Source organism: Triturus cristatus, chromosome 12 (assembly GCF_964204655.1).
Source record: "Triturus cristatus chromosome 12, aTriCri1.1, whole genome shotgun sequence".
In the NCBI taxonomy this organism is placed as follows: Eukaryota; Metazoa; Chordata; class Amphibia; order Caudata; family Salamandridae; genus Triturus; species Triturus cristatus.
In genome coordinates, this window is record NC_140595.1 from 72,767,251 (window position 1) to 72,833,510 (window position 66,260).

At 48.4% G+C, this 66,260-nt stretch overlaps 1 protein-coding gene across 1 annotated transcript; it reads right to left on the reverse strand.

Moving 5' to 3' along the window:
- Positions 1-4,705: 4,705 nt before the first annotated feature.
- Positions 4,706-48,370, reverse strand: LOC146772553 (mucosal pentraxin-like). Its single transcript, XM_085639621.1, has 3 exons — positions 48,312-48,370; positions 18,889-18,960; positions 4,706-12,945 (listed from the first exon to the last, which is right to left on the reverse strand). Exons 2-3 carry the CDS (start codon positions 18,944-18,946, stop codon positions 12,278-12,280), a joined length of 726 nt encoding a protein of 241 aa, XP_085495747.1. The 5' UTR covers positions 18,947-18,960; positions 48,312-48,370; the 3' UTR covers positions 4,706-12,277.
- Between the last annotated feature and the right edge of the window lie 17,890 nt (positions 48,371-66,260).

Here is a 66,260-nt window from a genome sequence, read left to right on the forward strand (position 1 = left end):
CTGACTCTTCCTCACTCTCAAAACATTTTTAGAGACACAGACCTGCCGTGAAATATTTCAATTTCCTTCTTTTTATTATGATTAATGCATTAATAATTGGTTCATACTTCTCACTTTATTGTATTGTCTTTCCATGCAACAGTCAAAGCAACACATGATTCAAAGTTCACGCTGTCTATTGTAGGGAGATATTTATATGGGTCAAGATTTTTAATACTGGGTTTTGGGAAAATATTTTGTTGCGGTCAGACCTGCTGGTGTAAGCACAATCAAAAAACAGGAAATTGTGAAATCAAATTCTCCAGGAAGTTGCATGGGTGAAAGACACGTTCACGTTGTCCACTGACACCCTGTGTAAGTATAAACAAAACATTGTAGCACTGATTTACAGTTTCCCAAGCTTACCACAGTTTTACGACTGTCAGAAGGAATTAAAGATGACCCCATGTATGAATCAGTCTGGCTACTGCTCTTCCAGGCTTAAAATAATCTTGTCTTTCATTTGTGGCATATTTATTTTTTTCACATTAAAAGTAAAATTGATATCCTTGCATTCTTATGAATGATTACAGTACATATTCCAAATATATTACTGTACAAGCTAGAATCTATTTAGCAATATTTTATGAGGCTTGGAAGTATAGGGCCACTCTTTCTTCCTCTACCTCACATAATGAACTAATTTGAATAATTAGGATACAAACCTGCTGCTTCAGATGTCTTCCTATAAAAATTGTACCTCTTTTACTCTGCTTATGTAAGGGAAGTATCAAAATCAGACTCTTCACGCCCTATGGAGATTTCTTTTTCCTTTCAAACAATGGAAATTTTGAAAATCCAAGCCGTGCACACTTTGCAACAAGGAACATGACCACGCAACAGTGAAAAAGCAGATTTACCCATGGTCAAGTGTTGTGTGGTTCTGTAATTTCACAATAAACTCCAAATCTCATATTTCCAATCCACCTCACTCTAGTGATCAGCTGCCAACTTTAGCCAATGTGATAAAAGAGAGTGGGAGGGTGTTTGATACCACACATCTTTAAAAAGTCCTCCATTTGACACCATAGACGGTAACAACTTCCAAAGGACATCTTCCTATTGTGGTAGATGATTTTATCTCGTAAACCAACCATGGGCCATTTGGAAAAATAGTCTCTCCACTCCCTGAGTTAGTATTGTAATTTGTAAACTAACTTAAATAAAGTAGCCACTGTTGTCAGCAGCATGTAGGGTCTTTCAAAAGTTTCTAAGTGGCACATGCCGAAATCGAAAGAACTAATTTATTAATTCAGTACAGACATTTTCCAGTAGCCCTGATCAATGTTTCTTAATGGGTGAGGCAATGTTAGTAGTAGTTTCCACAAGGCTGTGTAACATGGATGTATAAGGGGCATCCATTGTACTCCCCAAAGCTATGGGTGCTGTGACCACTGGATCAGACGACAATATTTAGATGGTACATCCAATGTACTCCCAAAGATAGAAACTGTGACCACTGGATCAGATAACAGTCTTTAGATGTACATCCACTGTACTCCCAAAGATAGAAATTGTAACCACTGGATCTGGATGACAATCTTTAGATGGTACATCGACTGTACTCCCCAAAGCTAGAAACTGTGACCACTGGATCTAGATGACGATCTTTAGATGGTACATCGACTGTACTCCCCAAAGCTAGAAACTATGACCACTGGATCTAGATGACGATCTTTAGATGGTACATCGACTGTACTCCCCAAAGCTAGAAACTGTGACCACTGAATCTAGATGACGATCTTTAGATGGTACATCGACTGTACTCCCCAAAGCTAGAAACTGTGACCACTGGATCTAGATGACGATCTTTAGATGGTACATCCACTGTACTCCCCAAAGCTAGAAACTGTGACCACTGGATCTAGATGACGATCTTTAGATGGTACATCGACTGTACTCCCCAAAGCTAGAAACTGTGACCACTGGATCTAGATGACGATCTTTAGATGGTACATCCACTGTACTCCCCAAAGCTAGAAACTGTGACCACTGGATCTAGATGACGATCTTTAGATGGTACATCAACTGTACTCCCCAAAGCTAGAAACTGTGACCACTGGATCTAGATGACGATCTTTAGGTAGTCCAGCCAACATGCTCGAAAGCTAGCTCATGGGACCAGTGCATCTCTGTCAGGCAAGTGGAAAGCCTTGCTCTGCTTTGATGATGGCTGTGCCACAGTGCCAACTATCAAAAACGAGGCAGTGGAAAACCATAACCTACGTGAAGCACAGCAAGAGACAAATGCACACACACTTTCTTGGTATGAATCAAAAGAACATTTATATGTGAGTTACTTCAGTGAAATCAAAATTAGATCAGATCATTGCATTTTTGAAGTAAATATTACTTGTTTGGATTCAAACAGTGTAAATATCAAACACAAACATTATCCATTAATGACATGTTGTCCAACACAAAATCATTATATGAATGAATTTACAAGCTCAAAATACCAAAGTCATTTCGGGTTAATATGAAACCCTTCGTCAGGGGATAAGTGATTGACAAAAAACAGTAAACAGAAGTATTTGGTGGTTGTATCTTGAGATCCTCCGTATAGAGCTACAACAGAAAACAAATGAATGTCTAATGAGATACTGTTTAAACAAAATGGCATTTTCTATTAGGATTTGCACTCAATAAAGTTAATAGGTGAAATCAACAAGAGAAAGAAATAGAAACGAGATTGAAAGCTCCTTCACCGTTCGGCAGAAAAAGTTTAAACCTGCTTCAATATTTCTACCAAGTGCTACAGTGCCATACGAGCAACGTGCAGAGTTCAAAGTGTCTCCTTAATTCTAACCCGTGAATAAAGATGAGTCTAGAGCGACTGCATCGGTATCTTACCCCAACTTAATCGTACTACAATGCCAGTTTCTGAAAGATACGTCACTCTGAAAACACGAAAAATAATTTTTAACTATTAAATCACAACCATCATGTTAGGGTACACAAAAGTCTGCAGTTTGAGTGTCCGCTTACCCGTCAAAGCCCCCACGCGGTTCTAAAACAGCCACTCCAATATTTAGAACGGTCCGTTGTTATCCTGAAACAGGTACCAAAAGAAACTGTCCGTAAGATACCGCCGCATACCGTGCACCCATAAATACGCAAAAACTAGTTTCAAACCAGACCACCGAGGCTCACCTAGTTTAAGATACTCCAGCAAACGTCCGTGTTCAACAACGCGCCCATTCAGTACGTCAAATGCGTTCGTGACGTAATGCGACGTGTCTCTGTTTTTTAAAGCACCACACTCATAAAAATAAAAAACAGACGCAGAGAAGAAAGAACTACAAACTCCGATTCGTCCTGTACCTAAGCGATATAAAAACCGGTCAAAAAAATCATCAACAGGTGCCGGCCACCTCAGTATATGTTAAAATGGGACCTAAAATTGCGAACCTCTAGTGTTACTATATCCAAAAGTGACAAGTGGTCAAAATGGAACTATAAAGTTGAAGTGAACTGTGTAATTGGGTGTGAAAAAATTACATACCTCTCAAGTGTGAGAGTCCTGGTCTGAAATGACCAGATCACGTTTACCTGAAGTGTTACCAAAGAAACAGTTAAGAAAAGGAACAGATCTTGGAAGTTTAAGAAAACTACGAGTGCAAATCCTGTACAATAAGATGCTGGTTTGAAGAGATGAGAACTGTTACACATTTCTATTAAATTACACAAAGCATAATAACTCGTAATGGTCATTTAACCCCCCAGGAATGACTATACCTAGGAACTTAATCCAGTGTGTTTCCCTGCGTGCTAAAGCAGTATTCATGTCAATCCCTGGTGTCTTTTGAATGCGTTCTAGAATCGTGAATCTTAACTGGGGAATGGTGTGTGCTGCAGTTACCCAATGTGCTCCTAAGGAAGAGTTAGTATTCTTTCGATCCTGCTTTTGTGTTCTACCATCCGTGTTTTGATTTTCCGACTTGTTCTCCCTACGTGCACTAGCCCACACGGGCACTTGTACCACAGTGCCGGCACACTGAGTGACATTCAGCTCTCTCTTTTGCTGGAAGTTCCTCAGAACACAGTTTCATAACATAGATGTTTTGAAGTTGCCATGTGTATCAGGATGCATGCTTCCTGACTTGACCTTCTTCACCATGGGATATTTGTTACATCAGGGCATGACATATGCTTCTTTTTGTCTGACATTCACTCAGGTATTGAAATAGCTAATCGCAGAATTAGGCCAAACGGTGATCAGATTCAGCAATGTCTTCCACTCCCAAGAGGCAGAACAACAGGATGCCTGTAGCATATTGTTCACAACCAATTAGTCTTCTAGAGTAAGACATGCTACCAGTTGCCTCAGGTTTACAACCAGTATTCACATGCAGGGAGAGAATGCTGGTAGCACATAAACCTTGTTAAACCTGAAAATAACTTCAGTTTGCAAGACTTGGGGCCATCTTACACATGCGGCGCATTTTCCTAGTTTGCGCCAGGTGCACCTTTTAAAAGGTGCGCCTGGCGCAAACAAGGAAGATGCACCGTATAAGGATGAATACGCTGTCCCCAGGGCAGTCGCCAACTCACGTTGCACTGGGGACAGCGTATTCATTTGAAAAACGGAGCGGCCGCTTTGAAGCCGCTCTGTGTTTCACAGTGCAGGCGGGGACCCGCCTGCACTTTTAAGAGTGGAGAGAGATCCCCTTGCAAGCGGGTGCAGTGAGTGACTGCACCCGCCGGCAAAGGGATGTCTGGGGTCCATGGGCCCCCCTTCACCCCCTCAGAGGGTTGCCGTATGGGAGCACACTGTTAATGTGCCTCCTGACAGCTTCTTTGCCTCTGCACCCACATCTATAATACGGCACAGGGGCAGAGGCACAGGAATTCCCTCAATTGCATTGGGCCACGCCCCCGTGCAAATGAGGGAACACCCTCTGGTGATAGAGCTGGCACTATATGTGCACCTGCGCTATCGGTATTACAGAAGGGGCTGCACAAGCATTTGCCGCGCCCTTTTGTAATACCAAAATACCTCAGGGGCGCAGAAAGCGGGCGCAAATACCCAAAGCACCCCCAGGGCACTTGTGTAATATGATCCATGGATGTTATTAAGATGTATTGATGGTGTAACAACATTTAAGCAGAGGCCCGCCCACATTCACAGGCAGGCAGAAACTTTCAGAGCCAAAATGTCCTGCTGCATTGACTCTAAACAATCTATCCCTACATTCCATGTTCCATCATTGATCAATACAACATTATTATAAAGGATGCAGCAAAGGCTACCAATTGGAGTTTTTATTTTGAATTAATGACAAGTTCGTCATCTCTGGTGACTATCAGCACAATCCCATGCTGAACATATCTTTGCCTTTTACTCTGGATGGCGCTCAGCTAGGTTTGTGCTATACAAGATGGCATACAAACAATAAATTCACTGTCACACATCACAGAAAGTATATTAAATTTCAATAACAACAATGACCAAAAGTAATGAATCAGTTAAATGCAAAACAAAACAATTGTGTATCAGAGTTTCAAACTTTTTCAGACATACCCGGTGTGGAAGCATCCTTCATAATGCACCTCCTCTTGAAAGTAGAACCACATCACCTTTTTATTCTGCATCACATTCCTTAAATTAATATGGTGAATCATGTCCCAGGACACGAAACTTAACAAACCCATCACATTGAAAACTAAATGTACATTCAACAGACATAGTTATCCCTCCTCCCCTGCCATGAGGACGTACACGCTTGGCCTGGTACCTGAAACTCACGTTTATCAGTTGGACCTGGTGTGCTGCAGCGACTGAAGCTAAGCTGCCTTTCTTACTTTGTTTTACATTGTTCCTGAGTTTGCTGTGAGCAGTACACTTTTTGGGGGTGAGTGCAATTTTGCATATTTGATGATATCATGGCGCGTGATGTCACGTGACGTTTAACTCTAGAAAGTTTCATAGGAAGAAGTGAAGAAAAATGTCATAGAAATAAGTGAATAAAATTTTGGAAAATGAATGTAACATAAACTAACTACACATTGTACTAAATTAGGCGTGCCTTAAAAACTCACTGACTTTGTGCATGGGTGTACATTATGGGGCTGTTTCAGAATTTAGCGGAGAGAGTTTGACATTGCAACGACCAGGGAGTACCCTCTTCGCCATACTTACAGTCCGCACCCCTGATTTATAGGTGGACGTACCAATAGTATGTTGACAATAGAGCTTACTCTGGCTCCATCGCCAACATACTCCTCCGATGGAGCGACAGAGTATGGGCCGTCAGAGGTAAGCTAACTGTCCAACCGCCCAGTATACGGTGGGCAGTTGCATGGCTTTTTTTTGCTGTCTGTCACTGTCAGATAAAACCGATACATGAGGGACAGCAAAAAAAATAAATACCAACACACCATGGGGGAGAAACGCCATGGTGTATTGATCCTCAGTTATACTTTATTGAAACACAGATTCCCGCTTTGTCATGTCCTTCAAACATTTACACAACATTGAATGTTAAGAGATGTCCTCAGGACCGACGGACATCTCTAAATTTTAGGGATTTGATTTCAGTCATGGGGACGGAGTAATTTACTCTGTCACACTAATAAACATTACTCTGTCCTCCAAAGTCTACATCATGCCCTGTATCTGGAAATTATAACAATTTAAAAGGGTAAAAAAGGCAGACATCTCTCATCCGACATAAGACACACTGTGCTAGGTTATTGAAGATAAGTATTAGCTATATTTGTTTATCTACCACACACATTATACCACAGTTTGCCGCAGACAGTAATGATTGGCAGTGACCATGAATGACATGGATCATTGGTTCAAGACAGTTTTAATAGCAATAATCCTGGACAGAAACAAGCAATACTCGACCTCATTGTATGAGCATCATAGGCTACAGGGAGTAATTAACAGCACTGGTACTGACCCTGGACAATACAGAGAAAAGTTGGTCACAGACAGTAATAATCAACATCGGCCACAGACAGTAATAATCAACATTGGCCACAGACTGCAATGAGCAGCACTGTCCTCGGACAGCGATAGGATGCACTGATACCCAGCAGTACTGGCTCAGAAGTAGAGCAGTAAATGCCTCAACAGTGTTGAGCAGCATTGATGGGCCATATTAGGCTCCTATCTTGGCCGTCTTTGCCTTCTTGGGGGCTTGGGCCCCTCATCAAGCCTCCACCGCAGGTGTGCTCCTGGGCTTGAGTGAGACTCACACCAGCTACGCTCTCTCGCTGTCAGTGATTTTCAGGCGTGACATGGGGATTTGGGCGCCATCTTTATGGCCGCGCTCACGCTGCTCTGCATTACTGTCGCCTCGGCCATTGCAGTGACTAAGCCCCTGGTCCAACTCCCCCACAAGGAGAGACAGGGCCTTTGTGGAGGGTCCACATGAGGGAGGCAACATCTTTCCTTGTGGAGAGTAGAGAGAAGTGGTGGACACAGAGGAGGGAATGGAGGTACCCTAACCTATTTTCGGGTCAGGCACAGGGTAGCTGCCTGAATAAAGGGGGATAAACCATCGCCAACCTCCCAGGGACCCCTTGTATATGTGAAGATCCTGGGAAAGGTGAAATACTGAAGGACAGTATATAATTGCAAAGTTTTGGTGTTGTCAGGCTGAGATCGAGGAAGTGAAAGCCTTGCCTGTCTAATTCGCCCTGGTCCTCCTTGAGAGGTGAGCATCGGCTTTGAGCCTCTGTTACAAAGCAGAGTTTTGGCTCTATTGAAGCTCTCACTTTTCTCTGCTACTACCTGTCACAATCACCAGCACCTTTGCATACTACTTCCTCCACTGAGCATAATTTATTTTATTTGGATTTCTGCCAGCAGCCGGGTACTTTCTTACCCTATTCGAACAAACCGAAGGCTGGGTGCATTTAGGCATTCATCGATACGGATGTATGACGTTACAACGCATACTTTTACAATGCATGCACTTACAACGCAATTTTTACATCGCAACATCCACTACAACGCATTCCATTACATCGCATGACACTACAACGCATTTTAAAAAACTACCTTTACAACGCATTCCATTACATCGCATACTACCTTTACAACGCATACCATTACAACGCATACTGTTACATTGCATTTACGGTAAGTATTGGATAGTAGGGGTAAAAATTACTATTCTTACTCCAGGGGGTGCAACAGTAGGGTAAGTGTTGGATAGTATAGGGGTACAAATTACTATTCTAACTACAGGGGGTGCAACAGTAGGGTAAGTGTTGGATAGTATAGGGGTAAAAATTACTATTCTAACTCCACGGGGTGCAACAGTAGGGTAAGTGTTGGATAGTATAGGGGTAAAAATTACTATTCTAAATCCAGGGGGTGCAACAGTAGGGTAAGTGTTGGATAGTATAGGGGTAAAAATTACTATTCTAACTCCAGGGGGTGCAACAGTAGGGTAAGTGTTGGATAGTGTAGGGGTAAAAATTACTATTCTAACTCCAGGGGGTACAACAGTAGGGTAAGTGTTGGATAGTGTAGGGGTTAAAAATTACTATTCTAACTCCAATGGTATGCATTGTAATGGTATGCGTTGTAATGCCTGCGTTGTAGTGACATGCGATGTAGTGTCTGCGTTGTAATGGTATGCGTTGTAATGGTATGCGTTGTAAAGGATGTTCCGTTGTAATGCCTGCGTTGTAAGTGTAGTGCGTTGTAATAGTTGCGTTGTAAAGGTTGTTTCCCATCGATACTGTCAACTCAACACCCTGGTGAACTCTCCCAGGATTCGGGGATTCGACAGGATCCCGGAGTGAGATGAATGTGTGCCACTGGCAAATTTTCTCTACCAGAGTTCCAGGCTTCGGGTCCTACAAGGCAGCCTGCTGCAGATTTACCGATCACTAAAGTACAATAAAATGATTTACTTCCTTCCCAAAGGTCAGTATTCAGTTAATATAGTGTAGTTTCCATAGACAAAATCTCCGCCATGTGTCCCTGTTTCTGGGAGCCTGGCTGTGTCTTTACTGTTACAGTGAACAGCATCCATGTGGAGCATGAAAGTAAGACCCATGGCTCTGTTGTCCTCACCAGTATCATGGCACTTACCATGAAGGGTAAAATGGTTGTCGCCAAAGAGGAGTCTCCACCACAGCTGGTCTGGGGTTTTAAAGTTTACACTTTTCTGTTTCTTTTACAATTTCCAAACCAATGAAAGGTTTAGCTCTTCAATGTCTTCAGGAAATTTACTCAGCTTTTTGTGTCTCGGCCCTCCTGCTCTTTGCCTTGCCTTTTTTCCTAGGGCAGCCACTCGGTGGGAGTTTGAGTGATATTGTCAGACTGCAGCTTCAGTAAGCTCACTGTGTGTCTGATTAATTGAGAGTTGGTGTGGCATGGCTACCGGAAGTGAACAAAGCACGGCCACCGGAAGTGGAGGGCCTCCTGGCACGGCTAATTGACAGAAGGCAGATAAGGCAGCGCTTCCATAAGCCTGCGGCACACCTGACTGTTTGAACATAGCACCTCTTTCTGAAGTGTACAGCCACCAGGTATGCCTGGGAGACGGATAATGAAGCTTGGCTCAGTGAAGTGGTCGCCCAATGGCAAATGAATGATGGAGAGAACAGAAAAAGGGAGACAACTCCATACAAGCAGATTGTGAAAGTACCAGAAATTATTGATCACCTAATAAAAGGTGTAGAGTTGGTAACACACGTTTAAAGTTATATGACTTAAAGCTACCACTTTGAATGTACAACACCAAGTGAATTAATGAATGATCGCTTGCAAATAAAAGCAGCCGATAAACTGTGGCCTTTATCCTTTTAAATAAATGTGTATGGTTGAAATACTGGGATTACATGTGGTAGCTGAGTTTGGTTACGACGACTATGGGACGGGGCAAACTTCTGCCAATCACAGTGGGCTATAGCATTCTGCACAGCCAATAAGATATTTCTGGGGCGTGGCTCTTCACTGAAGACAGAGAAGAGTGGGAGATGCTGAATCTGGCCACCAGAAGGAGATCCGTCGCTGGAACATCGGTCACAGCTCTGTCGTAGGCTGCGTGGCTTCTGCTCTGATTTCAGCTAAAGAAATTGTGGGAGAGCTCCCTTGTATGGGAGTCTACCTAAAGCAGGGGTCTTCAAGAGCTACTTAAATTTAGTAAAATTACCAAAAAGCTACCAAAAATATTAGTTAATTGTTACCACATCTAACCAGATTAAATCGGTAGATACCATACAAAAGATTTCCAGCAGTGCTCACCATAGTGCATCATGGGTAATAACAACCATATCTGTGATGTCTCTGGCCCCAAGGAATTGATAATAGTTATAAGTTTCCTCAACACCACATTATTTATCAGTCAAATATCAGCTTTCAATAAAATTCAAGCATTTTTCTCCAAACATCAGCTTATGAGTTCTGAAAACACCCACATTTTTATCTCTGATACACACTTTTCAATTTTGGAATACATATATTAACTTGACCTCACAAAACCTTCTAATCGAGTGGGCTGCACAAAGGAGAGCTACTTCCAGGTATCTGTACCTCTGACAGCCTACATTGGAGATAGGGCATTCTCATTTGCTTCAGCCAGAGTATGGAATGACCTGCCACCGGAATTATGAAAAGCATCTCTGCTTTTGCCTTTTCATAAACAAACTAAACAGTTTACTTTTTAATTATTAAGTTCTGTCAACGTTATCCTATTATTTTAACCTATTGGTTTTATTGTTTCTGAAGGGTATGTGTTTATTTTCCATCACCGCCAAGGATGGAAGAATGAGCTATGCAAATAATAAATAACACAACATCTGGACTCTGCTGGCAGGCATTGGGCAAAGAAACCCCCTGGTGGGCTAGGGCAGAGGAGCCCAATTTTAGAGTCCACAAACCTGGTCATTGTGTCTGGCCCTCAAGTATTGAAATGTTTCACAAATTCCTCTTTTTTTAATTATTCAATTATTTGGATATTTTGAATACACTACAAGCCACGTGTTTGTACTTTAGAGCACTGTACATATCAATTCAGATGGACTTATCAAGAGTGAGGGAGGTACTAGGAGTCCCTGTGAATGAGAGGCCTTCTGCCTGTCTGGTATTCCTCTCTTCCTACCCTAAAGTCTAGATCTTAGTGAGAGGTTAATCTAAATGAGTCTGTTTCCAAGAGCTTTCTAAAGGACAGAGAGCTTTGTTTAGTCCTCAAAGTAGGGTTCAGGTCATTCCATGGCTTTGGCCTTGACCACTTGAAGGCTTGCTTCCATTTTTTAGTCTCTTGAAAGTTTATGGTGTGATGTGTCCAATCAGAGATTCCTGGATGGGATGAAGTAGAGGGGTTAAAATGTTGCAAATACCCTTGGTCTTCCTTCCAGTGCTTTGTGAATAGTATACAGAATTTTAAATTTAATTAGAACAATGGAATGTGGAAACTCCATTGAAAACAATGTAGTAGCTCGAGGCTTTTAATGGCTGGTATAAGCCCGGAGCACCAGCATTCCAGTTGTCTTCATGTTTCTCCCTTTTTCATTTAGCACATTCTACCCTTAGTGGGTGGGGTGTTCTAATAGTCTTATAGCCCTACTGCCTCAGGTTATAACAGTTGTTAATGGCCCTCTCCCTTGTTATAGGCTCTCGCCTGCGGCTCAGGCCAATAACTCGGTTTCAAGGCCTTCAACAACCAGTATAGCTCTCAACTTGGGGCTACAAAGCTATATTTCAGATTCTAATGCCTCTGCCTGCAATTCCTACTCAGAAGGATTGCCATTTTATTGTTCTGTTTGGCCGCCGGCCGCGCTAGTGCAAGCTTGATGGTGGGGGCAGGGCAGACAGATGACAGATTCCTGTATATTGCAGGATGGCTGCTCAGTCCGTATGGCAGATTGGCCGGCTGCCTACAGCCAACCAATCTGTCATGCTCACTTTAAAGCCTGCAATCCCAGTGCTGTAAAACAACTGAGGGGTTGCAGACACAGGCCCCCAGCCTCAAAATAAGCCCTCGGTTAGCCTGCTCCAACCAGTCCTGGAACTGCTTTTCACAGCTCCAGGATTGGTTGGATTAGTACACAGGAAGCAAATCACCTTCCTACCTGCTTTCGTCAGGAGAGGCGAGAGGAGAAAGGCAACACTATCCTGAGTTTTACGGCGCACTGTGCCCCACCAATTTTCAAAGTTGCAGGCAGCCCCTGCTTCTAGTAACCCACAGTAGTATGGTCTACAGGGATGCCACTCTTTGCAACTCAAAATAGGGCGCTAAATGTCTATAAAAATGGCCTAAAACCACTAGTTTGCGTCACATCTTGGGGAACTTTCATAACATGCCTGGTTATCACAATTGCTCTGTTGCACCGGCTCCACCAGCACATCTCCTGTGATGTCATACACCAGGTTCCGCCAGCTGATGACATTGCCATTTAAGTGTTTGTTATTAATAAAGGCCTGGTGTATTTCTGCAGATGACAAAACATAATCCCACACATGTACATTATCAATTTCACCCGCAAAAGACTGGTTTATGTCAAAGGTTCCTCCGAAAGAGTCCTGCTCTTGGCCAAGAATACATCTTAGAGGACCCTGAATGGAGTAGCCTTTTTGAATGACTTTCCTGGCCAGTGGCTTTCCATTAAGAAACATCTGGACCACCCCTGTGAATGAATCCCAGGTGCCACATATGTGGTGGCTTCTGTCCAGTGAGGGGCTTGTAGCTCTGAAGGGCATTTCTGGGCCACCCACGTAGACCGCAAAAGGACTTTCCTTAGACTTCCTGTGAAAAAGTAGAAGATTGTTGTCCTGAGTAGGGCTGCTGCAAGAAAGGTAGCTGAAATCCTCCGTTAGCTCTGTGAATGCACGTACGCAGGCGGTGAAACCTTTCAGCGAGGTCACTTCTTGTTTCAGTGTCACATAGTTGGTGGCAGATCGACTTGCGAAAAGAAATACCTGGCCATCCATGTCTGTAACAAACGAAAAGAGGTATGAAGAATGTATGGTTCCTTGGAAGAGGGATGATGGCATGGAAGTATGGGAGTCATTTGATCAAATACATTTCTTAATGAGTTTATGTATGTATCAATGTATTTGTCCAGTATTATATGTATGTATACATTTATTTATGTGCATATTCTATGTATATTGATGGGTTTAAATGATAACACTTTAACCATAAATGTATTTATGCTTGAATTTATTTATCCATTTATTATTTATTTATATATCCTTTTATTGATTCTATATTTTTGTGTCTTGGATCACTGCAATGTGTCACATTCTGACACTTAAGGCCTTATTATGATGTCAGACAGACTGCACACCGACAGGCCGCCGGTGGCGGTCTGACTGCCGACAGGCCTTTAGTCCGACCGCCAACAGGCCTTTGGTCCGACTGCCGCATTTCAACACAGGCGGTCAGTCCCTAAGTGGTCGGGGGAAGACGTCCGCTTCTGACAGAATCGTCTGATCCTGACGGGGCGGCGGTCGGAATCGCAATCCCGTGCTGAGGCAGGCACTGCCGTCAGGATTTCGATATCTGTTTCCGACAGCCTTTTCATGTAGGGAAGACCACCATGAAAAGATAAAAAGGCTGTAGGAAATGGATTTTGGGGGCCCCAAACAGAGTCCCCATCCATTGTGGGCCTCTGTAAAGTGGCCCAGGGGGCACATGTAGTGCCCCCACGCACCTCCATGCACCATGTGGTGCATGGCACACGGTGCATGGATGTGCAGGAAGTGCTCCTTTACACTCCCGTGGAAAGGAGCACTTTCCGACCACTAGCCCAGCAGTCGCATCCTAATGCGGCGGTCAGCCGCTGACTGCTTATCAGGTGGACTTCTGACCACTGAGATAGTAGTTGGCGGTCTGACTGACCGCCATCATACTAAGGCCCTTAATACCGGGGTGGCTAACAGGAGGAGCAGGGTAGGTGGTATCTAAGATGGGAGAGGGAATGAAAGTAATGATTTGAATGCGGTATCCAAGATGGAAGAGGGGATGGAAACACACCCCATTTGAATACCAAAAGCCTGTTTCATTTCAGCTACTTCAGAGACCTTTAGGTAAATGAACAACAAAGCAGTGTAATGGAATATAGTAAATACACACAGTTGCAGCCGACTAAAGCCCTGATCACAAGCGGGGAGGAGGCGCATGTTTTATTTAGCAGACCTGCTAAAAATGGACAGCATTGGTGCGGTATGTGCCGGGTCTTCTAGGCACATCTGTTACCAAGTTCAAACTCGGAAATCAGGCATAAGAAGCATAATTCGGTGCCTCCTGCGCCACATTCTACATGTCCAGGTGATAACTGGGGATTTCTCTCACTAAGGGCCTCATGTAGGAAGCCCAATACCGGTCGGTAACGGCCGATTTTCGGTAAATATACCGTTACCGACCGGTATTTAGGCTTTTGATATGTAGGGGGATCATTTCTGTATTCGGTAATTTACCGAATCGGTAAAATTACCGAATCGGTAATTTTACCGATTCGGTAAATACCGAATACAGAAATGAGATGTAGGGGGAGTGTGTGGTTGGTGTGGGGATTCGTTATTTACCACCAACTAAAAGTTGGTGGTAAATGACGAATGTCTCAGTTAAGGCATTATTTGGCCCTTAGATGTGTGCAATGTGGCAGACACACATGCCCTCAGGGCATGTATGTGTGCCACATGTGCACACATGCAGGAATCAGGGGTGCAACAGGGTGTCAATGTGACACCCTGCCACCCCTGATTGAGCTCCCCCCACTACCGATTCGGTATTTACCGATTCGGTAATGGTAACTGGCTTCCCATTGATTCCTATGGGCCTCCTGGCCCATAGGAATCAATGAGATACAGGTTACCATTACCGAATCGGTAAATACCGATTCTAAAATACCGACACTTACCGAATCGGTATTTTTTTACCTACATTACATTTACCGATTCATAAATACCGAATCGGTAAAATTCGGTATTTAAGAATCGGTAAATGTAATTTACCTACATATGGCCCTAAATGTCAGAGAGATTGGCCACTTAAGACTGCATGGGGGAAATCATGTATTACACCTATAAATTGTTAGGTCAACTTTTCATTACTTCGAATTCCCATCACTACACAAACAGAGGGTTGCACAGAGATCAAAGTTAACAGGCTCGCTTTTAATAGAGCCCCAAGCATTGGGCAGTTTTAAAGCACTTCTAATACACATAGATTCTGAGATGGCGGAAGAAAGAGAAAGCTGTCACCCCCTTTACATTGTTTTTTGCCTACAATGCATTTTTATAAAATTCCAATAATGCCAAAGAAAGCCCAAATCTGACGATTTAGAGATAAAAAAGAAGCCATTAAATTATGAGAAATTATTTCTATTGGCCATCACCCTTGAATTTAAAATGTGTGGTTTTATTAACATTTGTAATAACGTAATATGCATGAGCTAAAATACACACTACTTATTGATCCAATCCTATTCAATGTAGTTTGTGTCACTAAATCAGCAGCACAGATACGATTAACTTTGCGTTGTGTGGTCTGTGTTGATTCCCAGATTAAGGGCGACAGCAACACATGTTTGTTGGAAACCAGATCATGTTACTTATTGGATAGGTAGGTTACAATCTTGACATGAGCAGTAACTGAAGCCCCAACCAATCTGACTGACATCTATGAAGAATCCCAAGGTCACACAGGTCAGCCTGTCTCCTAAAACAAGGCTTTTCCCTGGGTACATGTGAAATAACAAATCAACAGCTCAGAAACACATAATTTAGAGTTTGAAAAACAAGTAAGAAATCAATTTAATGTTTAAAATGGCACAAATGAAGAAAAAAAGATCAAAAAGATTAGACCTGTAGCAAGAACAAAAAGTGCTCAATTGAAAACAAACAGGAAAGTGAAAATCCAATATTAGTTTATCAGGTGCGGGTGACTAGAAGTCAACACCCTTTGCCACTGATTTATGATGGGCCCCATACAGGTAATCCTTGGTGGTCCGTCTTGGTCAAACAATTCATCTGTAGTCTCCCAAAAAATATGGAGGTGGAAAATCTTGAGTGAGCCTTCGACAGAAACTGTAGCTGTAAAATGTCTTCATGTGGCCTTCCTATCTCCCATAGAGCCAAAATAGTAAAAAACACTAAAATCATTACACCTACAATGCATTTGTTGTGGGTAAAACGGGCAGCTGTGCCCTGTCTTTTACAAATTACATTGAAGTCAAAAGGTTTTTATAAGCTTTGACACCTTTTCAGACATCAAAAGACTGCAAACGTTTGACTGGTTCTAAAGATACCAGTCGGTTCAAGTTGCAATAGGATTCCTCATGAATCCAGGTTAGAGGCACAGCAAAATGTCCAGTTCCAACTGGTTCCTGGGATTTCTCATCAACACCAGCACTATATGTCTGCACCACCTCATACACTTCCAATGCACAGGGGAGAGATTTAAGAAAGAGAGGCAGAGAAACCTCTATTTTTAACTAGTTACCATGTTTCGTCCTGGTAGGCCACCACATATTCTAAGGGCCTTCTTCACTCTCAGCTACTGGAAAGTGGTTCACAGGTAGAAGATGGCTTCACTGAAGGACCATGACCCCTGTTTCCTTGAGGGGGGCATAAAGAGGCTAGAACATGTACTCCTTTCTAGCAGTTCTCCTGTCCCAGAGTCTCGAGGTAGAGCTGGAACAAATCTCTTCTTGGCCTCTGGGAATTCTTCAGGAATTCTTCAATTCCCGTTAGCTCTTCTAAATTGCAGTTTATTTTCTCTGGAAGTGTATCTAGCAGGGTGGTGTCAAAAGGGAAACTTCCATTTCTAATACTGTGTATTGATGCAGTTTTTAAAAAAGGAATGGAGACACACCCAGGATGTAAAGTGGGTGGTACTGAAATAGCCACCAAAGACAAAGAAAACATTTTGGGGCGATCTTGAATCTGTAATATTATTGGTGAGCCATGTGTGCCCTATAAGTTTATCTCTGTCCTCCACCTCAAATTAATATGAGTTCGCTTGTTTTAAAGAAGGCGAACAATGCCAAGATTATTAGAATAACTATTACAAAATTGAGCGTTGTAACAATTCAATAAATGCCCCACACCTGTTCAAGTTAGGTCAACATTTCATATCCTCACACTGTCCCATAAGTCACTGAGTGTCTCGGGCCATAGAATATCTCAAGAGGTGACTCCAAATCTTCAGTCCCGAGAGAGAGCTCAGAACTGTCGGTAAGATATTTCTCACTGCACCACCGACAAAGAGAGTTAGAGCAGTGGTCGGGCATTGTCCCTTCATGCAGGCTCTTTTGGAATAAGAAAGTAGAACAGTGTGTACTTAAAAACAACTGCTCTCATTTTGGAAGGTGAGAAAAACATTATTTTTGTAAATGAAGAGGCAGTCTTTTCTTAGCTTGTTTGAATTTTACAATTGTAGGACTAGAGAAATACGAAAATAGAAATAGGGGTAAATACAGATCCATACATAAAAAGTTTTTTTCATTGAATAGGATAAAAATCTGTTAGTGGAATATCTTCTGCGGACTGGTCTTGTGGGTGTTAGTAATACTTTACGACTTAAGAGAAGAATTGATCGGACTTGCTATGCAATGCAATCTTCAGTTCTCACCAGAATGTTATACCAAAGGCATTTTTATGGTCTACAGACCAGACAGTATTTTTGCAATTAATGACCAAAAACATATTAGAAGGAAGGCTTACAGCAGGGAACAATGAATGATAAGTGAAGAGGCAAGATTGAAAAAAATCGAACAGCAATTCAATTAATGGCCGGATGCACGTCTTAACTCTAGAGCTAGAACATTCCCGGCATTAGTTCATTACCATCAGTCTTCTCCACCAAAGGTAACAGGCATGCTCTGAGTTGCGTGTATTGGTGACACACACTGTATCTCTTTGGATGAGATGTATATTCAAAGCTATGTTTTGAAAGATTGGTGCGAAATGTTTGATTTTCTAGGTGCCATTGGCTACCTATTTTTCCTCGAGTGACATCCACCCTCATACGTTCTCCAGTGACCTGCACCCTCAGCAGCTCCTTCTGTGGCCTGAAAGCCCTCCTGCGAAGGCCAGTAGAATCTACTATCTACTGACATGGGCCTTCTTCACTCCACTCCCTGACCTGCTCCTTCTCCTCTGCATCGACCATCTGCCTTCCCTGACCCATATCCTCTCCCCTCCATTGATCTGCACTCCTCCCTCCACTGACAATTCTGCAACCTCATGACAAGCATCTTCTCTGCTCCCATCTGCCCCCTCTCCTCTTCAGTGACCTACACCATCCCCATCACTGATCCACATCTTCTCCTGTCCACTGACTTGCACCCTCGCCCCACCTTCGGTGACTTGTGCTCTCAATTATCTATTGTCATGCACCTGCTCCACTGACCTGCCCTTTCTCCTCTCCATTGACCTAATCCGCTCCCCCATCATTGACCACATTATCTTCTCGCACAACCACTGACTTGTATCTTCAACAACTCCATCTGTGACCTGCACCCCTTTCCCTCCTTTGGTATCCCTTACTATCTCCCATCTACTGACATACTGTCTCCACTCACCTGCCACACTGTTCTGCAATGACCTACATCATTGCCTGCGAAAACAGCAAGTAATGGATGGAATTCTTGAGTATATCTCAGCTACTGGCAATCGCTCGGGTCACATCCAAGTCCATCTTTTTTCGCCCACCATGCCAACTCAGTTTGAACCCAGCCATATGCAAATCAGTCTTGACCTTGTTCCAATAGGAACTGTCCAGCCACAAGAGATGCAGAGTATCAAAAAGGAGGTTATATGTCTACCCAATGTCGTAGTACTCCAGGGTGCAAGGTAAGACAGCTTATTGGTTTTAGAACAACCTCAAACCTCTTCAGCTGCACTTTCATGGTTTCAACAATACTTACTTGTGCCTTGGGAAACAGCTCCCATGATGCCGAGAAGGAACAGAAAGGTCAGCCTCATTTTTCTCAACGATTCTGAAAAGTAAAGTATTTAACTAATTAGCACTTTGCATTCTGTAGGTTATTGTTTTCAAATCTAAAAGGACGAGGGTGCTAGCCGTGCAGGATTTTTTACTTTACAATAATGTGAACACAAAGAACACTCAATGGAAGTCATGTGCATAATTTAAGATTATTGTTAAATTTTGGGGGGAATCCAATCCTTGTGACATCTTGAACAACCTGCTGTAACCGAATCAGTGTTGTATTTACTATATGCTCTTGCGCCATTTTTTTAGGTCTCGGCTAGCGTTGCTGCGCACATGCGCAGCACGCTCGGCGAGAATTAATGATTTTGAGTAGTTTCAGTAAAGGGCTTTAAGCCCCTCCCCTCTTTTCCATTGGCCGGCGTCACCGTTTATTCTAAACGGTGGCCAGCCATTGGAAAAGAGCTTTTTATGTTGTGTAGTTTTGGCTTTTTCGGCCGGCCCACTTGGACGGGCTTGCCTGCTTTCCTTCTGCGTGAAAGGTTTCTTATCTTTATGGGGCCATGTGTTTAAACACATGGCCCCATAAAGACAAGAGATCGAGGCTTGTTTTGTTTTCCCTATCATAGCTCCTCAACCCCACTCTCTCTGCTCTCCCTCCACCCTCCCTTCCAATCAATCATGGGGCTCCTTAATCTGCAGACTGCGTGAAGGCCTCCGACCCTGAGCTTGTTAGGACTTGAGCCCCTACTTGCTTTTGGACTAGTACAAAGTGTCGTCTATGGCACCTCCCGCAGCGGCCCCCTGTTCCCCGTAGATTACAATGTGTAGCATGATGTTCTGCCATAAACAAGGCGCGTCAGCTCTCCCCTTTTAAAGCATAACGTGGCGCACCACGGCAAGAAGGCAGAAGTGCCCCGCTGGTGCCAGCGCCAGGGGGGAGGCCAGATGACCAGCAGCGAGGCATTCATTCCGTGTGCCTCTCCAGTTATCGCATCCAGACGAATTTTAAGCCCCCCACCCCCATAGAAAGGTTTTAGTGTCCTCTTTGTTGAACAGCTCAAATATGTTTACGTTCTGGGTGGTGTTGCCTCGCGCCGCCCCAAGCAGCTGTTGAGGACTAAGGTGCCCACTGCGGCCCCTCGCCGGGAAGTGCAGCGCCTTAAGGAGCAACTGCAGGCTTCTTCCCACTTCCCTCTGTGATGTGCTCTCCCTGTGTGCTTCCTCCCCACTTCCCTCCGTCATATGCTCACCCTGTGTGCTTCCTCCCCACTTCCCTCCGTAATGTGCTCACCCTTGTTTGCTTTCTCCCCACTTCTCTCGATGATGTGCTCACACTGTGTGCTTCCTTCCCACTTCCCTCCGTAATGTGCTTACCCTTGTTTGCTTCCTCCCCTTTTTCCGCCATGATGTGCTCAACCTGTGTGCTTCCTCCCCACTTCCCTCCGTAATGTGCTCACCCATGTGTGCTTCCTACCCACTTCCCTCCGTTATGTGCTCACCTATGTGTGCTACCTCCCCACTTCCCTCCGTGATGTGCTCACCCTGTGTGCTTCCTCCCACTTTCCTCCATGATGTGCTCACCCATGTGTGCTTCCTCCCCATTTCCCTCCGTCATCTGCTTACCCTGTGTGCTCCCTCCCCACTTCCCTCTGTGATGTGCTCTCCCTTGTTTGCTTCCTCCCCACTTCCCTCCATGATGTGCTCACCCATGTGTGCTTCCTCCCCACTTCCCTCCGTGATGTGCTCACCATGTGTGCTTCCTCCCACTTTCCTCCGTGATGTGCTCACCCATGTGTGCTTCCTCCCCACTTCCCTCCGTGATGTGCTCACCCTGTGTGCTTCCTCCCCACTTCCCTCCGTGATGTGCTCACCCTTGTTTGCTTCCTCCCCACTTCCCTCTGTGATGTGCTCATCCATGTGCACTCCTCCCCACTTCACTTCGTGATGTGCTCACCCTGTGTGCTTCCTCTCCACTTCCCTCTGTGATGTGCTCACCCTGTTTTCTTCCTCCCCACTTCTCTCCGTGACGTGCTCACCCTTGTGTGCTTCCTTCCAATTCCCTCCCTGATGTGCTCACCCATGTGTGCTTCCTCCCCACTTCTCTCCGTGATGTGCTCACCCTTGTGTGCTTCCTCCCCACTTCTCTCCGTGATGTGCTCACCCATGTGTGCTTCTCTCCCACTTCACTCCTTAATGTCCTCACCCTGTTCTCTTCCTCCCCACTTCTCTCCGTGATGTGCTCACCCTTGTGTGCTTCCTCCCACTTCCCTCCATGATGTGCTCACCCATGTGTGCTTCCTCCCCACTTCTCTCCGTGATGTGCTCACCCTTGTGTGCTTCCTCCCCACATCTCTCCATGATGTGCTCACCCATGTGTGCTTTCTCCCACTTCCCTCCGTTATGTGCTCACCTATGTGTGCTTCCTCCCCACTTCCCTCCGTGATGAGCTCACCCTGTGTGCTTCCTCCAACTTTCCTCCATGATGTGCTCACCCATGTGTGCTTCCTCCCCATTTCCCTCCGTCATGTGCTTACCCTGTGTGCTCCCTCCCCACTTCCCTCTTGTTGGAAGGCGTTCACCGGGGAGGCTGCGGAATGCGTTCCTGACCACCCGGGGACCCACCTCTGCCAGAGTTAGGCCGAGCAAGAGCGGGGAGGCCCTTCCTGGAAGGGTCTCGTACCTAGGATCGCACACGCTGCGCTTACACTCTTCTGATAGAGGGACACCACACAGTAGTTCTTCGTAAGACAATATACTTTATCGTTAGTTGTAAGGGATGTTTATGATCCGGAAGGCAGGTATAGAATTAGTGCCACAAGCGGCGGCGATCTCGTGATGGGGGTATGGGGGTAGCGGGACAGTCTTTGAGTCAGTGTCTCTGCGGAGTATCCTGCACACAGCTCTCAATCCTCGAGCTGGGGGGATGTTGCTTCTCTCGGCAATCTCTGCCGATTCTCTTGGAGGAGGGTGCCGCGAGTCACTCAGCAGGCACAGGTGGTTCGTAAGTCGGGGAGCCGCGACAGCGTCAGCAGGGCTCAGATGGTTCAGAGTTTGGGGAGCCGCGACAGCGTCAGCAGGGCTCAGATGGTTCAGAGTTCGGGGAGCTGCGACAGCGTCAGCAGGGCTCAGATGGCTCAGAGTTCGGGGAGCCGCGTCAGCGTCAGCAGGGCTCAGATGGTTCAGAGTTCGGGGAGCCGTGACAGCGTCAGCAGGGCTCAGATGGTTCAGAGTTCGGGTAGCGTTCTTCGGTTCGGGGGGCGATCGAGCCGCGACCAGGTCAGCAGGCTCTCGTCAGTCCAGGTCTTCTCTGCCTCCCATCCCTTCCGCACCCCTTGTTATACTTCCCCTCCTCTTTGAAGTCCGGAGTCCTCGCCGAGAGGCGTCTTGGTGCCTGGGGCCGGTCTGTCGGGGCTTCCTGTCGCTCGGCCCTTTGATCTGTTCAGGTGGGTCCGGGAGGGACTCCAGACACCCAGCAGGCGAGGCGGCCGCTCACCGGGGGCCTGGTGGTCGATCGAAACCGTCCTTGGGGAAGAGACCAGAGGTGTGACAGGGTCGGCGCCTCTCGGTCTGGCTTGGGGGGTTCATCTCTCCCTCGGCCGGGCATGCGTGTTGGGGTCTGGCCGGCCATCGGGATGTTGGGCCGGGGTGGCCGGAAGTCGGTGACATCGTGGATCAGTGCGGTTGTAGGGAGGCTTGCTGGTTGGGAGGGCCCACGCCACGAGGCCGGTCTCACACGTGCCCCCCCAGCTGAAAGGCGGGGAGAACTACCCATCTACTTGGGGGTTCTCCTCGCTGAAGCGGAAGAATCGGGACAGGCCGTCCGCGTTGGCGTGGTCCGTCCCGGGGCGATGCTCCACAGTGAAATCCATCCCCTGGAGGGAGATTGACCAGCGTAGCAGCTTGGGGTTTTCTACTCGCATCTGCATCAACCATCGCAAGGGTCGGGGATCTGTTTGAACTCGGAAGTGTGTTCCAAACAGGTAGGGCTGTAGCTTTTTGAGGGCCCAGACTACTGCGAAGGTCTCCCTTTCAATGGTGCTCCACCGCTGTTCTCGGGGCAGCAACCTTCGGCTGATGAAGGCTATGGGCTGATCTACGCCTTTGTCGTTGAACTGTGAAAGGACTGCCCCGATGCCGTGTTCCGAGGCGTCCGTCTGGACCACAAACTCCTGGGCGTAGTCGGGGGCTTTAAGTACCGGAGCAGTACATATAGCGGCTTTCAAGGCGTCGAACGCTTTCTGGCATGGGGGAGTCCATTGTACTTTCTTGGGGTGTTTCTTGGAGGTTAGCTCTGTGAGGGGGCCTACGATGCTGCCATAGTTCTTAATAAACCTCCGGTAGTAACCGGTGAGGCCCAGGAAGGCCCGGACTTACGTTTGGGTCGTTGGGGGTTCCCAGGACAAGATGGCGTCGATCTTTGGCTGGAGGGGTCGACCTGCCCGCTTCCCACCTGGTGCCCCAGATAGATTACGGAGCCTTGTCCAATTTGACATTTGCTGACTTTGATGATGAGGCCGGCCTGGCGCAGAGCCAGCAGGACTTGTCGGAGGTGCTGGAGGTGCTCGGTCCATTGAGAGATGAATACCGCTATATCGTCGAGGTACGCTGCGCTGAACCCCTCTAGTCCGGACAGGACCCTGTTCACCAGCCGCTGGAAGGTGGCCGGGGCATTCTTCATTCCAAACGGCATCACCCTAAAGCGGTAGTGCCCATCCGGGGTGGAGAAGGCGGAGCTCCCCTTGGCTCCCTCGGTGAGGGCAATCTGCCGGAATCCGCAGGTTAGGTCGAAGGTGCTGAGGTAGCGAGCGGCCCCGAGGCGGTCGATGAGCTCGTCGGCGCGGGGGATAGGGTGAGCGTCCGCTCGGGTGACCGCATTGAGTCCTCGGTAGTCCACACAAAACCTCAGCTCGGGGGCGACACCAGGGGCAGCCGCATTCGGGACCAGGACTACTGGGCTGGCCCAGGGGCTGTCGGAGGGTTCAATCACCCCGAAGGCCAACATCTTCGCTACCTCGGTCTGGATGCAGGTTCGGACCCGATCAGGGACCCGGTAGGCCCGGTGTCTCACTGGCGGGCTGTCGCCGGTGTTCACGTCGTGGACACACCAGTCGGTGACCCCAGGGGTTAGGGAGAAGAGGTCCGTGAACTGCCTTAGTAGCTGGCGGCAGTCATCGGCCTGTTGAACTGTGAGGGCAGTTGACAGTCTCACCCCCTCCACGGAACCATCGGTCTCTTTAGCCCCCAGGGGGTCTGGAAGGGGCTCGGTGTCTTCTTCAGCCCCATCGTCGGTGGCCAGGAGTAAACTCAACTCCGTCCTCACAAAGTGGGGTTTGAGGCAGTTCACGTGGAGGACCCGGAGGGGGTTCCGCGGGGACTGCACATCGACGAGATAGGTGACTTGGCTCTTCCGCTCGACCACCTGGAAGGAACCAGTCCATTTGTCTTGGAGGGCGCAGGGTTTCACCGGGGCCATGACCCAGACTTGTTAGCCCGGCTGAAACTCGACCAGCGTGGCATTCTGGTCATACCAGTGCTTCATCTCTTCCTGGCTAGCCTCGAAGTTCGCCTCTGCGAGTTCTCTGAATTTCCGGGTCTGGTTGCGGAGCGCCAAGATGTATCGGAACACATCCGGAGGGGTCCCCCGGGGAGTTGTTTCCCAACCCTCCTTGACCAGGCTCAGGGGTCCCCGGACGGGGTGTCCGTATAGTAGTTCGAACGGGCTGAACCCCAGAGATTTTTGTGGAACCTCTCGGTAGGCGAACAGGAGGCAAGGGAGGAGGACGTCCCATCTCCGGCGTAGGGGTTCTTCGAGGCCCATGATCATTCCTTTCAGTGTCCTGTTAAATTGCTCGACTAGGCCATTCCCCTGGGGGTGGTATGGGGTGGTGAATTTGTACGATACTCAGCACTGCTGCCATAGGGACTTCATGTATTTGGAGATAAAGTTCGTGCCACGATCACTCACGACTTCGCGAGGGAACCCCACGCGGGAGAAGATCCCCATCAAGGCCCGGCCTACCACGGGAGCCGTCACGGTGCGGAGGGGAATGGCTTCGGGGTAGCGGGTGGCATGGTCCACCAGGACGAAGATGAACCGGTGGCCCTGGGCGGTCTTGGGGTCCAGCGGTCCCACGATGTCGATTCCCACCAGCTCAAAAGGGGTACTGACGACGGAGAAGGGTTGTAGCGGAGCCTTGCGCTTCCCCCCACTCTTTCTGCTGGCCTGGCACGTGAGGCAGGACATGCAGTGGGCCTCCATATTTGCTCGCATCTTGGGCCAATAGAAGTGGGTGACGAGTCGCTGGTAGGTCTTATCTTGGCCTAAGTGTCTGGCCAGGGGTACATCATGGGCCAGGCCCAGGAGGAGATTTCGGAAGCGCAGGGGTACCACCAGTACTCGGGCTGATCCCAACTCGGCCTACTTCTGTTCGCTGTACAGGAGGCCATTTTCCCAGTATACCCAGTGGGTTCCGGTCCGGTCGCCTGCTGCTTGGGCCTCGGCCTGCTGTCGGGGTCCAATGAGAGAAGGGCAGGTGGATTGTTCTTGGCAGAATTCTTCTCGGGAGGGACCTCCCTCGCAGTGCCACTGGGCCATCTCTGGCAGGTCCCCGAGCTCGGTCAGGGGTTCGGGATCTGGAGGCACCGACCCCTCGTCGGCAATGGTCGCTTCTTCGGGCTCGGGCAGTGCGTCCCGGACCTCGGGGACGGTGAGTGTGTTCAGCGGAATGGCCTCACCTCCCTCGGAGGAAGGCAATCTGAGAGTCATAGAGTGCGTGGTGGCACATACCCATTCGGGTAGGCCCATCATCTCTAGATGGGCTCTTCGTTCCACTTGTCCCCACGGGGAATTCTCCAGGTCGTTGCCCAGGAGGCAGTCTACGGGCTGGGAGGTTCGGACTGCCACCCTCAACTTGCCGGTGACTCCCCCCCATTCGAAGGGGACCAGGGCCATCCGGCATAGGCTCTCGGAATTGTCTGACGATATGACTGGACAAAAGGCGTCGAGCAGGATCTGGTCTTCGGAGACCAGGTGACAGTGGACCGCTGTGACACTCGCCCCCGTGTCCCGGATGCCCTCGACGCGGTGACCGTTGACCGTCACCTGCTGTCGATACTTCTTCGTGTTGGCGGACGGGGACGTTCCGGGGACCTTCTCTCGGTCCCCTAGGGAGACCAAGGCCATGGCGGCTGGTTCCCATTCTTCGGAGTCTTCCATCTCTTCCCCCAGGGCTATGGAGGCCATTTGTCGAGCCGGCGGGGTTGTCGTGGCGGGTCGTTGGTACATGGGACATTGAGGGTCACTGGCATAGTGTCCGGTCTGTTGGCAGCGAAAACAGGTGATCCTCACTCGGGGCCCCGACCTCCCCGGTGGCCCGGTGCTGGCTGGAGGTGGGGCTGGAAAGGGCGGAGGTTGTCCTCTGGGGGGACTGTGCTGGGATCCCCCCGGGAGTTCTCTTGGTCGGCCTTGATTCCCTCCGCCCCTCTGGCGGGGGGGTCCCTGACTGTGGCGACCGTAGTCTCCCACGGGACCCCGTGAGGCCCGGGTGTTCACCCATCGGTCAGCCTCGACGGCCAGTTTTCGAGGGTCCGTGAGTTTGCTGTCCAGGAGGTGCTGGCGTAACTCCACAAAGCAATTGGCGGACAAGTTTTCCCATGCGATTAGGTCGAACAGCTCCTCAAAGGTGGAGACCTTGCTGCCCTTGATCCACCCGTCCAAGGCCCGGCTGTAAAAGTTCACGTACTCCACCCATGTGGTACCGGGTATCTTCTTGCAGTCTCTAAATCGCTGTTGTTAGACTCGGCCTCGTGGCATGGCCATCCCTGTCCCCGCACCACATATCCTGACCCATGCACCTCATGACGCCCCCGAGCACACGGCCTAGCCGATCCTTCCCACCAGAACACACACACACCCGACCCGGACTTCCCCGTCCGTGGCCTTCCTCCTTTCGGCCACACCGGGCCCGCGTGCCCACTTCATGCACCAAGATGGCCGCCCGGCCCCAGCGCGACCCTGGCCTAGAGGCGCCACTCCGGCTGGAGGACATCGCGCTCCCATTGGGATGAGAGAGGGAGGAGCAGTTTCCATCGCACCTCTGAGCTCCCCTGGGAAGGTGGGTTTCGATCGGCCCGCCGGCCTCCCTGAGGGCTGGCTCCATGCCTGCTGGGTGTCTGGGGCTCCTCCCAACCCGGCCCGGAAAGGATCAAAAGACAATGGCATGAAACCCCGACAAGCGACCCCCAGGTGACAAGACCCCTGCCTGCACAGACTCCGGACATCAAAGAGGAGTCGACCTATAACAAGGAGTGCTCTGGGACTATCTGGCAGATTCGCCTTTGGAAACACCTGAGCCCTGCTGAGCGACTCGCGGCTCCCTGAAGATCGTAAGACCTCCGAACTTGTGCTTGAGCCCTGCTGAGTGACTCGTGGCTCCCTGAAGATCGTAAGACCTCCGAACTTGTGCTTGAGCCCTGCTGAGTGACTCGCGGCTCCCTGAAGATCGTAAGACCTCCGAACTTGTGCTTGAGCCCTGCTGAATGACTCGCGGCTCCCACAGACTCTCCTGGTCCCGCCGGACCCCGACAACGACAAGCGTATCCCCCAGCTCGAGGATTGTGAGCTGTGCGCCGGGTACGCCCCTGCATTTGATCCATAACCCCAAAGACTGTCCCGCTACCTCCTACCCCTCCCCGAGACTCTGTGAGCCCGTGCTCTACTTGTATATACTTGCCGTGCTGATCATAAAGATCCTACGACTCCGATTTGATAAAGATTTGTTCTTAAGAACTCACGGTGTGGCGTCTCTTTGTTGTGTGGTGCCGAGTGTGCGATCCTAGATACGAGATTCCTCCCTTGAGGAGTCTCCCGCCAGTGCCCGGCTACGATACCTCGAGGGTTGGTCTCAGGATAGTCAGGGCCCCCTCCGGGCTCCTCTGAGGTCGCCTTCTAACATTGGTGGCAAGCGACGGTATTCGGGCCCATAATCTAGAGATCGTACCGTGAACGGCTGACGCACTACCGACAAAGATGGCAGAAGGAAACGCCATGAGTCTCACAGAAAACAACACCAGTACCGTGTTCCAGGCGGAACAACTGGAAGAATACACGCACAGAGAACTGAAGCAATTCTGCAAAGAACGAAAAATCGCTACCACTGGTCTCAACACCAAAGAAGATATGCAGAAGGCACTGAAAGCTTGGGTGGATTCTGGAGCCCCCCGCCCTGAAGGAGCGGTGGAACTCCACGACGAAGCTGGACACTCCCAAGGAGAACCCAGCAGCAACCAGGTGCGAAGCTTCGTACCAGACGGGGGCCTATCCCCGGAGGAACTCGCAGACAGAGAGAGAAGTCGCCATCACGAACTCGAATTGGCCAAACTTAAAATCGAGGGCAAGTTGAAATTAGCCGAGAAAAAGCTAGCAGTGGAACAGATGCGAGTACAAGGAGAACTGGAAGAGAAGAAACTCCAACGGGAACACGAAGGAAGGAGACTCCAACTGGAGCACGAACGCAGCTTGAAGGAAATCGAGCTAAAAGCAAAAAGCGAAGAAGCGCGGCCCCCGGGAAACCGAGAGGCGGCCTCCCCGGCGGAGCAGAAGGTCCACATTCCCAAGGATGTGGTCAAAGAAAATTACAAAAACGATGACATCCAACAGTGGTTCAGGGCATACGAGGTCGCCATGACCTCCCATCGGGTCCCGCAGAAGGATTGGGGGGCCGGGTTGTGGGGACGATTTCTGAGCGAAGGGAGAGACACCCTGCTCGACCTACCAACCTCCATGCAGACCTCCTACAACCACATGAAAGAGGCCCTCCTCACAAGGTAGGGCCTCACCCCGGAGATGTACCGCCAGCGGTTCCGGGACTGCAGGAAGATCCTGGGCACCACCTGGGTGGAGTATGTAAAATTCTTCAGCCGTGCATTCGATGGGTGGATCAAGGGCAGCAAGGTAACCACCCTAGAAGAACTAACCGACCTCATGTTGTGGGAACACCTGGCTGCGAACTGCTTTGTGGAACTACGCCAGCATCTGCTCGACAGCAAGCTCACGGATCCGAGAAAGCTGGCTGTCGAGGCGGATCGCTGGACCAACACCCGGGTCTGCCGGGGCCCCGTAGGAGAGTACCCCCGAGCCAGTCAGGGACCACCCCGCCAGAGAGGGGGGGGAACCAGGGAGGGCAGAGAGAGTCCCAGCCCAGTCCCCCGAAAACCCAACCTCCGCCTTTCCCGGCGCCCCCACCAGCTGTATCCGGCCCACCCGTGAGACGGGGGCACCGGGTGACCATCACTTGTTTCCGTTGTCAGAAGCCCGGGCATTACGCCAACGACCCTGAATGCCCCATGGCCCCACACATCACCCCGACAGCACCCCCCGCTAGACAGATAGCCAATGTAGCACTGGGGGAGGAGGTTGAGGAGACCGTAGAGTGGGAACCCGCCGCCATGGCCCTAGCATCATTAGGAGATAGAGAAATGGCCCCTGGAAGCCTCCTGCCCTCCAACACGAAGAAATATGGGCAGCTCGTAACGATTAATGGCCACCAAGTAGAGGCCCTTCGTGACACCGGGGCCAGCATCACCGGTGTCCTCAGTCATTTGGTCAACGAAGACCAGGTCCTCCCCAACGTCTTTCCCCGGTAATTTCCGCTGACAATACGGAAAGTCTGTGTAAGGTAGCCCTGGTGCCTTTTGAATGGGGAGGGGTGGTCGGTAAACTGAAAGTCGCAGTGAGAACCTCCCAGCCAGTCGACTGTCTCCTGGGGAACGACCTAGAAAGTTCCCCCTGGAAACAAGTCGAGCGCAAGACCCACCTAGGGATGATGGGTCTCCCTGAGTGGGTGTGCGCCACCACCCGATCTATGGCAGCCCGACTGACCCCCCTTGGGGAAGTCGAAGGCGCCCCGACCACAGAAGACAGGATGGTCCCCGCCGAGGGTCCCCACATCCCCCCACAAGGAGGGTCGGTCGCCAGCGACGAACCCCCACTTTCCGACTCCGCGCAGGTCACCGAGTTAGGCGATCTGCCCGAATTGGCCCAGTGGCGCCACGAGGGGGGCCCCTCCCGAGAGGAGTTCTGCCGGGAGCAAGCTACCTGTCCTTCCCTGGTCGGGCCCCGGCAACAAGCAGCGGCCCAGGCCGCGGGTGACCAAACTGGAACGCACCGGGTGTATTGGAAAAATGACCTTTTGTACAGCGAGCAGAAGTCGGTGGAGCTAGGATCCGCCCGGGTGCTGGTGGTACCCCTACGCTTCCGAGACCTCCTCCTGGGCTTGGCCCACGACGTCCCCCTCGCAGGCCACTTGGGCCAGGACAAAACCTACAGTCTCCTCGTGACTCACTTCTACTGGCCCAGAATGAAAGCGGATGTAGAAGCCCACTGCAAGTCCTGTCCCACGTGCCAGGCTAGTGGGAAGAGCGGAGGAAAGCGCAAGGCTCCCCTCCAACCCTTCCCTGTCGTCAGTACCCCTTTTGAACGAGTCGGGATCGACATCGTGGGGCCCCTGGACCCCCCAACCTCCCAAGGTCACCGCTTTATCCTCGTCCTGGTGGATCATGCCACCCGATACCCTGAGGCCATACCCCTGCGCACCGTCACAGCCCCCGTGGTGGGCCGGGGGTTGATGGGAATCTTTTCCCGTATGGGTTTTCCCCGCGAGGTCGTGAGCGATCGCGGTACGAACTTCATCTCCAAATACATGACGTCCCTGTGGCAACAATGTGGAGTGTCCTATAAGTTCACCACCCCATACCACCCCCAAGGAAATGGCCTGGTAGAGCGGTTTAACCGGACTCTGAAGGGGATGATCGCGGGCCTGGAAGAGCCCCTCCGGCGTAAGTGGGACGTCCTGCTCCCCTGCCTCCTGTTCGCCTACCGGGAAGTCCCCCAGAAATCCTTGGGGTTCAGCCCATTCGAGTTACTCTACGGGCACCCCATCTGGGAGCCCCTCAGCCTGGTCAAGGAAGGGTGGGAGGCGGCACCCCAAGGCCCCCCCCCCGAGATGTGTTCCGATACGTCCTGACCGTCCGAAACCAGACTAGGAAGTTCCGAGAGCTGGCCGAGGCCAACCTGGAGGCGAGCCAGGAAGAGTTGAAGCGCTGGTACGACCAGAATGCCACTCTGGTCGAGTTCCAGCCGGGCCAGCAGGTATGGGTCATGGCCCCCGTGAAACCTTGTGCCCTCCAGGATAAATGGTCCGGGCCCTTCAAAGTGATTGAGCGGAAGAGCCAGGTCACGTACTTGGTGGACGTCCAGTCACCACGCGACCCCCTCCGGGTCCTTCACGTGAACCGCCTCAAGCCTCACTTTGTGCGGACGGAACTGAGCCTCCTGCTGGCCACCGATGACTGGGCCGAAGAGGAGTCGGATCCCCTCCCTGATCTCCTGTGTACCAAAGAGAAGGATGGCTCCGTAGAGGGAGTGAACCTTTCCCCATCCCTCACTTCCCAGCAACGTGAGGATTGCCGCCAGCTCCTAGGGCAGTTTTCCGACCTATTCTCTCTGGTCCCCCAAGTCACCGACTGGTGTGTCCATGACGTGGACACCGGAGACAGCCCACCGGTGAAACACCGAGCCTACCGAGTCCCTGATCGGGTCCGGTCCTGCATTCAAGCCGAGGTCTCGAAGATGTTGACCTTGGGAGTGATCGAACCCTCAGACAGTCCCTGGGCCAGCCCCGTGGTCCTGGTCCCGAAAGCAGCTGCCCCCGGTGTCGCCCCAGAACTCCGCTTCTGCGGGGACTACCGGGGACTCAATGAAGTCACCCGAGCCGATGCCCACCCCATTCCCCGAGCTGACGAGCTCATTGACCGACTCGGGGCTGCTCGGTTCCTCAGCACATTCGATCTCACCTGCGGCTATTGGCAAATTGCGCTCACAGAAGGAGCCAAGGAGCTGTCTGCCTTCTCCACCCCGGATGGGCACTATCGCTTTCGCGTGATGCCCGTCGGGATGAAAAATGCCCCGGCCACCTTTCAGCGACTGGTAAATAGAGTCCTGGCCGGGCTGGAACAGTTCAGCGCTGCCTATCTAGACGATATCGCAGTTTTCAGTTCCGAATGGAGTGAGCACCTCCAGCACCTCCGGAGGGTGCTAACCGCCCTGTGCCAGGCAGCCCTCACTGTGAAAGCCAGCAAGTGCCAGATTGGGCAAGGTTCGGTAGTCTACCTGGGGCACCAGGTCGGAAGCGGCCAGGTCGCCCCTCTACAGCCCAAGATCGACGCCATCCTAGCCTGGGAACCACCCACTACCCAAACAGAGGTCCGAGCCTTTCTGGGCCTCACGGGCTACTACCGGAGATTCATCCGGGGGTACGGCAGCCTGGTCGGTCCCCTCACGGAACTCACGTCCAAGAAACAACCCAAGAAAGTGCAGTGGACCTCTGCCTGCCAAGAAGCGTTCGATGCCCTGAAAGCGGCCATGTCACTGCCCCCGTTCTCCAGGCCCCCGACTACTCCAAGGAGTTTGTGGTACAAACGGACGCCTCCGAGCATGGGATTGGGGCCGTCCTGTCCCAGGTGAATGACCAAGGCCTAGACCAGCCCGTAGCCTTCCTCAGCCGAAGGCTGTTGTCCAGAGAACAGAGATGGAGCACCATCGAGCGCGAGACTTTCGCCGGAGTCTGGGCCCTCAAGAAGTTACGCCCTTATCTGTTCGGCACCCATTTCAAAGTCCAAACCGACCATCGCCCCTTGCGATGGCTCATGCAGATGCGAGGAGAAAACCCCAAACTACTGCGGTGGTCAATCTCCCTCCAGGGGATGGATTTCACCGTGGAACATCGCCCTGGTACTGACCACGCCAACGCTGATGGCCTCTCCCGGTTCTTCCGCCTCAGCGAAGAGAACCCCCAAGAAGATGGGTAGTTCTCTCCAGCTTTCAGCTGGGGGGGGACGCGTGTTAGACCCGGCCTCGTGGCATGGCCATCCCTGTCCCCGCACCACATATCCTGACCCATGCACCTCATGCCGCCCCCGAGCACACGGCCTAGCCGATCCTTCCCACCAGAACACACACACACCCGACCCGGACTTCCCCGTCCGTGGCCTTTCTCCTTTCGGCCACACCGGGCCCGCGTGCCCACTTCATGCACCAAGATGGCCGCCCGGCCCCAGCGCGACCCTGGCCTAGAGGTGCCACTCCGGCTGGAGGACATCGCGCTCCCATTGGGATGAGAGAGGGAGGAGCAGTTTCCATCGCACCTCTGAGCTCCCCTGGGAAGGTGGGTTTCGATCGGCCCTCTGGCCTCCCCGAGGGCTGGCTCCATGCCTGCTGGGTGTCTGGGGCTCCTCCCAACCTGGCCCGGAAAGGATCAAAAGACAATGGCATGAAACCCCGACAAACGACCCCCAGGTGACAAGACCCCTGCCTGCACATACTCCGGACATCAAAGAGGAGTCGACCTATAACAAGGAGAGCTCTGGGACTATCTGGCAGATTCGCCTTTGGAAACACCTGAGCCCTGCTGAGCGACTCGCGGCTCCCTGAAGATCGTAAGACCTCCGAACTTGTGCTTGAGCCCTGCTGAGTGACTCGCGGCTCCCTGAAGACCGTAAGACCTCCGAACTTGTGCTTGAGCCCTGCTGAGTGACTCGCGGCTCCCTGAAGATCGTAAGACCTCCGAACTTGTGCTTGAGCCCTGCTGAGTGACTCGCGGCTCCCAAAGACTCTCCTGGTCCCGCCGGACCCCGACGACGACAAGCGTATCCTCCAGCTCGAGGATTGTGAGCTGTGCGCCGGGTACGCCCCTGCATTTGATCCATAACCCCAAAGACTGTCCCGCTACCTCCTACCCCTCCCCGAGACTCTGTGAGCCCGTGCTCTACTTGTATATACTTGCCATGCTGATCATAAAGATCCTACGACTCCGATTTGATAAAGATTTGTTCTTAAGAACTCACGGTGTGGCGTCTCTTTGTCGTGTGGTGCCGAGTGTGCGATCCTAGATACGAGATTCCTCCCTTGAGGAGTCTCCCGCCAGTGCCCGGCTACGATACCTCGAGGGTTGGTTTCAGGATAGTCAGGGCCCCCTCCGGGCTCCTCTGAGGTCGCCTTCTAACAGTTGTCGGTACATTTCGGGGGTGAGCCCATATCTGGCTACTAGGGCCTCCTTCATGTGACTGTAGGAGTTCAGCACCGAGGAGGGTAGATCTAGTAGGGTATCTCTCTCCTCGCTCAGGAACCGGCCCCACAACCCAGCCCCCCAGTGTTTCTGCGGGACTCGGTGGGAGGTCATGGCGACTTCGTAGGCCTTGAACCATTGCTGGATGTCGTCGTTCATATAGTATTCCTTCACCACATCCTTGGGGATGTGGACCTTTGGTTCCACGACGGAGGAGAGGGGTTGAGTTCCCGACGGTCTGGCCTCCTCACTTTTAGCCTTGAGCTCGATCTCTTTCAGGCTGCGTTCGTGTTCTAGTTGGAGTTTTCTTTCTTCGTGCTCTCTCTGTCGTTTCTTTTCCTCGAGTTCTCCTTGTAGGCGTAATTGTTCTACCGCCAGTTTCTTTTCGGCCAGTTTTAGCTCTCCCTCGATTTTTAATTTTGCTAGCTCTAGTTCGTGGTTGCGGGCCCTTTCTCGGTCCGCTAGCTCCTCTGGGGATAGGCCCCCATTGGGGCGCCGTTCCTCCCCGGGGTGCTTCGTGGTTCGTTTGGCGGCTCTCCTTCTGTTTGTGCCCGGGAAGCTCCTGCCTCGACCCAGGTCTTTAATGCTCCCTGGAAATCCTCTTTCGTGCTTAATCCGGTGGTAGCGATTCCAAGGTCTTTGCAAAATTGTTTCAGTTCTCGGTGCGTATAAGATTCCAACTGGTCCTCTCGGAATGTCGTGCTCGTGTTGGTACCTGCGGCACCTAGGGAGGTTTCTCCTTCCATTTCTTCTTGGTAGTGCGTCAGCCGTTTACTGCACGATCTCTAGGTGTTGGCTCGGATCCCGTCGTCTGCCACCAAATGTTGGAAGGCGTTCACCGGGGAGGCTGTGGAATGCGTTCCTGACCACCCGGGAACCCACCTCTCCCAGAGTTAGGCCGAGCAAGAGCGGGGAGGCCCTTCCTGGAAGGGTCTCGTACCTAGGATCGCACACGCTGCGCTTACACTCTTCTGATAGAGGGACACCACACAGTAGTTCTTCGTAAGACAATATACTTTATCGTTAGTTGTAAGGGATCTTTATGATCCGGAAGGCAGGTATAGAATTAGTGCCACAAGCGGCGGCAATCTCGTGATGGGGGTATGGGGGTAGCGGGACAGTCTTTGAGTCAGTGTCTCTGCGGAGTATCCTGCGCACAGCTCTCAATCCACGAGCTGGGGGGATGTTGCTTCTCTCGGCAATCTCTGCCGATTCTCTTGGAGGAGGGTGCCGCGAGTCACTCAGCAGGCACAGGTGGTTCGTAAGTCGGGGAGCCGCAACAGCGTCAGCAGGGCTCAGATGGTTCAGAGTTCGGGGAGCCGCGACAGCGTCAGCAGGGCTTAGATGGTTCAGAGTTCGGGGAGCCGCGACAGCGTCAGCAGGGCTCAGATGGTTCAGAGTTCGGGGAGCCGCGACAGCGTCAGCAGGGCTCAGATGGTTCAGAGTTCGGGGAGCCGCGACAGCGTCAGCAGGGCTCGGATGGTTCAGAGTTCGGGTAGCGTTCTTCGGTTCGGGGGGCGATCGAGCCGCGACCAGGTCAGCAGGCTCTCGTCAGTCCAGGTCTTCTCTGCCTCCCGTCCCTTCCGCACCCCTTGTTATACTTCCCCTCCTCTTTGAAGTCCGGAGTCCTCGCCGAGAGGGGTCTTGGTGCCTGGGGGCGGTCTGTCGGGGCTTCCTGTCGCTCAGCCCTTTGATCTGTTCAGGTGGGTCCGGGAGGGACTCCAGACACCCAGCAGGCGAGGCGGCCGCTCACCGGGGGCCTGGTGGTCGATCGAAACCGTCCTTGGGGAAGAGACCAGAGGTGTGACAGGGTCGGCGCCTCTCGGTCTGGCTTGGGGGGTTCCTCTCTCCCTCGGCCGGGCATGCGTGTTGGGGTCTGGCCGGCCATCGGGATGTTGGGCCGGGGTGGCCGGAAGTCGGTGACATCGTGGATCGGTGCGGTTGCAGGGTGGCTTGCTGTTCGGGAGGGCCCACGCCACGAGGCCGGTCTCACACCTCTGTGATGTGCTCACCCTTGTTTGCTTCCTCCCCACTTCCCTCCGTGATGCGCTCACCCATGTGTGCTTCCTCCCCACTTCCCTCCGTGATGTGCTCACCCTGTGTGCTTCTGTCCACTTTATCCGTGATGTGCTCACCTGTGTGCTTTCTTCCCATTTCCCTCCATCATGTGCTCACCATGTGTGCTCCCTCCTCAAATCCCTCCGTGATGTGCTCACCCTTGTTTGCTTCTTCCCCACTTCCCTCCGAGATGTGCTCACCCATGTGTGCTTCCTCCCCACTTCCCTCCGTGATGTGCTCACCCTGTGTGCTTCCTTCCACTTTCCTCTGTGATGTGCTCACCCATGTGTCCTTCTTCCCCACTTCCCTCCGTTATGTGCTCACCCATGTGTGCTACCTCCCCACTTCCCTTCGTGATGTGCTCACCCTGTGTGCTTCCTCCCACTTTCCTCCATGATGTGCTCACCCATGTGTGCTTCCTCCCCATTTCCCTCCGTCATGTGCTCACCCTGTGTCCACCCTCCCCACTTCCCTCTGTGATGTGCTCACCCTTGTTTGCTTCCTCCACACTTCCCTCCATGATGTGCTCACCCATGTGTGCTTCCTCCCCACTTCCCTCTGTGATGTGCTCGCAGTTGTGTGCTTCCTCCCCACTTCCCCCCGTCATGTGCTCACCATGTGTGCTTCCTCCCACTTTCCTCCGTGATGTGCTCACCCATGTGTGCTTCCTCCCCACTTCCCTCCGTGTTGTGCTCACCCTGTGTGCTTCCTCCCCACTTCCCTCCGTGATGTGCTCACCCTTGTTTGCTTCCTCCCCACTTCCCTCTGTGATGTGCTCACCCTGTTTTCTTCCTCCCCACTTCTCTCCGTGATGTGCTCACCCTTGTGAGCTTCCTCCCACTTCCCTCTCTGATGTGCTCACCCATGTGTGCTTCCTCCCCACTTCTCTCTGTGATGTGCTCACCCTTGTAAGCTTCCTCCCCACTTCCCTCCATGATGTGCTCACCCTGTGAGCATCCTCCCCACTTTCCTCGTGATGTCCTCACCCTGTTTTCTTCCTCCCCACTTCTCTCTGTGATCTGCTCACCCTTGTGTGCTTCCTCCCACTTCCCTCCCTGTTGGGCTCACCCATGTGTGCTTCCTCCCCACTTCTCTCCGTGATGTGCTCACCCTTGTGTGCTTCCTCCCCACTTCTCTCCATGATGTGCTCACCCATGTGTGCTTTCTCCCACTTCACTCCGTGATGTGCTCACCCATGTGTGCTTCCTCCCCACTTCTCTCTGTGATGTGCTCACCCGTGTGTGCTTCCTCCCCACTTCCCTCCATGATGTGCTCACCCTGTGTGCTACCTCTCCCACTTCCCTCCGTGATGTGCTCACCCATGTGTGCTTCCTCTCCACTTCCCTCCGTGATGTTGCATTACCGCATCCAGACGAATTTTAAACCCCCCACCCCCTCCAAGGTTTTAATGTCCTCTTTTTTGAACATCTCAAAACATGTTCAGGGTGGTGTTGCCTCGCACTGCCCCAAGCAGCTGTTGAGGACTAAGGTGCCCACTGCGGCCCCTCGCCGGGAAGTGCAGCGCCTTAAAGAGCAACTTCAGGGCCTTGAGGAGCAGCTGCTCACGTGACAATTGCATGTCATTGGGGAAATGACAGTAGCTTCAGAACTCAAGGTAAGTGAGGCGTGCTTTGCATTGTGAGTCTGGTGTCTGTGAGGCTCACGGGTTCCATGGAGTCACAGCCCTCCTCTCCCACGTATGGAGGAAACCAGCCCCCCTCCACTTATGGAGGACGTAGCCAATCCCTGTGCATGTGCGTGCTTCCTCCCCACTTCCCTCCGTGATGTGCTCACCCTTGTTTACTTCCTCCTCACTTCCCTCCATGATGTGCTCACCCTTGTTTGCTTCCTCCCCACTTCCCTCCGTGATGTGCTCACCCTTGTGTACTCCTCCCACTTCCCTCTGTGATGTGCTCTCCCTGTGTGCTTCCTCCCCACTTCCCTCCGTCATGTGCTCACCCTGTGCACTACCTTCCCACTTCCCTCCGTGTTGTGCTCACCCTTGTTTGCTTCCTCCCCAGTTTCCTCCGTGATGTGCTCACTCTTGTGTGCTTCCTCCCCACTTCCCTCCGTGATGTGCTCACCCTTGTTTGCTTCCTCCCCCCTTCCCTCCGTGATGTGCTCACCCTTGTTTGCTTCCTCCCCACTTGCCTCCCTGATGTGCTCACCCTTGTGTACTCCTCCCACTTCCCTCTGTGATGTGCTCTCCCTGTGTGCTTCCTCCCCACTGCCCTCCGTCATGTGCTCACCCTGTGTGCTTCCTCCCCACTTCCCTTCATTATGTGCTCACCCTTGTTTGCTTCCTCTCCACTTCCCTCCGTGATGTGCTCACCCTGTGTGCTTCCTCCCCACTTCCCTCCGTGATGTGCTCACCCATGTGTACTCCTCCCACTTCCCTCTGTGATGTGGTCCCCCATAGCGAAAATAAATGCTTATATACAGAGGGATGTGCTGTAAATTTCTGTTTGCGTATGGCGCTTATGTGGGGAAGAGACAATTCTTGAGTAGTTTTCTGAAGATAAGGTGGTTGTCGGTGGCGCCTATGTTGGGGGTAAAGAGTTCCATAGTTTGGCTGCTTGAACAGAGAAGGATGTGCCGACAATGGGTTTTTTCTTGTATCTTGGGATTTTGAGGCGAGATGCCCCTCTAGAGCGGAGGTTCCTATGATGGCAACTGGTAACCAATGCAGGGCTTTCAAGGCAGGTGAGATGTGGTCTCGCGGTTTGATATGCAAGAGTGGTCTGGCAGCCGAGTTCTGAATCCGTTGTAGTCTTTACATGGCCGTTAAAGGTGATCTGTGTTACAGGCTATTGGCGTAATCGAGTTTGGACAGAACAAGGGAGAGTTTAGCTTGGACCTTGTGTAGAAATACCAAATGAGGGAAAATTTGTTGCAGCATTTTTATAGTGACAAAGCTTGATTATGCTAGTCTGTCCACTTGGGCATTTATCAACAGCTTTGAGTCCATAATTATTCAGAGGTTTCTTACTTCCTTCGATAATTTAGGTGGTGATCCCAATACATCAGGCCAGGCGGCAAGCATGTCGTAATGTTTCCAATCGCCACACGTGAGTATTTCCATTTTTGAAGCATTCAATTTGAGATGTCTCCAAGTCATCCACTGATCCACAGCTCAGAGAAGACTGAAAATTGGGCCTTTTTCAATGTCTTTGGGGCATTCCAGTTGAAGGAGTATTTGCATGGCATCTGCATAGTTATAGCACATGAGGTGAAATTGATTGATCAGTTCCGGAAATGACTTCATGTAGATGTTAAAAAGTATGGGCGAGAAGATAGAGCCTTGAGGGACCCCTGCTTTTGTGGAGTATGGTTTGGACTTAATAATACGTCTTGAATACTATCCATAGGAATCATCTTTATCAACTTTAGAATAACGAGATTTTGAGAAAAAAACGTGTAGGGTTTTATATTTATGCCTTGCAATCTGCATTAAGCCTGGTCCTGGTTCATAATGCACTGAGCTATAATGCAAATATTTTAACTGGTGACATGAAGGTGACATGGGGATCGCTGTAATAAAAGCAGTAACCCACTGAGATATCTGGGTTAAATACAAATCTGTGTTCTGCATGTTAGACTTTCTGCTTTCTGTGAAGCACTTTAACCCTCTGTTTTATAATGAGCCAAACCTGTAACCAGACAAAAGCAGATTTCTCCATCAAGTGTATTAACAACCCAAGTTATCTTACTCCTCCCCTTCGCAGCCAAAGTTGCAGAGACAACAGTCAACAGGAAACTGACATGATTCATTGAAGAGAACGCCGTCCTCGACCCGTCCTAATCTGGATTCCGAAGCAACCACAGCACAGAGGTTGCCCTACTCGCCGCCACAGACGACATCCACACCCTCCTGGACCAAGGCCACTCCACAGCCCTCATCCTACTTGACCTATCAGCGGCCTACGACACCGTCTCCCACCACACACTAGTCGCCAGACTACACGACGCAGGCATACAAGGAACAGCCCTGGACTGGATCCGATCATTCCTCACCGGAAGAAGCCAAAGGATCAGACTCCCACCCTCCTCTCCGACCTCACGAAAATCACCGGAGGAGTCCCACAGGGTTCATCACTGAGCCCCACGCTCTTCAACATCCACATGGCCCCCTCGCAGCCATCAGCCTCAACATCGTATCCTACGCCGACGACACCCAGCTCATCCTCTCCCTCACCAAAGACCCCACCACTGCCAAACTCAACTTCCAGAAAGGAATGCAAGACGTTGCAGTCTGGATGACCAACAGCTGCCTGAAGCTCAACGCCGAGAAGACAGAAGTCCTCATCCTTTGTACTACCCCTTCTGCATGGGACAGCACCTGGTGGCCGACTCCCCTCGGAAGCCCACCTACCCCCTCAGACAACGTCAAGAACCTTGGCATCGTACTCGACTCATCACTCACCATGAACGGACAAGTCAACGCCGTCACCTTCAGCTGCTTCAACACCCTCCACATCCCCCGTAAGACCTTCAAGTGGATCCCCCCTGAGTCAAGGAAGACAGTCACCCACGCACTCATCACCGGCAGACTGGACTATGGAAACGCACTCTACGCCGACATCAACAAGTCCCTACTCAGCAAACTGCAGACAATACAGAACACCGCCGCCAGACTCGTCCTCGGCATCCCCCGACACAAACACATCAGCCAACACCTGCAGAGTCTCCACTGACTCCCCGTGGAGAAAAGAGTCACTTTCAAAATCCTCACTCACGCCTACAAGTGCCTACACAACAACGGACCCAATTACCTCAACAACAGAATTAACTACCACATACCCAAAAGAAACCCCTGATCTTCCAACCTCACACTGGCCGATACCCCACGCATCCACAGAGCCAGAGCAGATGGAAGATCCATCTCTCACATTACAGCCAAGACCTGGAACGAGCTACCGGCAGACATCAGACGCGTCCCCTCCCTGAACAGCTTCAGGAAGACCCTCAAGACCTGGCTCTTCGGCTAAATAGATCTGCGGAGCACCCCTCCCCCCCAGCACGTTGAGACCCTCACGGGTGAGTAGCGCGCTTACAATTCCCTGATTGATTGATTAATTGATTGATTGATTAGTACACCCTGGAAATTTCTGGGACACAAAGATCTCTGCAGCAGGCGCCTTAACCCGGAAGATATTTTAAAGCGGTCTGTTTGTAAGCAATCAAGGAAGAAAGACCAGATTCACTAAAACATCTGTCTTTGTGGCCAGTTTCTTTGGGGCAGAGGTTTTAAAAATATATGTGTAATTTGAGCGTCGGACTCTGCTCCTCATGGCCCTGTCCGTTGTGACTCCCCTTCACCTCCAATTCGTGGCGTCTGAAAGTATTTTGATTTTCCATTTCCAGCCGAAGTTGCCTGACCTCACCAATTCCCCATTCTATCAGCTGAATCACCATGGGGCATATGTATCAAAATCTCCATTTGCGAATCTCAAATAGCGATTTTTTGAGAATCGCTATTTGAGAATTGCAAAACGGGATTTATTTAAAAATTCGCAAATATTTTGTGAATTCTTAATATTCCTTAATTGCGATTAGCAAATTGCGAAATCGCAATTAAGGAATACCTTCCCATTCATTCCTATGGGCCAGGAGGCCCATAGCACTGAATGGGAAGTCATTCTCAAATTGCGAATCGCAATTTGCTAATCCCAAATTGAGAATAATTTCAAAGGTGCAAGGGTGTCATGATGACACCCTGATGCACCCCTGAAATTAGCATGTGTGCGCATATGGCGCATGTATGTGCGCCACATGGCACTTTGAAAAATGCAAAAAAGTGCATTTTTCAAAGAAATCGCATATTACCACCATCTTGAAGTTGGTGGTTGTTGGACTTGGCCCTTTTCCCTGAATTTTTTCGTTTTTTTATTTCTCCCAAGATGGCTGCCACAGGCCCCTGCTACTGCAGAGTGGCCTTTTCTAGTAGCACCCTAGCTGCCAGGAGCTGGCTGGAACCCCACAACAATGTTGCGACACCAGCCCGCCTTTTTTGTCCCATAGGTAGAATGGGGAAGCTCCTGGAATGTGCTAGAACCTTCTAGAAGGGAGGTGTGGTTTTACTTTTGCCGCCTTGGCTAGAGGTCACCTGACCTAGGGCTACTTAAGTGAGGGAGGGAACTTTTTCTAGTTAGTTGGCCAGCAATGTTGCTAGATTGGGCTATTTCCCACACAATTGGGCGACTTTTTTCCCAGTTGTGCGGGAAAAAACCATGCCTGGCGGGGGGCTACTTATTGGGCTAGTTTTGGATGGTTGTGTGCAATTTTGTGGCCTGGGCGGGCGCCGACCACGAGGAGTCGGTCGCGTGAGTGCGCGGGCCAATGTGGGGGTCCCCCAGGGCCGTCAATCCAGTAGCGCGCGAAAACGCTACCAATGACGGCCCTGGGAATCATTTGTTGGCCAGCCCCTGCGTGCGTGCGTCACGCTGCGTGACCTCAGCCTGAGTGACGGAGCTCTTACTTTTTCGGCTCAACGGTGGACGCCAGTGACGGAGCTCTTACTTTTTCGGCTCAACGGTGGACGCCAGCCGAGGCTGTAACCGGTCCCAGCCCACAGCAGCAGGCACGCATGGAGTGAGAGTCCCGGGGCGGAGAGCTGGTCTTCCCCAGCACGGTGAGTGTAATGTTCATGCTGCTGCTGCCTTCCACCACTACCAGTAAGTGCAGGACTTTCTCAGTTCCAAGCACGCTGCAGCCCCACTCTGCCGCCCCCACTTCTGTGTGCATACAGTTCGCATCCCGGCAGTGCCGCCCACCTAGTCAACACGTATGGTGCCCCCAGAATTAACACAGGCAGGCACAACATCCAACACTATAAAATCGTAACATTCAGGGTGCTGCCAATGACTCTAACTCTCGTTCATAGTAATGCCAACAGTTCTACCTTTTCAACAATGGGTGGACTCTGGTGTTCAAAGCTTCCGAGAGGACTTGCACATATAAGTAAAAAACATTTCATTACGAGGCAGATAGCTCTAAAAACACGCGAGACCTTTTGCATTGCAAATGCTTGTTTGTTCTTCTGATTTATTTATCAGTCATCTTTCGTATGTGCAAACACCAATAATGTTTGTGTGCGCCTAGGTGTTTCCACCTTGTTCTGTTTGTGTGTTTGTGCAAACGTTTGAGTGTGTGCACGTGTTCATGCATTTGTATATGTATGTGTGTGTTCACCTCGTATGCATATGACACTTTGCATTGATGCCAATATGTGTGTTTATTAAGTGCTTCTGAGTGTGCTTGTGTATTCACAAAAAAAGCCAGATCTAGAGGTTCTGTCAATGTTTGTTAACATTGCATGAAAACAACCAAAGCACTCCAAGACGCCTGAACATGAACCTCCCGTGCTGATCAGATTTACGTCCTTTAAATATATCTTTAAGGATCTAACTTTTCATAGATGGTTTGATTGGGTCATTAAATTCTTGCCCTCACCGAATCGCACTTGCGGATGGAAATAAGCACGAGCAAAGCCAATAGGTCGTGCTTATACAAAAGCTAATGGAATGGCTTTGTCAATGTTTTATTTAGCCATGTCGTACAGCAGCGCGGCTGCTGTACAGAATGATGGAAAATAACGAAACACAAGCATTGAAGAGCCAATAGGCTTTGCCTATGCGAGATCTATTGACAAAGTCAATAGATCATGCACAGATTAAACCTATTCGATTTGACAATGCTTGTTACCAAAGTGCTCACTGCAACTGCTTAGCTCTGAAAAGTGCACAGCAGCCTGTCCTGCACTCCTCTTCTCAGCATGGCCTGGCACTGTGCATCAAGTATTACTCATGACTTCCACTTTTTCAGATTGCCTATGTGCAGGTGCATAGTGAACCCTCCCCCACCCCACCCCACCCCTTGCTTTAGGAAGACAGCAAGGGCGAAATTCTTGATGGGCCTCTTCTGTCTGCAACTCTGCAGACAAAGGCTCAGCTCATAATTAAGAGGAAAAGGTGGGCGAGTGAGTAAGTGAAGGGATGGCTGGATGGATTAGTGAAAGTGTGAATGGATGAATGAAAGGGTGAATAGATGGATAATGAGCGAAAGGATGGATGGATGAGTGAAAGGGTGGCTGATCGGTGAGTGAATGGGTGGATGGATGAGTGGATGGATGAGTGATAGGGTCAATGGATGGATTCATGAGTGGATGAGTTGAAGTATGGGTGGATCAAAGAAAGGAAGGATGGCTAAGTGAAAGGGTAAAAGAAGAGAGAAAGGGAGGATGAATGGATGACTGAAAAGGGGACTTGGTGGTAGGATGAGTAACTGGGTGGATGGATGAGTAAGTGAAATGTTGGCTGGATGGGTGAGTGGATAAATGGCTGGATGGATGAGTAGATGGTTGGGTGGAAGAGTGGATGTATGAGTGTACAGATGGATAGGGTGAAAGGGTGGATGAATGGATGAGTGAAATGATGGATGGAAAGATACGTACGTTTTCAAGTGGATGAATGTTTGGATATAGATGGAATTACTTATACACTATTACGCGACCACCTTTGATGTGTCTGTAAAACGTACCTTTTGTCCCGAAGTTTTGTCCTGAATTTTGACCTCCCGTCCTGAATTTTTGTCCTGAATTTTGACCCTTTGTCCTGAATTTTTACACTCACCGTCCTGAATTTGCACCCATGCCAGTCGGTCACCCTATTTGTAGGAAGTGATGAATATTGATAGATGCCAGGAAGTTGACGTAGGTAAAGAGTGTTTTAACACCCAAACCAAAACTGACCACATCGGTTGTTCGTAGGCCAGCCCAGCTTCGAAAACGGTCGTGCAGGGGCCATCCAACCTCGCACGCACCTGCTGGCAGCACCGCGTGCGTCTGTTTACCACTGTCCTGGCATGGATCTGACACTCCGTGCTTCACCACGTTGCTGATGCCAAGGCGCGCACTGACGCACACTGTTTGCCGCTCGAACTGGAGCTGATTTCGGGGGGGGGGGCTGAATCTTTAAGCAATAGGCAGAGTGGAGCTGCAGGGGCTCTTAGAAGTAGCAGTGAGAACTGGTCTTAAAAATTAATAGAATTAAGGCAGGTGCCCAGTTAACACCCTCCCACCATCTGTATATTGAATAGAATGTATATTTGTCGTTAAAATTGTTTCTGATGACAATTTGTGCATAATTGGAGACTTGCTAATTTGGGCTGGTTTTTGGGCTGGAACTGGTCTGATTGGGCTTATTTTGGGCTTAAATTTGAGTGGCTTTGGGCTTGGGACGGGTCTAAAAATCTGGCAACACTGTTGGCCAGTTGGGGTAAAGCAGAGCTGGAGAATCCATGTAGGAGTTTTAGGCAGTAGGGCCTAGCCAGGGACTTATGCCTCTGAGAGTGACAGGGCTTAGGTGCTGCCTCTTAAGTGAGTGAGGGCTCCTGTGAAACCCACTGATCTTGCCCAGCAGTAGGAGGACCCAGGGAACCTCTGCCCAGCCTGACTAGGAAGGACCTAGTCGCCAACTCATCCCCTACCCCCAAGGAACAGAACCCCCAAGGGCGCCAGTATCACCTGCGCCGCAAGAACTGAATGCTGAGACTTCATGACAAAAACTGAGTGCTGAAACGTCGTGACAAGAACTGAATACTGAAACTTCCTGCAAAAGGCTGATTGCCTGACTACTGGGGATCGCCCCGGTCTGAGCGCTTTGTTCCCTGCACTTCTAAACCCGACCTGGGACCCCCTACGCCGATTTACTGTCGAGCACGGAGCTGGCAGAGCTCCTGCTTAATTTGGACCCCCCCTGGCGCCAGGACCAGCAGCACGATCACCGCCGCGGCCCGGAGGCCTCAGGGTCGTGTCAACTCGAGGTCAGGGCCTGCAGAGAAGCCCGGAGCCCCGTCGCTGCCGTTGCAGCGTTGTGAGGAAGAGCTGTTCGCCGTGACGTGTCCCGCGCCGTTGCGCGTATGAAGTGAGGGGACCGGAGCGGAGCCGGACGACGAGACAGAGGTAAAACCCCCGGGGGCTGGGAGGTAGCGTGGCCGAGGGAAGGCCCAGGACTCGCCCCCCCTCTGCTCCGCGAGAGACTTGGTAAGGCCCTGGTGCGCCCCCTGCCGAGCGGGAGCGACACCGCATGGAGAGACTTGACTTTCCCCCCTCCGCGGGAGATTCCCCTTCCATCTGGAACTCGAATTCCCCCTCCGTGGGATTGCCCTTACCTGGGGACTGCCGTCTATCTGAACGTTGTGCTCTTAAATGCAATGCGCTCCGTGTACGAGTAGCGCTCTAGCTGGAAGCTGTAATCTTAAATGCAATGCGCTCCGTCTACGAGTAGCACTCTAGCTGGAAGCTGTAATCTTAAATGCAATGCGCTCCGTGTACGAGTAGCGCTCTATCTGAAAGCTGTAATCCTACATGCAATGCGCTCCGTGTACGAGTAGCGCTTTACCTGAAAGTTGTGTTCTTCAATGCGACGCGCTCCCTGGGCGAGTAGCGCGCTAAGTTCAAGTTGTGTTCGTAAGTGCAACGCGCTCCAGGCGCGAGTAGCGGTCTATCTTCAGGTTGAATTCCTCAGTGCAGGGTATCTTATGTACGAGTAATGCTTTATCCTCAGGGTATGCTCAGAAGTGCAAGGTGCCATATGTACGAGTAACGCTTTATCCTTAGGGTACGCTCCGAAGTGCAATGTGTCATATGTACGAGTAACGCTTTATCCGCAGGGTATGCTCCGAAGCCTAATGTGCCATATATACGCGTAGCGCTTTATCCTCAGGTTATGCTTGAAGGTCCTCAATGTGCTAGGTATACGGGTAGCGCGTTAACCTTACGTTGCGCCCAGGAGTGCCTAATCTTTGAAGGGGTAGCGCTTCAACCTCACGTTACGCTCAGGGGTCCCTAAGGTCATACAAGGAATACTTTACTCCTGCGGAATGCTCAAGAGGGTGCATGGGCACCGTTGCTCAATGTATCTGTAGGGATCTCTGAAGTAACCATAATGCAATGCGGTAGTATAAGTGTAAATATGTGCAAGTTGAGAACCATTGTCATCTGAAGATTTGTGCGTGCTCCTTTGATTAGATAAATCTAATTACTTGTATTCACATTAACTGTGTGGCGTCCCTTATTGTGTGCGTTTACTGCCTCAGAGGATGTGTGTGTTGTATGGTTGCTTAACACATAAGCCTTTGGGTGCCCAGCCGCTCGTGTCACGTTACCCCCTTAGGGCCTGGAGACCCCAGGTCTTACAGTGGTAATTTGCGATTTCTTAAGGAGAAATCGCACAACTTGGGTGCGTGTTACATAGCATTTAAGGAATCGCAATTTGCGATTCCTTAAATGCTTACGCAAAATTAAGAAATCGCAAAATTAGCGATTCCTTAATAATGCGGTGCTAAAATGGCTCATACATCTCATTTTGCGATTTTGTATTCGCAAACGCAGTTTTTTTGCGATTCGCAGCGTTTGAGAATACAAAATCGTTTGATACATATGCCCCCATATCCGTTCAGTATGGAGCACAACGCTCATATTTAAACTCCCCTTCGAAACTTTCCCAAGAGATATTCTGTGGTCTGCCCTCCTTAGTTTATTCATCCGGTCTCTAAATCTTCCTGCACCGAAAGATATGACTTTCTAAAAACAAATGGCCCTGGGCAATAGACCCATCACAAGGGTGGTTGACATTAACAACGGAAACTTTCGATACTAACATCTGACTTCTGGGAACTGAAGAAAAAAATTAAAAGTGCCAACTACTTTAAATCATAGCTGGAGCTCGTCTGTCCCGCACATTTTTTTTTTACAGTTTTATTTAGCGCGAAGGTATCAGAGCGCTTTACACGAGCACCAGTTACGTTACACAAGAACACATTCATTTTTGTTAGGGAGATTAAGTGATTTGCCCAGAATCACAGGATGTTGACCCGACGACGCCGAGACTCGAACCGGTTCCCTAGCTCTAAAGTCAGCAGCAGAGCCTAAGTCCCCCCCCCCCCCAATACCCCCCCCCCCCCACCCCTCCAATAAAAGGTCAAGAACGAGCCCTTCCTGGTCACTCACACGAAATAAGACGCCTCTCACATGTGAAAGATCACGACACGTACACAGCGCTACCTAGCAAGCGCTACCCCACCACAGTGCACCGTGCCACAGTCTCACTTATGCTCCTTGGCACACCACAAGGAAGCAGGAAGCGTTATTTAATGCTACTACTGAAATGAAACCAGTAAGACATGGTAATTGGGCGGCTGATGTATGGAAACTTACCTGTCAGAAGCGAAGCAAACGTCTTCGAAAACCCACTTTATGTCAGGAAGTTCTCGACTGGACAGCAGCCGCGCCCGCACGTGCTTTACAGCGATCCATGTGAGATGCACGTGACACATATCTACCAATCCGATTCGCCCAAGTCTCAGCAGCAGACGGCCATATATTTCGCAATCCAGTTATTAAACATTGAGAAACTAAGGGGAAGCTTTGGGGCGTCCTGGTGTCTTGCCAGAAGAAGGAAGTTGACAGAACACTTGATCTGTGTAGCAATAATTGGATTTTGATGTTGTATGCAGTGCACTTGTACTCAACTGTGCTGCCAGTTAAAGGAGCACTTCCATCAGTCTAAATCCTTAACTGGTCCACAAGATTTACCTTTCAACCCACTTTGTTATCTTAGCCTCCATGTGCGGCAGCCGGAATCTAGGCCTTGTCTCTGTAAGTCCCACAGCACTGGGATAAACGTCTCCAAGACTTACAAGTATCCTTCCACTTCACATCCCAGGATTTAACAAGCAGTGTCAAAGCCAACAGGTCACACCTTTTGGCTTACACTGCTGACCTAATCTTTGCCAATGCTACTGCATGGTGTCTCAGCCTGATTCCATATGCATGCTCACACATCCGACAAGACGTGGCTGACAATTTTTTTTATTTGCCTTTCAGGGGTGGCCAACTTGGCGGATACCAGTCTAGGGGCAGTGAAGAAAAAGTAAGTTAAAGGTGCATCAATTTGTTTTTTTCCAATAGGAGCAGCTGCTGCCAGGACCGCCAATAAAATAAAAAAAAGGATGAAGAAAAGGTGTGGCAATGTGAGGCAGAGGAACTATGGTGGAACGTGCGGGGGAAGTAAATGATGACATGAATAACAAGGGCTGTGGGAGCAACCTAAGAGGTGGGGGTGGGATTTAAATTACAAAAGTACAGATTTTTTTTTTTTAAATATAAAAAAATACAAGAAGGCAGGGGGCATTAGGGAAGCAATACACAAGCTTGATGGCAGCAACATGGAGGTGCATGGATGTTGGGGGTAAATCAGCACACGGGGGAGCGAGTCAAAAACACACGCACTCCCTTGGAGTGCGGAAAGCAAAAGAAAAAATCAGTTCCCTGAGTGTGAGCAGTAGAAGGACACAACCCTCCCAACAAGTGGATTGCAAAGAAGCTATGGTCCAGAGGATGAACAAACACTAGAAGAGGATGGAAAAAGATTGAACAACAAGCCAGCCTCTTATAAGCACTGACCCAAACCCCAGAGTACGTATTGGTATCGTCCACAATAGGTCTTCGAACTTGAATAAAGTTAGAGGGCCGCTCTTGAACCTCAAATTCATGGGATTCACGTTCAAGGTGATTCGGTTAACCTCGAACTACAGAGTCCTGCCTCTCAGGAAACAGGTGATTAAGAGGGCAGTGGTCCTGATTAGAGCTCTTCGAAGGAAGAAGTTGTAAAGGGGGGGACATTCGGTACTTAAACACCACCGGACACCGCAGGACTTTGAGGGTCCAATAATAAGATAAAGAAATAGAACAGAGAAATGTAGGAGAAGGAGAGGGGATTTGTCTGGGGCCAGAGGGATTTTAGATGAAACAATGCATTGATCACACTATTAAAATGCTTTGATTGCTGTTTGCCTACGGATGATGCATCCACCTGTCAATTTTGCAGAGAAACTGATTTTGTAGATCAGATACAGACAAACATTGGCCTGGTGCCCTCGGAAGTCTGCTTTCTGCTCAATCAGCTGATCTGCAGTTCATTAACAGAGACCCAGTGAGCTCCCTGTGTGCTGCTGACTGTTTTTGACCAAAACTCCAGGCAGTTCCAAGAATTGGACGAGGATGGCTCACGCACGTAATGTGGCATGTTTACTCATTTGCCACCTCGTCCCACCCTGGTAAGATGGTACTTCCGGGGCGGGCTCAACCTCAGACTGGGGCTTTTCTGAGGGAGTTCTTAGCAATTTCTATTCTTTCAGTGTTTGTTTACACTGAGGTGACACGGAGTTAAGACAACCCGTGCCTGCCTCAGTGGTGCACTGTAGGTTCTGATATGTGAAAGTCAATGTATATCACTCTGAGGCAGACCTCTTGTCTGGAGACCTGGCTGAAACAACAGCACACATCTGCAAGTCTCCTGGAAGTGATGTCATTATCGGTAGTATGGAGGATAGCTTTAGATTATGATCCCACTGCGTTCACTCTGTTTCTTCTCTGTCCCGCCGCTTTGCATTACAAGGACACTCTTTGGGCAGATTAACGCTGTACTAGCGACTTATCTGGGCTGTATGCAGACACAGGACATCCTTGCGTATATTACGGCTCCCTATCTAGGAGGAAGGATTGTGTTCTCCTGGCCTAGAACTAAATAATTTTGAAGCCCCGCTTCAGTGGGTAGCCAGATGGCAAGAAGAATATGACACGCTGTAGGTCCCATACATGGACTGCATGTTGACCACCATGCAAGGTGTGGTGGAAAGGACATGGAAAATGTTAAATGGACCCACATGGGGAGAAAAAGCTGCCTGCACATAGGAGCCATTTGCTTTTAGTTCCTACGCACAAACTTCCACTTTAGCATTTTTTTCCCTCCTAACATGTTTCTTGAGCGGGCCCTTTAAGCAAGACGGCAGCACTTTAGACTTCCCTGCTGTGAATGGAGGCGCCATGGCGATGGCTCCCCGCACAGCAGTGAGATGTCCAATAGGCAGGTGGGGATATCGAAATACAGTAGGTGGGCCTGATCAAGAGTGGTGGAGGTTCTCATGACCTCCGCCACTCTGGCAGGGCGGCGAGGCCATGCACCAAGGACTAAACAACGCCATCCATGTTTTTTTAGAGATCAATCCAGTGGAAATCAAGATATAAATGGATGCTTTATCCAGCGAAGGTGAACTGCTTATTCAATTCCTAGAACCAAATCCATAGATTGACCAGACCAGCGGTCTCATTAGGGATGTACGTCACACTCCATTGTGAGCATCGCACAAGATCACCATGTAAACAATTATGGCCTTGTTTGAAAAATCCCCCACCCAATGACACTCACGTGTTGGTAAAAATGTGATATTCTGATGTTAAGGTATTCCTTTTTTTGTGAGCGGCGCAAATTACAAAGAATTTCCCAATCAGAAACTTAAAGCAGAAAAAAAGGTTTACATATGTATGCATAGGTGACCAATGACTTACAACAATTTATGTAAAGTGGAACAGGTGTGAAAAAGGAGTGCACAACTAACTTGACTGGGCGCATGTGTCTTTGTACAATTTACACGCTCACAATTCTGAGCTTAAATTATATTTCTGTGCATTGCCATGTGTATGTCAGACGTTTAGTGAGAAACATCCACCGCAAATCTGCTAAACATTCAACGGTGGGTGTGTTTTCTGCACTGCACAGAGTTTGCTCACTTAAGTTACAAATATTTGTGAAGGTGTTTTACTGACACATACCGTACACTTATGATTGTATCTTTAGAAGGTCTAAAGTTACTCATGCTCTGGTAGGAATGTTGTCTGAAATAACAAAGTAGGGGTAACTTCCAAACAAATAGACTTACTTTTAGGTGTGGTATACATTTCAAATGTCTCCTTCTATGACACTCTTTGTCTCTTCCTATACAGAATTACTCCTCGAGCTGTATGTGACTTGGTGAAGAGAGAAGGGGGAAGAGAGTGAGAGATGAGAAAAGAGAAAAGAGAGAGAGAGAGATAGTACTGCTTGAAATAAAGTAGAATTAAGATAACTCTCAGGTCCCAGCAGCAACAGTGAAAGAATCATCTTGAAAGAGAGGAGCACGGACAACAGTTAGAGTAACTGAGGTGTACACTAACTACAAAAAGGAGACTACTGCAGCTGCCACTACGGCTGTGGAAAGGAAGAGTTCTGTTCCCGCGAGTTCCCACTCACTTCGCTCTTTGCTGCCACAGATGTTCTCACAAACAGTGCACCAAGCTGGATTATTTCATAAGTCTGCAGAATGAGCAGTTTTTATCTTACTTTAGAGCCTGGCGCACTGCCTGCAGAAGGCCATACTCAGTGTGTTACTGTGTGTTTTATGCAACAAATGGTTAATAGTGACAGCAATCCCCCTGGAGATGACACAGGGAAGGGGCCTTGTAGATAGGGAGCCTGGAGAACAATGGTGCACCAGGGCTGGGATATGGGGTTTCCTGCAGTTTGACATTCCCAGACCCTGTCAGGCCCTGTCCAGAAGACCCCAGAGCTAGTGCAGGGCAAGTGTTCATCAACTATGTGTAGCGCAGCGGCCAGAGCGGCCGACTCCAGAGCGTGGGGATCGCGGTTCGATCCCCGGCGGCAGCTTAGCTCAGCATCATGTGACTCTGGGCAGCAGCTCACTTAATCTCCCCAATGGCCCCCAGCGCCTGGATACCCTTAGGGGTGATAAGTTAGCGCTTTACCGATGTGGGATTTAATTTAACTATATAAGTGTGGGAAGAAAGAGAAGTTGGACTCCATTATTAGTGCCAATATCGGCCACACTCACCAGCCCTCTTGCAGCAACATACGAGTAGCATAAATAAGCAGACCAGACAACTTTTGGTGGAGAAAATTGCTGCAGGTTTATTAGCATATCAAATATATCAACATGGTGGGTTATCTTACAGGCGATCCAAAGGCAAGCCGCCCCTCGCGACCTACCACCTGACGGGCCAACTGGCACCGTGGTCTTAGCCAATCGGTGCTTAGCGGTTGTGGTGAGGGGATAGCCCCTCCCCCTTCCGGTGAAATCTTGTTCCACCATATAACTCACGCCCCCCCCTACGAGGGGCGGAGCGTTCAAGCGACCCCCGGTTGTACAGGTTTCCAACCGCCCGTAGGACAGATGGGGCGCCGTCGCACCCCAGGGTCGACCGCACAGACTTCCTGGGGATATTGGGCCTCAGCACCCTTTGTGCTCCAGAAGAGGGTACCCCTGAGTACCTTTTCCGCCTCTGGATCACCATGTAACTTCGCCTGCAACACAAATAAAAAGATTAGAACCTCCTACCTCCCCTCACCCTGACACGCCGGGTAAGCGGTAGGGAGGGAGTTGGCGTCGGGAGAGGGAACACAGAGGCCGGCAGGGGGGTGGGGGAGGACAATATACCTTTCCCCGACCCCTCCCCGCTGGCCGGAAATGACGTGCAGGGAGGACCCCAACCGGGGTCTCAGAAAACACTAGACTGTCCAGTGTGCCATCTTGTGGCACTAAAGGGGCTGCCCTCTTGTGAGGGTCCCCTGCGGGGACAGTCGGTCAGCCCGCATAACCTGCACAAGCTGCATGAGGATGGAAAACATCAATTATTATAACACGATCAACAGAGAGGACCGTGAGCTTCATTCCTCTCCCTGTCTCTGCTCGGTCTGTTGCTGACGTCAGGCCCCCATCCTCTATCAGTGGCTTACTGGGCTGGACTGGCCTACAGGGCGATCAGGCAGTGCCCGATGGGCTGGTCTGACAGAACAATGTGTGGGATGGGTTTTTAGCAGTTTGTGGGCCTTTTTTATGGCCTGGTAGGCCGGTTTTCACAATTGATTTCCCTGCTATTACCACAAATATTGCCTGCAGCAAGCACAAATGGATACCACAAACCTGCTATCAAACTCTAGATTTTCAGTGAATTAAAAAAAAAACATTAAAAAAGGTAAAACTATTAAAGTTCCTGAAATACAATATACGTAAAAACTAAACTCAGAAGAGGCATGAAGAGTAAGTAAGTGTATTTTGTCTTCTGTGTCTACTGCTACCTGAACAGGACCCGGAAGTTGGGGGCGAGGAGAACCTGGAACAAAGGCACGTGACAAGTGGAGCTGGGGTGGGTTTGGGTAAGATAGTGGAGAGTGTGGGGGAGGGAGAAGGAAGAAGTTCAGAAAAGGGGAAGGCTTAAGGTGGATGGGTGTTTACCCATATAATTATTTAATTCTAGTGCACACCCCAGGATGTTTTATTAAATATAAACAGACAATATAAAAGACCATGGGTCGTCTCATGAGAGTGGGCATGTGCTTGTTTTTATAGGACTGTACTTTCTATAAAGCATTTATTTAATTGGGAACTTCTCGGTCAGTGTTAGAGCTGCAGATGGCACAGCTCGGAAACAGAGAGGCCACCACTGCTCACTATGTCCGAGCTGTGCTGTCTGCAGCTCATGCACTAACTCGGGAAATGGAGGGAAGTTAAATGTCTGAGCTTTAGATAGCACATTATACAGAAACAATAAATCATGCGTGTGCCAATCAATGTATAGGAAATGGTACATAAGACAATGAGGGCTACAAGGCGTGGGAGTCACATGTCATCCATACTGGTAGGCAGTATATTTTAAGATTATTTTATGTATGTTTTAAGAGTTCTTACTCTGGAGAACCACAAACTCAGGATTTAAAACCTAAAACAGTGGTTGGGGTTGGCTTTACTAATAAGAATGTATTTCAAACCAAACAAACCCTTTCCAGCAACATTAGGATAATTACAGACTGGAGAAAAACAGAACATTCTATCCTGTGCCTTGCAGTTTAATGCAGCTCTTTTCTGCCAGTTCATAGCTCACTGTCCTATAGTAGGGTTGTGACATACTAAACTACAAGTAACAAAAATATCCATGTGATAAAAGCAGTAACCCACTGAGCTATCTACATATATAATTCTGGCATGTGCATGGTACACATTCTTAAGAGAAGGCGCATTAACCATCTGTGCTGATTTCTCATGAATCAAAACTCCCGCTAGACAAACTTCTGATATCTTTCCAGCCGGTATATTAATCACTAGAGCTATCTTGGCATGTTTATTGTCGCCTGAAAATTGCTGGACACACAAGGATTTCTGGGGCAGGTCATTTAAACCCATAAAATATTTTTAAAAACAGCGCCCTGCCCCCACCAAACTCGGGGCTCGGTGCAATGGCACCGGCCGACCCGCCCTAAAGCCAACCCAGAATAATAACAAAAAATGGGCTTACAGATGCGAATTTGAAGAGCGCACATGTGGATGATACATTCTGATATATCGGCATTTGACATTGTCAATTTGGATATGTCAGTGAAACCAAACATCTGACTGGAAAAGAATTAATATTGTTAAGCAAAGCCAAAAAATATGATATCTGTTAAAACATGTATTTAAATTTTACTGGTTCTTTTCACTGCACATGGGATTAAAGGGATAAATATTTATTTAAAAATTATAAGTGGAGAGTATTATATCCAAGCACCTCTTTGTTACCCTGTTAATGTCTTCAAGCCTCACTCTCAGGTGAAGGTCGAAAAGATCCCAGAACAGTAATTTCAAACCTCTTAACTCTATGAGAAAATAGGACAATTTTGAATCCCCGCTGCAATATTATGTAATTGAAAACAAAATATTGTAAGAAAATATTACAAATTAAGAAAAACATTCAATTTAAACCTTTAACTTCTGCTAAAAGATTTTTTTCCTTGACCTCTTTTGTTTTGAGAAATTATTCATGAAAGCATGGCATCCACATAATTTGTTTTGATCCCACTTATTGTGCATCCTTAATGGCACCATTAGGTTAGGCTATGGAGATGAAGGCTATAGCATGTGTGATGCAGGCAGGGATTGTCATTTTTTGTAATTCTCTCATCCTGTTTGTCTTTTGTCTTTTAGGGACTTAACGGACCCCAGTATTAGGCAGTGGCGGATGGTCCAGAATGTTGGTCGTGTAGCGATGTTGAAAAAAAATTTCTCTTACCTCTGCACAGCCGCTGTCTCTCCTCTGCTTCTCTTCCCAGAAGCAGGAAGCATGCAGGCTCCCATAAGCAAATCAAGACGCTGCTCTCACCAGCATGACAGCAGCGTTGTGATTGGTCTGATCGGCCAGGTTCGGCGCTCAGACAAGGAGTGGGAGCCTGTGCATGTTCTCCATCCAGGCTGTGCAATACAGCTGCATGGAGAATATGCTAAGTGCGCATGACTGTTTGGCCGCCCAAAGACGGCCGGCCAAACCGCCATGTGCACTTAAGTGCACCAACCACTCTTCCCCCTTCTGGATGTAATGACAGCCAAGCCCGCCCCAAAACTGGATTCAGCACAGAAAAATAAAATGATAATAACATTGTGTTATCATTATTTTCTTTTTTTGCACTGCTGAAAAGCAATAGGGCGACACTCCTCCACCTCAGTAGAGGAGGCGCAGCTGGTATTAGGGTAAACCCTGAGGCGTGGACCCGGTGCTACCTTCTTTTGTCTTGTTTATCTGTCTTGTGGTTTAGAATGTGTTGTGGGAGGAGGCAAACATAGGCAGCCCATACATTCCTCTCATTCCCTCGACTCCCTTCTTTTTAGTGGGTCGTGGGTTATAAATAGGGTTGGTAAAGAGTCAGTCACATATCAGTGAATTTGTGCTTATAAGTGTGGAAGAGATTTTGATCAAACACAAGTGATGTGCATTTGTGTCTGTGGCATGCGTGCAAAATGTAAAAGGGATTAAAATGGGCAGGTTCACAAACATTTTCACAAAGTAAAGCACATTTGATTTATGTCCTAAATCTCAAACAGTATTTACATATGTTCAAAATGAACTGAGTGTGCACTGATTTGTGCACAAGCAGCTTCCGTGAAAGGCCTGTGATCCATGGTGGATCCGGAGATGAAGAAGACACACATCTTTGTGAATCCTGATTCACAGAAGAATCTACAGCAGCTCCCAATCACCTCCTGGAGAAGGCTTGAGTCAAACAGGAAACAAATATGGCCCTTCCCTTGCCTCCCTAACAGGACACCATAGACTTGTTTTAAAGCAATTTAATTTATATCCGAAAATTGGAGTAGAAATAAAACATAATTTTCTGGACATGATTTACCGGATCTTGCATAGTTAGCTCGGTGTCCTGTGGAATTATGTAGGATCCTCCCCACTCACAATAGGGCTCATAGAAGCCAATTTATTATAAACCTGTAGAGGTGGCGCACACAGGCTGCTTTAGTAGCAATGTGTGGTGTGGGCTGCAAGATACCACAACACAACCATCCACCGTCAGGGAGAATGATTCGCGCAGTTCTGTGTCCTTCATTGTCTCGTGCCGGGGCTACTGACCATCAGCGACATGTACATTGTTCAAAGTCCTCAAACTCAGCTGTGGTCTTCACCAAGACACTCAAGACGGCTGAAGTGTGACTGACTCGTCCTCACCCTCAAAACATTTTTTGAGGCACAGACCTGCCATCAAATATTTCAATTTCCTTCATTTTATTATGATTAATGCATTAATAATTGGTTCATACTTCTCACCTTATTGTAATGTCTTTCCATGCAACAGTCAAAGCTACACATGATTCAAAGTTCACAGATTTTTAATACTAGGTTTTGGGAAAATATTTTGTTGCGGTCAGATCTGCTGGTGTAAGCGCTATCAAAAAACAGGAAATCGTGAAATCCAACTCTCCAGGAAGTTGCATGGGAGAAAGACACATTGTCCAATGACACCCTGTGTAAGTATAAATAAAACGTTGTAGTGCTTATTTACTACAGTTTTCCCAAGCTTACCACAGTTTTACGACTGTCAGAAGGAATGAAAGATGACCCCATGTATGAATCAGTCTGGCCACTGCTCTTCCAGGCTTAAAATCATCTTAAGTCTTTCGTTTGTGGCATATTTCTTTCTTTCACATTAAAAGTAAAACTGATATCCTTCCGTTCATATGAAAGAGAACGATACATATTCCAAAGATATTATTGGTCATGTTATAATCTATTTAGAAATATATTATGAGGCTTGGAAGTATAGGGACACTCTTTCTTCCTCTACCTCACATAATGAACTAATTTGAATAAAACACACATCAGGATACACACCTGCTGCTTCAGATGTCTTCTTATAACAATTGTACCTCTTTTACTCTGCTTATGTAAGGGAAGTATCAAAATCAGACTCTTCACGCCCAGTGGAGATTTCCTTTTCCTTTCAAACAATGGAAATTTTGAAAATCCAAGCCGTGCCCACCTTGCAACAAGGACCATGACCACGCAACAGTGAAAAATCAGATTTACCCATGGTCAAGTGTTGTGTGGTTCTGTAATTTCACAATAAACTCCAAATCTCATATTTCCAATCCACCTCACTCTAGTGATCAGCTGCCAACTTTCACCCAATGTGATAAAAGAGAGTGGGAGGGTGTTTAATACCACACATCTTTAAAAAGTCCTCTATTTGACACCATAGACGGTAACAACTTCCAAAGCACATCTTCCTATTGTGGTAGATTATTTTATCTCGCAAACCAACCATGGGCCATTTGGAAAAATAGTCTCTCCACTCCCTGAGTTAGTATTGTAATTTGTAAACTAACTTAAATAAAGTAGCCACTGTTGTCAGCAGCATGTTGGGTCATTCAAATGTTGCTAGACGACAATCTTTAGATGGTGCATCCACTGTACTACCCAAAGCTACAGGTACTGTGACCACTGGATCTAGACGACAATCTTTAGATGGTACATCGACTGTACTCCCCAAACCTACAGGTACTGTGACCACTGGATCTAGACGACAATCTTTAAATGGTACATCGACTGTACTCCCCAAAGCTACAGGTACTGTGACCACTGGATCTAAATGACAATCTTTAGATGGTACATCGACTGTACTCCCCAAAGCTACAGATACTGTGACCACTGGATCTAGATGACAATCTTTAGATGGTACATCCAATGTACTCCCCAAAGCTAGAAACTGTGACCACTGGATCAGATGATAATCTTTAGATGCTACATCCAATGTACTCCCCAAAGCTAGAAACTGTGACCACTGGATCAGATGACAATCTTTAGATGGTGCATCCACTGTACTCCCCAAAGCTACAGGTACTGTAACCACTGGATCTAGACGACAATCTTTAGATGGTACATCGACTGTACTCCCCAAAGCTACAGGTACTGTGACCACTGGATCTAGATGACAATCTTTAGATGGTACATCGACTGTACTCCCCAAAGCTACAGATACTGTGACCACTGGATCTAGATGATAATCTTTAGATGGTACATCCAATGTACTCCCCAAAGCTAGAAACCGTGACCGCTGGATCAGATGATAATCTTTAGATGCCACATCCAATGTACTCCCCAAAGCTAGAAACTGTGACCACTAGATCAGATGACAATCTTTAGATGGTACATCGACTGTACTCCTCAAAGCTACAGATACTGTGACCACTGGATCTAGATGACAATCTTTAGATGGTACATCCAATGTACTCCCCAAAGCTAGAAACTGTGACCCCTGGATCAGATGATAATCTTTAGATGATACATCCAATGTACTCCCCAAAGCTAGAAACTGTGACCACTGGATCAGATGACAATCTTTAGATGGTACATCCACTGTACTCCCCAAAGCTACAGGTACTGTGACCACTGGATCTAGATGCCAATCTTTACATAGTATGTCTACTGTACTCCCCAATGCTAGAAACTTTGACCCCTGGTTCAGATGACAATCTTTAGATGGTACATCCTATATACTCCCCAAAGCTAGAAACTGTGACCACTGGATCTAGATGACGATCTTTAGGTAGTCCAGCCAACATGCTCGTAAGCTAGCTCGCGGGACCAGTGCATCTCTGTTAGGCAAGTGGAAAGCCTTGCTCGGCTTTGATGATGGCTGTGCCACAGTGCCAACTATCAAAAACGAGGCAGTGGAAAACCATAACCTACGTGAAGCACAGCAAGAGACAAAAATGTCTTTACAAATGCACACACACTTTCTTGGTATGAATCAAAAGAACATTTATATGTGAGTTACTTCAGTGAAATCAAAATTAGATCAGATCATTGCATTTTTGAAGTAAATATTACTTGTTTGGATTCAAGCAGTGTAAATATCAAACACAAACATTATCCATTAATGACATGTTGTCCAACACAAAATCATTATATGAATGAATTTACAAGCTCAAAATACCAAAGTCATTTCGGGTTAATATGAAACCCTTCGTCAGGGGATAAGTGATTGACAAAAAACAGTAAACAGAAGTATTTGGTGGTTGTATCTTGAGATCCTCCGTATAGAGCTACAACAGAAAACAAATGAATGTCTAATGAGATACTGTTTAAACAAAATGGCATTTTCTATTAGGATTTGCACTCAATAAAGTTAATAGGTGAAATCAACAAGAGAAAGAAATAGAAACGAGATTGAAAGCTCCTTCACCGTTCGGCAGAAAAAGTTTAAACCTGCTTCAATATTTCTACCAAGTGCTACAGTGCCATACGAGCAACGTGCAGAGTTTAAAGTGTCTTCTTAATTCTAACCCGTGAATAAAGATGAGTCTAGAGCGACTGCATCGGTATCTTACCCCAGCTTAATCGTACTACAATGCCAGTTTCTGAAAGATACGTCACTCTGAAAACACGAAAAAGAATTTTTAACTATTAAATCACAACCATCATGTTAGGGTACACAAAACCCTGCAGTTTGAGTGTCCGCTTACCCGTCAGAGCCCCCACGCAGTTCTAAAACAGCCCCTCCAATATTTAGAACGGTCCGTTGTTATCCTGAAACAGGTACCAAAAGAAACTGTCCGTAAGATACCGCCGCATACCGTGCACCCATAAATACGCAAAAGCGAGTTTCAAACCAGACCACCGAGGCTCACCTAGTTTAAGATACTCCAGCAAACTTCCGTGTTCAACAACACGCCCATTCAGTACGTCAAATGCGTTCGTGACGTAATGCGACGTGTCTCTGTTTTTTAAAGCACCAAACTACTCATAAAAATAAAAAACAGACGCAGAGAAGAAAGAACTACAAAACTCCGATTCGTCCTGTACCTAGGCGATATAAAAACCGGTCAAAAAAATCGTCAACAGGTGCCGGCCACCGCAGTATATATTAAAATGGGACCTAAAATCGCGAACCTCGAGTGTTACTATATCCAAAAGTGACAAGTGGTCAAAATGGAAATATAAAGTTGAAGTGAACTGTGTAATTGGGTGTGAAAAAATTACATACCTCTCAAGTGTGAGAGTCCTGGTCTGAAATGACCAGATCACGTTTACCTGAAGTGTTACTAAAGGAACAGTTTAGAAAAGGAACAGATCTTGGAAGTTTAAGAAAACTACAAGTGTAAATCCTGTACAATAAGATGTTGGTTTGAAGAGATGAGAACTGTTACACAATTGTATTAAATTACACAAAGCATAATAACTCGTAATGGTCATTTATCCCCCCAGGACTGACTGTACCTAGGAACTTAATCAAGTGTGTTTCCCTGCGTGCTAGACCAGTATTCATGTCAATCCCTGGTGTCTTTTGAATGTGTTCTAGAATCGTGAATCTTAACTGGGGAATGGTGTGTGCTGCAGTAACCCAATGTGCTGCTAAGGAAGAGTTAGTATTCTTGTTACGGATCCTGTTTTTGTGTTCTACCATCCGTGTTTTGATTTTCCGACTTGTTCTCCCTACGTACACTAGCCCACACGGGCACTTGTACCACAATGCCGGCACAATGAGAGACATTCAGCTCTCTCTTTTGCTGGAAGTTCCTCAGAACACAGTTTCATAAGATATGTTTTAAAGTTGCCATGTGTATCAGGATGCATGCTTCCTGAGTTGACCTTCTTCACCATGGGATATTTGTTACATCAGGGCATGACATATGCTTCTTTTTGCCTGACATTGCTTTTTTTGTCTGACATTCACTCAGGTATTGGAATAGCTAATCGCAGAATTAGGCCAAACGGTGATCAGATTCAGCAATGTCTGCATATTGTTCACAACCAATTGGTCTTCTAGAGTTAGACATGCTACCAGTTGCCTCAGGTTTACAACCAATATTCACATGTAGGGAGAGAATGCTGGTAGCACGTAAACCGTGTTACACCTGAAAATAACTTCAGTTTGCAAGACTTGGGGCCATCTTACACATGCGGCGCATGTTCCTTGTTTGCGCCAGGTGCACCTTTTAAAAGGTGCGCCTGGCGCAAACAAGGAAGATGCACCATATAAGGATGAATACACTGTCCCCAGGGCAGTCGCCAACTCACGTTGCACTGGGGACAGCGTATTCATTTGAAAAACGGAGCGGCCGCTTTGAAGCCGCTCTGTGTTTCACAGTGCAGGCGGGGACCCGCCTTATGTAAGGGAAGTATCAAAATCAGACTCTTCACGCCCAATGGAAATTTCTTTTTCCTTTCAAACAATGGAAATTTTGAAAATCCAAGCCGTGCACACTTTGCAACAAGGAACATGACCACGCAACAGTGAAAAAGCAGATTTACCCATGGTCAAGTGTTGTGTGGTTCTGTAATTTCACAATAAACTCCAAATCTCATATTTCCAATCCACCTCACTCTAGTGATCAGCTGCCAACTTTAGCCAATGTGATAAAAGAGAGTGGGAGGGTGTTTGATACCACACATCTTTAAAAAGTCCTCCATTTGACACCATAGACGGTAACAACTTCCAAAGGACATCTTCCTATTGTGGTAGATGATTTTATCTCGTAAACCAACCATGGGCCATTTGGAAAAATAGTCTCTCCACTCCCTGAGTTAGTATTGTAATTTGTAAACTAACTTAAATAAAGTAGCCACTGTTGTCAGCAGCATGTAGGGTCTTTCAAAAGTTTCTAAGTGGCACATGCCGAAATCGAAAGAACTAATTTGTTATTAATTCAGTACAGACATTTTCCAGTAGCCCTGCTCAATGTTTCTTAATGGGTGAGGCAATGTTAGTAGTAGTTTCCACAAGGCTGTGTAACATGGATCTATAAGGGGCATCCATTGTACTCCCCAAAGCTACGGGTGCTGTGACCACTGGATCAGACGACAATATTTAGATGGTACATCCAATGTACTCCCAAAGATAGAAACTGTGACCACTGGATCAGATAACAGTCTTTAGATGTACATCCACTGTACTCCCAAAGATAGAAATTGTAACCACTGGATCTGGATGACAATCTTTAGATGGTACATCGACTGTACTCCCCAAAGCTAGAAACTGTGACCACTGGATCTAGATGACGATCTTTAGATGGTACATCGACTGTACTCCCCAAAGCTAGAAACTATGACCACTGGATCTAGATGACGATCTTTAGATGGTACATCGACTGTACTCCCCAAAGCTAGAAACTGTGACCACTGAATCTAGGTGACGATCTTTAGATGGTACATCGACTGTACTCACCAAAGCTAGAAACTGTGACCACTGGATCTAGATGACGATCTTTAGATGGTACATCCACTGTACTCCCCAAAGCTAGAAACTGTGACCACTGGATCTAGATGACGATCTTTAGATGGTACATCAACTGTACTCCCCAAAGCTAGAAACTGTGACCACTGGATCTAGATGACGATCTTTAGGTAGTCAAGCCAACATGCTCGAAAGCTAGCTCATGGGACCAGTGCATCTCTGTTAGGCAAGTGGAAAGCCTTGCTCTGCTTTGATGATGGCTGTGCCACAGTGCCGGCACACTGAGTGACAATCAGCTCTCTCTTTTGCTGGAAGTTCCTCAGAACACAGTTTCATACCATAGATGTTTGGAAGTTGCCATGTGTATCAGGATGCATGCTTCCTGACTTGACCTTCTTCACCATGGGATATTTGTAACATCAGGGCATGACATATGCTTCTTTTTGCCTGACATTGATTTTTTGTCTGACATTCACTCAGGTATTGAAATAGCTAATCGCAGAATTAGGCCAAACCGGCGATCAGATTCAGCAATGTCTTCCACTCCCAAGAGGGAGAACAACAGGATGCCTGTAGCATATCGTTCACAACAAATTGGTCTTCTAGAGTTAGACATGCAACCAGTTGCCTCAGGTTTAGAACCAGAAATCACATGTAGGGAGAGAATGCTAGTGGCACATAAACCTAGTTACACCTGAAAATAACTTCAGTTTGCAAGACTTGCACATGAGGCGCATATTCCTTGTTTGCGCAAGGTGCCACCCCTCTGTAATACCAAAATACCTCAGGGGCGCAGAAAGCGGACGCAAATACCCAAAGCACCCCCGGGGCACTTGTGTAATATGGCCCATGGATGGTATTAAGATGTATTGATGGTGTAACAACATTTAAGCAGAGGCCCGCCCACATTCACAGGCAGGCAGAAACTTTCAGAGCCAAAATGTCCTGCTGCATTGACTCTAAACATTCTATCCCTACATTCCATGTTCCATCATTGATCAATACAACATTATTATAAAGGATGCAGCAAAGGCTACAAATTGGAGTTTTTATTTTGAATTAATGACAAGTTCGTCATCTCTGGTGACTATCAGCACAATCCCGTGCTGACCATATCGTTGCCTTTTACTCTGGATGGCGCTCAGCTAGGTTTGTGCTATACAAGATGGCATACAAACAATAAATTCACCGTCACACATCACAGAAAGTATATTAAATTTCAATAACAACAATTACCAAAAGTAATGAATCAGTTAAATGCAAAACAAAACAATTTTGTATCAGAGTTTCAAACTTTTTCAGACATACCCGGTGTGGAAGCATCCTTTATAATGCAACTCCTCATGAAAGTAGAACCACATCACCTTTTTATTCTGCATCACATTCCTCAAATTAATATGGTGAATCGTGTCCCAGGACAGGAAACCTAACAAACCCATCACATTGAAAATTAAATGTACATTTAACAGACATAGTTATCCCTCCTCCCCTGCCATGAGGACGTACACGCTTGGCCTGGTACCTGAAACTCACGTTTATCAGTTGGACCTGGTGTGCTGCAGCGACTGAAGCTAAGCTGCCTTTCTTACTTTGTTTTACATTTTTCCTGAGTTTGCTGTGAGCAGTACACTTTTTGGGGGTGAGTGCAATTTTGCATATTTGATGATATCATGGGGCGTGATGTCACGTGACGTTTAACTCTAGAAAGTTTCGTAGGAAGAAGTGAAGAAAAATGTCATAGAAATAAGTAAATGAAATTTTGGAAACTGAATGTAACATAAACTAACTACAGCATTGCACTAAATTAGGCGTGCCTTAAAATCTCACTGACTTTGTGCATGGGTGTACATTATGGGGCTGTTTCTGAATTTAGTGGAGAGAGTTTGACGTTGCAAAGACCACGGAGTACCCTCTTTGCCATACTCACAGTCGACAGGCCTGATTTACAGGTGGACAGACCAACAGTATGGTGACAATGGAGAATACTCTGGCTCCATCGTCAACATAGTCCTCCGATGGATCGACAGAGTATGGCCTGTCAGAGATAAGCTAACTGTCCAACCGCCCAGTTTACAGTGGGCAGTTGCATGGCTTTTTTTTGCTGTCTGTCACTGTCAGATAAAACCGATAGATGAGGGACAGCAAAAAAAATAAATACCAACACACCATGGGGGAGAAACGCCATGGTGTATTGATCCTCAGTTATACTTTATTAAAACACAGATTCCCGCTTTGTCATGTCCGTCAAACATTTACAACATTGAATGTTAAGAGATGTCCTCAGGACCGACGGACATCTCTAAATTTTAGGAATTTGATTTCAGTCATGGGGACGGAGTAATTTACTCTGTCACACTAATAAACATTACTCTGTCCTCCAAAGTCTACATCATGCCCTGTATCTGGAAATTATAACAATTTAAAAGGGTAAAAAAGGCAGAAATCTCTCATCCGACATAAGACGCACTGTGCTCGGTTATTGAAGATAAGTATTAGCTATATTTGTTTATCTACCACACACATTATACCACAGTTTGCCGCAGACAGTAATGATTGGCAGTGACCATGAATGACATGGATCATTGGTTCAAGACAGTTTTAATAGCATTAATCCTGGACAGAAACAAGCAATATTCAACCTCATTGTATGAGCATCATAGGCTACAGGGAGTAATTAACAGCACTGGTACTGACCCTGGACAATACAGAGAAAAGTTGGCCACAGACAGTAATAATCAACATTGGCCACAGACAGTAATAATCAACATTGACCACAGATT

Bases quoted from the DNA above. Each gene is read 5' to 3' on its own strand.
- LOC146772553 (XM_085639621.1), bottom strand. From the start codon at position 18,946: ATGAGGCTGACCTTTCTGTTCCTTCTCGGCATCATGGGAGCTGTTTCC. The intron at 12,946-18,888 runs GTAAGTATTGTT...CGTTTGTTACAG, and splicing joins AGCTGTTTCCCAAGGCACAA to ACATGGATGGCCAGGTATTT.